Source organism: Helianthus annuus, chromosome 11 (genome assembly GCF_002127325.2).
Source record: "Helianthus annuus cultivar XRQ/B chromosome 11, HanXRQr2.0-SUNRISE, whole genome shotgun sequence".
Taxonomy (NCBI): domain Eukaryota; kingdom Viridiplantae; phylum Streptophyta; class Magnoliopsida; order Asterales; family Asteraceae; genus Helianthus; species Helianthus annuus.
In genome coordinates this window covers 95,054,525-95,126,613 of record NC_035443.2, presented here as the reverse complement: position 1 = coordinate 95,126,613, position 72,089 = coordinate 95,054,525, and the positions used below count along the sequence as shown (strand labels likewise).

At 40.4% G+C, this 72,089-nt stretch overlaps 4 protein-coding genes across 4 annotated transcripts in view; 2 read left to right on the top strand and 2 right to left on the bottom strand.

Annotated features, from left to right (window-relative positions):
- LOC110942581 overlaps positions 1–806 on the bottom strand; it is a 7,802-nt gene extending 6,996 nt beyond the window's left edge. Inside the window, exons 1-2 of the mRNA XM_035979925.1 lie at positions 107–806; positions 1–25 (exon numbers count right to left, since the gene is read on the bottom strand). The exon at positions 1–25 is cut by the window's left edge and continues 131 nt beyond it. Of these exons, the coding sequence (XP_035835818.1) occupies positions 1–25; positions 107–806 (725 nt within the window). The remainder of the gene's footprint in view (positions 26–106) is intronic.
- Positions 807–31,030: 30,224 nt separating this feature from the next.
- Positions 31,031–32,239, top strand: LOC110942582. Its single transcript, XM_022184355.1, has one exon. The coding sequence runs from the start codon at positions 31,031–31,033 to the stop codon at positions 32,237–32,239; it is 1,209 nt and encodes a 402-aa protein (XP_022040047.1).
- A 656-nt stretch (positions 32,240–32,895) lies between these two features.
- Positions 32,896–34,774, top strand: LOC110942583. Its single transcript, XM_022184357.1, has 4 exons — positions 32,896–33,313; positions 33,406–33,751; positions 33,862–34,051; positions 34,433–34,774. The coding sequence occupies exons 1-4, from the start codon at positions 32,896–32,898 to the stop codon at positions 34,772–34,774; spliced, it is 1,296 nt and encodes a 431-aa protein (XP_022040049.1).
- Positions 34,775–58,956: 24,182 nt separating this feature from the next.
- On the bottom strand, positions 58,957–59,997 carry LOC110942584. Its single transcript, XM_022184358.1, has one exon. It carries the CDS (start codon positions 59,995–59,997, stop codon positions 58,957–58,959), a length of 1,041 nt encoding a protein of 346 aa, XP_022040050.1.
- Between the last annotated feature and the right edge of the window lie 12,092 nt (positions 59,998–72,089).

The following is a 72,089-nucleotide window of genomic DNA, read 5'->3' as shown; positions in this document are numbered from 1 at the left end:
AAGGCAGCCTGATAGAGTTGCGTCTCTACACAACAAAAACAAAGTATAAGAAACCAGTTAAGTGAATGTACTCGGAAACAAAACAAAAAGGGGGAAAGTATCTAACCTTGATCCCCGATCTTCAAGACCGGGAGTTCCCTGCTACTAGGTGACCACTGGTCACTCATCTTGGCAGCAACCAGAACATTCTCCCCAAATACCCGGTTAGGGGTTGCGGTAAGCTGCTGATACCACTGAGCAGACTTCGGTATAGGAAGGTCCTCCTTTGGTATAACCTCGGTCCATTCCCTAAACGGCATAGCTATTGGCAAGACTTCCTCCCGGATGAAGAAGAACTTGGGTTTCCAGTCGTGGAAACTCTTGGGAGGATTCAACAAAATCTTCTTAGCCGTACCACGGCTAGCAAAAGAAAAGAACCCCATTGTTCTTTGCAGTTGATAGAAGACACGAAACTTATTCACCGTCGGCTCAATGCCGTGAGATTGACACAAGAACTCAAAGTGCCTCACCCTCACCATCCCAGGTGGGCTTAACTGTGAGATATGAAACTTGTAGTAGGACAATATGCTACCAAAGAAGTTAGTCGCCGGCAGCCGGAAGTTTCCTTGAAGGAAGAAGTCTTCGAACAAAGTAATGTAACCGGGTGGGGCATCAGCCGCGGTCTGACCCTGAGCAGGGTACCGGGCATCCCACTCCGGTGGAAACCTAAAACTTCGAACGATCTGTTCGAATAAACCTAAGTCCCATCTCAGGACCGGGACTGGCCCCTCCTCACTAACAGGAGCTTCTTGATGTTCTTCACTCATATTTCAAGAAAAAGCTGGAAAAAACTTGAAGAAAGTTTGAAGATTTGAAGAAAGTTTGAAGAAGATGAAGAACAATATGAAGACTCAAAGAGAAAAAGGGAGAAGAAACGAAGAGAAAGTGAATCTCTCACCTTTCTCTTCGGATATATATACCCATCGCATTTAATGCGATGGGTAACCGTGCCGCACTCGCCGCTGGGGCAACCAACGAGAGGTTGCCACGTCAAGCGGAAAAGCAGGGACGACGGTTACCACGCGCGCGTGGCACCCACTCTCCTGACATGAAGTGCAACCGCCGCAGGCGGCATGATGACATCCGTGCCAGGGGTCAACTCAAGCGTCGCTCTCAGCGACTTATCTCACCAACCTGTCAGAGGTTCAAATTTCGAAGTTTCCCGCCATAAAACGTGCAAGTAACTTCATGCAGAAGTCACAAGAGTCGCGCCAGATATACGTAAACTACTAACACCTCGCGCGATTAAAAGGACAACTTCCCCTTCTCTTATTCTTATCAAGTCCAGAGCTCCAACCACTTGCGTTGCGCATGGTGCAGCACTGGACTGGGGGGACTTGAAGGGGTATGGTCCCAAAAAGTCGCGCAAACCTCATAACAGGTTGCACGTGAGACCATACTCCTTAGCATAACAACTTGATAATAACAGCCTCGCGCAGCTTACGTCACATTATGACTTAGCCCCGCGCGAGGAAGAGCACATAATAAACTCAGATAGCAACACTTAGTATAAAGACAATGGTATAAGTGAGCACACTAACCCCGCGCGGGTTAGTTGCCACCAAACAAAATCCTCTCCATAGGAAGACGCGCTGTTACCTACAGAGGTACACAGGGTACAAGTGGCAGTAAAAAGAGCCAATGAGCGTCCAGCAGGCTCTGTTCAATCGTGCGCCACGATCTTCTGACGATAAGTACACAAGGACGCCTACATGGCACCAATCAAGAGACGGGGACAACTGTCCCACGATCTCCACTTGTCTGCTGATGACAGAAGGGACAACAAGGCCGACAACAATGACACGTGGCTCCAATCAAGGTGCGCCAGCACCGACGAGCATCTAGAAGCCACTAAGCAGTCGAGGCCAGCGAGGCAAAGAGCATATTCGTTGTTGTCCGTTTCTGGCCCAAGGCCCATCAGCCCACAACCTCTTACACCTCTCCGGCTATAAATAGAGACCTTCATTCCTCAGGTTATTCATTCTATTCTCTTGGCTCTCACTCTTTACTACTTAATTACTCTCAAAGCAATCGCTTATTCTCACGCCGGAGCCCGGTTAAGAGGGAAACCCCCACATTCCCCTCTTAACGAGTAACGGTGTTCTGTTTTGCAGGTTGAGTAACCAGTCGGAGCTCAAATACCTAAAAGAAGATTAACCTCTATGAAAGGAACATAAACCCACCTAATTAATACCTTAATTAGATCACTGTTTCTTCACATAGGATGTGTGTTTGTGTATTAATTATAAGTGTGTAAGTGTTATATCAAATACAAAGCAAATCATTTATATAAATAATGTACTTGCATATTATTACAAGTTTAGTTAAACTTAGTATATAATCTTATTTGTTAAATAATCTTAAATCAAGGATGTGTTTGAAGCTAGTTAACTAAATGAGCTCGAATACATAGTTAAAACCAAGTTCATTTATCAATTAGTTTTTTTTTTTTTAACGCCACGGTTCTTTTAGTCCATGTCGTCCGTGGGATTTAAACTCAAGACCTCTCGGCTCTCCCTCTCAAACCTAAGTGTTTGTCTTTGTCAATGACCCACCACCCCATTATCACTTAATTCAATTCGGTATTGGTAGCAAGCCGTTCAGTATCGCTTACACAATATGAACTTAGTGACAACTGACATGGTTTTTGTTTATATATACATGTTAAATATAATCAAAACTAGATTACTCTTATGTATAGCTTCATAAAGCCCTTTGATGGAGGTTATGCAACAAGTGACAAAAAAATGTAAGAGAGGGCTTTATGGGGGGGGGGGAGGATATCACAAGAGGGTGTAGTGGTAAGTGGTTATATAACCCCTTTAATTATACATACATATGTATGTAATTATATGTGTGTGAGTGGGGGAGGAAGGGCCATAACGTGATAATTTTCGCGAGAATTCGAAATTGGTCACTCATAACGCCGCCCGTAATGGTGTTACGGGGCGTCATGAGACGCCATTACCCACTTCGGCGCCATATCCCCAATACGGAGGGACTTATGTATGTTAGGGCAGTGGGGGTGGTCCGTGATGGGCCATCCTTCACACGTTATTTTTTTTTGGAATACCGCCGCCACCCCAAACATCACGCGTTATATAATTAACGCGTTGAAACAATCATGCGTTGAACTTTCAAAATTTCGAACGTTGGGCAACGGTTTGTATTCTCGACCGTTTTTCAACGGTAAACTTAAATAAAAAAAAAGTTAACCTTTAAACCTTTTGTATATACTTCTTCATTTTTAACATTTCACCCACACCAAAACACAAACACATTTCACACAATCTACATCTTTCTCAAATGGAGTTTCCTACGGATTCGACGTTTCCGATGTCTAGCGATAGCGATATCGAGTCGTCTTCCGACAATGAGACGCTAAAATATTTTGTGTCGGTGTATAACGAACTTGATACTAGTTCGTCCCGCCCAAAGAAGAAGATGGTAGACCGTGACCGTATACGTGCCAGTGAAGTGTTAATGAACGATTATTTTGTGGAGAATCCGCTCTACAATGCCGAAACGTTTAGAGATCGGTTTCGTTTATCAAAAGAATTATTTTTAAAGATTGTTGGAGACAGTGGCGGAACCAGAAACTTTTAATCGGGAGGTCAGAATATACAATATAAACATCCGCTACTACTGTAATAAATAGTTATTTTGTTGATGTTAAAAATTAAAATTGTAAAAGAATGAAAAAATATTATAAATCTTAACGTTCAAAGTAAATCAAATCAACAAATAGGCTAAAATTAACAAAAAAAAAAATTACAAGTTCTAGTAAAATAAAAAGAGTTACGTTAAATTGTTAATTATATTACATTATTGAAAATTTAATACTTAACTTCATATAAAACAAACAAGTTACATCAAGTATGCAGTAAAACAGTGACATTGACTCTTCTTACATTTGTGCAATTACAAATGTACCTTTATCTTCTCTATATCTTCACATCAGTTTCGTTAGCTTAACCATTACGCTGATTGAAAAAGAAACCGGTGAGAACTTTTTACACTTTCCTTCTTTTTCAAAGTAACTACACTTCAATAATAATCTCATAAGTCTGTAACCATCACACGGAGGTCAGCATACAAAAAACCCACCGGTTGAAGTATTAAACCTTGCATGGCCGGCCGGCGGCCGGAGGGTCAATGGACCCTCCTGACCCCCCTGTAGTTCCGCCCCTGGTTGGAGACATCGAAGCAAGCGAGGAATGGTTTCAAGAATGTTACGATGCGAGGGACAAACCAAGTTTCACGGCGATACAAAAATGCACGTCCGCCATTTACCAACTAGCGACAGGTAACCCTCCCGATCAATATGATGAATATAATGGTGTTCATTTTCATCAACAGCCGACAACACTCCTGTCACCACTATGGATATCTATTTTTTGTTTCTTCACAGGGTTTCAGTCTCATTATTTTAAGGGTTCAACTATAAATATGGGTATTGTTATGATTTTGCAATTATATGAATGAGGCAAGAACGATGATCGTGCTGGTCACGATCTCTATTTATGATGATATTGATATTTAAGGTTGCTTAACAAGCAAGTTGAGCCATCCACCTTCATGTTTAGCTCGGGCTAGAAGTTAAACAAGTTAAAATGATTTGTCTTGTTTATTCTTAAAGAGCTGAATCTCAAGCAAAATCTCAAACGTTTAACTTAATATTAATTTTAATATTTAAGTAAAAAGTTACCGAGGTCTCTCATATTAGAGTAAAATGCACGGATAGTCTCTGTTGTTTGGTGAAATTTCACCTTTAGTCCCCAACTTTTCCGAGTTACACTCTTAGTCCCTGTGGTTTGACAGATTGTTACTCGGATAGTCCCTAAAACGGATGAAGGTTACTCGGATAGTCCTTGTGGTTTGACAAGTTGTTACTCGGATAGTCCCTGTGGTTTGACAAGTTGTTACTCGGATAGTCCTCGTCATTTCACACCCACTTAACCAGAAAAACTAACATTCATCCGCTTTGGACTATCCGAGTAACTTGTCAAACCACATGAACTAAGAGTGTAATTTTAAAAAGTTTGGGACTAAAGGTGAAATTTCACCAAACCACAGAGACTATTCGTGCATTTTACTCATCATATTATTTGGGCTTATTTATAACTAAAATTAGGTTTTAACTTATAAATATTAAAACTTGGTCTTTAACTCTGTCGAGCTAAATGAGTGAGTCAACGTGCGACCTTGTTTTATAAACGAATTAATTTTGAGCAAGCTTCGCGACACAACTTTTTAAACAACATAATATTTATATTTGTTAGCTTATGTGGACTTGATGTTAGACAGTAAAAATAAAATTATAAATAACTAATAAATGCTCTATGTCTGCATATAAATACTAAGGAGTGTGTTACATCAAAAATATAATACACAAAACTATTTGTACCCGAACAATATTAAGGCGTGACAGACATCCTGTCTATGAGATTAATTTTTCAAGTGCCATTGATAATGTATAAATTTAGAATTCGGGTAAAAAAATGTGTGATTTAGTCAGTAATACAGATAGTAATAAACATACTTTTAAATGGTTTACCTAACTAATATGAAGATTTGGTCACTAAGGAAAACATTCTGATAGTTTAGTGGTATGGTTCATAATATAAAATTTAAGACTTCAAGCAAGATGCAAATTGTGATGTAGTTATCATAATAAATCAAGAAATTGTTATTAAAAAAGTGACAATACTTGAATAAGTTACAAGTTTGAGAATGTATTTAAGTCAATATTATTTGTAATATAAGGAGTTGTTTTTTTAACCGTAAATTTGTATCACTAACGGACCACGCAATAATGCTATTCAGAAGAAAACTCGATTAATATGGGAAAAACCCCCCTTTAGAAATCGAACCCATGACCTAATGGTCATAAACTTTATCACACCCATAAGATATCACTATGCTACAATGTCATGTGCTTCTAATATAAGGAGTTGATGATCGATTTTAACATTCACATCTTACTGAAATCATTATAAATTTTTGAGTCAAAACATTATTTAAAATTTTTACATTTATTGTCCTTAATCAACATAAATTTCAAAGCTACTTAATGTTTTAGTGTTTTACATAATTGAGTTATAGACAAAAAAATATTCTTTTTATTTCTTTTTTTGAACAGCAAAAAACTTCATTCATCACCAGAAATTTTCAACATACAGATTACATAATCAAATGGTTAGTAAGCTACTAAGCCAACCACCTCATTTTGATCACCGTAAACCTTTAAAAACATTACATAAAACTAGTTATTTGACACCTCGAAATGTCTCCAGTTGTTCCATTCCATGTTCCACCCTTTTGCTCTGGATTTAATCCATAAATATGATGTTGCCTGCATTTCCCCGAAGATCGCTTCTATATCAGCCCTTTTCCCATCAAAAACACTTTCATTCCTTGCCCTTTTCCCATCAAAAACACTTTCATTCCTTGCTTTCCATATCCCCCAGCATGTTGCTATTATCACCACTTGTATAAACTTCTTTTTCGTTTCATCTATTGTCACATGTTTGTGATAGTCGAGGAGATCTTTCATGGTGAAGGCAAAGATTTGTTGTACTTTACACCAAACGCTAACTTGTCCAGGTAAGGCTTGCACACTCGATTCATCAAATCCATAAAAACTGCGGGTGCGTTCGTCAGCCCAAACGGCATGACCAAAAACTCATAGTGCCCATATCGAGTCCTAAAGGCCGTCTTAGAGACATCCTCTTCTCGAACTCTCAGCTGGTGATATCCCGATCTCAGATCGATCTTTGAGTAGTAGCTCGACCCCTGCAATTGGTCGAATAAGTCGTCAATGCGCGGTAGAGGATAACGATTCTTCACAGTCACCTTGTTGAGTTCACGATAGTCGATACACATTCTGAAGGTACCGTCCTTCTTCTTCACAAATAGTACTGGGGCTCCCCAAGGCGATGAGCTAGGACGAATGAAACCCTTATCTAAGAGTTCTTGTAGTTGCGTGGAGAGTTCTTCCAACTCTGATGGAGCTAAACGATAAGGTGCACGGGCTACAGGCGCAGCTCCAGGAGCTAGTTCAATATGAAACTCGACTTGGCGATGGGGCGGAAGACCAGGTAATTCCTCGGGGAATACCTCAGGATAGTCACGTACAACTGGATAATCTTCTAGCTTCTTCTCTTTCTCTGTGGTATCAGTAACTAGAGCCAAAATCGCAGTGTGGCCCTTTCGTAAGCACTTCTGGGCCTTAAGAAGAGAGATGATGTTCTCAACAGCACTTCTCTTGTCGCCACGAATCATGAGTGGTTCACTACCCGAACCAGGAATACGAACGATCTTCTCGTTGCAAAGAATCTCTGCTCGGTGTTGGGATAACCAATCCATCCCAATGACAACGTCGAAACTACCCAAGACAATAGGAATAAGATCAATAGAGAAGGTCTGGTTAGCGAGGATAAGTTGGCAACCCTTGACTACGTGTGAGGCTTCCAAGCTCTTACCATTAGCTAGCTCTACAGTGTGCTTGTCACTCAGGGGTGTTGGAATACGCTTAAGCATCTTACTAACTTCTAGTGACACATAGCTAGTATCGGCACCCGAATCAAATAAGACTGTAACATAAAAGTCGTCGAGAAGGAACTTACCCGTCACCACATTGGGATCATTCCTTGCTTCACCTTGACCAATCACGAACACTCGTCCCCTAGCACCATTGTTGTTGTTGTGGTTCCCATTGTTACCATTCCCCTGATTGTTGTTGTTGTTGTGGTTCAGTTGGGGACAATCTTTCTTGAAGTGGCCTTCAGCTCCACACTGAAAGCACCCTTTGTTGTTACCCTGCTGCTGTCGCTGGTTCTGCTGAGGTTGCTGACGATTCTGATTGGCGGGGTATGCGCTCCTGCAATCCTTTGCAACATGACCAGGCTTGTTGCACCGATGACAGTTGCCCCTGGTGCATGGCCTACTGTGGTGTAGGTTGCAACGATTGCATTTGGGGTGATTCCCCTTGTACCCACCATGACCTTGACCACCAGACGACTGCTGACTGGGGCTCTTGTGATCGTCCGTCTTTCTCTGCTGAGACTGAGATTGCACAGAAGTTGAACCCTTGCTTGAAGTTCCATCCCATTTCCGTTTGTTCTCACTAGAAGTACCAGAAGTAGTTGCAGCACCTATGCGCTTTGGTAACTTGTTTTGCTCCACCGCTTGGTCAGTGAGACGGTGAGCCAACTGAACAACCTGCTGGATAGTAGTCAAGTTTGCTGAAGTCACATGACTTTGGATCTCTGGCACCAAGCCCTTGAGGTAGAGTTCAATTCGCTTATACGGAGGGTCCACCATAGTAGGACACAACAAGGCAAGTTCATGCGATCTCTTAGTGTATGCCTCAATCTCTGACCCCGTCATCTTGAGGTTGTAGAACTCATCTTCCAGCTTATGGATGTCATCGCGACTGCAGTATTCCTCCCTGATCATTTCCTTGAAATTTTCCCATGGGGTGGCGTTGGCAGCAACCAACCCCAGCATTTGCACTTGAGCATTCCACCACGTGAGGGCCAAACCCTCGAGAGTACCAGTAGCATACTTCACCCTGCGCGCTTCAGGGCATTCACACATTTCGAACACCGATTCCAGTTTCTCAAACCAGTGTAGGAGACCTACTGCTCCTTCAGTGCCGCTAAAAGTTGTGGGTCGACAGTCCATAAAGGTCTTAAAAGTGCACACCGGTGCCTGAGCATATTGACCTAAGGTAGGTGAAAGAAAGACAGAGTTTAACACAAAGGTTGGTTCACGAGAGTAGGATCCAAATGATCCTAGAACAATTTCGGACTGCAGGATATACCTCCTGCGTTTGCAGCTGCAAGCGCTGCGGCAACTCGTTCGTTGATCAAAGCCGTCAACTGGGCTTGTGTCATGTTAACGCGTCCAGACATGATTCTTCATAATAAGAGTAATACGTGTGAGAGAGGTTCGTGAAAGTACGATAGTAGGACAGAGTAAGCACACACGTGTTCAAACAACAGTAGTTATACTAATCAAGCATACCATGAGCAATGTACTACGTAACTAACAAGTAGACAATATACACATACCATATCACCTAGAATGTCGAGCCTTGCATGTGGAGTGAAGTGTCGTTGTGGACCATTGAGCACTAAACCGGTTATAGTCTGGTTTTAACAAAAACGTTTCTCCTTTATTAAAACCAAGTTCACTATAACCAATGGCTCTGATACCAATCTGTCACACCCCCAAAATCCCACCCGCGGAGTACTACCGCTTGGAGGCGTGACTGACCAGGATCCAGCCACCAATCATACTGAACAAGCATATAAGCAGTTATAAAAGTTTAACCAATATGATTGGTGTTTCAAAACAAACAAGTTAAGTTGCAAGCGGAAGCATAAGTTAGAGTTATAACATAAGTTCAATTGTTTTTAAATAGAACACGACACGCAGCAATCCGTGTCCCACAACGACTCTCATCCATGCAAGCTCCAGCTGAGTACCTACGGTCCTGCAAAGCATGTAGTAACGAGTCAACAACTAGTTGAGTGAGTTCACAGTTGGGTGTTCGTTTTAGTTGTTTCGAAAACAGTTTACTTTAACTGGCATCCTGCCGTGGGGGTTACCCCATAGTTTAAAAACGTGACATGTTCATTCCCAGTTACTCTGGCATCCAGCCGTGGGGGCTACCCCATGATAGTTATCAGGCATTTCGGCCGTGGGGGCTACCCCATGTTAGTTATCAGGCATTTCGGCCGTGGGGGCTACCCCATGCGTACACTAGACTCGTTACCATATCGACTGCTGACTGTAGTCATGTTTATGTGCCCTGAAAACATCAATGTCTATCATCATTGACATGCCCCAGATCCATTAGTTCACGCCCGTCCTCTGCGGCACGGTGTGAGGTTTGTCAGACCTAAATAGCGCTATCTAACTAATGACCCGCTCGCCATTGGCCCGGCGATTAGTCGATACAAAAAGGAGGGACTTCGTGATAGAGTTTTAGTCTAGTACGTGTTATCCGTCCATCCGGACGAGGAATCACATTCCTGAACCACTGACGTCCTACCCAAGGAGGACAAGGAATCCACGTTCCTTAACCCCGTTCCCAACCCAGGGAATCCCATGCTTTGTAGAGGGTGTGAACTCACCTTGGTTTGCTCGGTAGTTAGTCACAGAAAGATCAATCAAGTCGCAAGTAGTCAATTACGTCCTAACATGGATACCACTTATAATCAGATTCAAACCAAGCAGTGCACGTACAAGTAGTAGTTACGGCATACAGTTTCTATCATGGCAGTTTAACAACAGTGCACAGTATTTCAATTAACAGTAGCACATTTGGCCCACAAGTTCAGTCCAACTACTTAAGCCCAAAACACGTATAAAACAGTTAACACCGAAGTCCACAAGGCCGGCCCATTAACTAAGGCCCGTAACTAAGCAAGTCCAATAAGTGTGGTCTCGAGTCGCAACCGGACTCGCAAGCATGGTCTCGAGTCATGTTGTTTGTGCTGATCTTAGGTGGTTGCGAGTCGCAACCTATGTCGCAACCGTGGTTTCGGCTGATCATGCTAAGGTCTCGAGTCGCAACGGGACTCGTAACCTGTGTCGCAACCTGTGGTCTCGGCTTGTCCTGTTATGGTTGCGAGTCGCAACCGCGTGGTCTCGAGTCATCACGCTGTGGTTGCGAGTCGCAACTGTGTGATTGCGAGTCGTATGCTGTCGTTTTCATGTTCACGTGTTGATTCAGATATAGTCAGCCTAATGGTACTATGTAATCAGGCCCAAATCAGGAAACAACCAATAGGATTTCACTAACAAGTTTTCCTAATCAGACTATTAGTAAAAATGGATCAAAATCATAAGGGTTTTCACATCTTCAACCATCATTCAAATTGTTCTTCATATATTCAAACACATTCATCAAGTTCTTCAATCATTCATCATGTTTATTCATAACATAAACAATTCTCATTCAACCATATTATGCATTTTCGGACAAGAGTTATAATCCCAAACTAGATATCAATACTCATCTTGCTAGCCAAAACATTCTTAAATAAGATTTGTCATTAACATACACTAGTCCGATTTCATGAACATTTACTTCTAATGGTTTAAGCTTCAATGGCCACAAATATCATAACTCTACATGCTATATATCCGAAATCAAGACATGTTAACCGATTATCACATTGTACACATTAGAATCATCATATACATCAAGAACATCATGTAAACACTAACAATAAACATCATCTCATTCATTTTATCATTTAACATAACTAACATCAATCCATAAACACCATAAATACTAACCGGTTGGTGAAGTGTGTGTGCCGATCCGAAGTCCAAATCCGAGAGTTCTTGTGCCAACCGATTGGATCCGAAAACTTGGAGGTGTGCTTGTGTTCTTAAGGTTTTAGTGAGAGGGAAAGTAGGAGAGTGTGTGTGTATGTGTTGTTCAACAAATGGTAAAATAACTAAGGGTGGTATATATATATGCTAGTTCCAAGTGGTGCACCCTTAATGGGTTTCGGGTGAGGGTTTACGGCCCAAATGGCCCAACCGGTCAAAGGCCCAAACCGGCCTAATGGTCACTGTTCACTCGAGACCACATGGTCTCGAGTCGGGTCCTTGTTGTTTCGGTTCACATACGTACAAGCATACACATAATATAACATATAATTCACATAAGATGTTCTCATATATCATTGCACCAAACATGTCAACTAATCACATAATGTTCAAGCATGTTACATCAAGACACAACGAAAGGTTCTAAAACAGTTGGGGATACTTTTGTTTCATCCGATCTTCGCGCTCCCAGGTGAACTCTGGGCCGCGACGTGAGTTCCAACGAACTCGAACGAGAGGTATTCTAGTGTTCTTGAGGACCTTAACATCCCGGTCCGTGATTTCGACTGGTTCCTCGACGAATTTCAACTGTTCGTCGATCGTGAGTTCCTTCAGAGGAACCACGTGGGTCTCATCTGACAGACACTTCTTCAGATTCGACACATGGAAAACGTTGTGAACTGCACCGAGTTCTGCTGGTAAGTTCAGTCTGTAGGCCACCTTGCCTATTTTCTCAATGATTTCGAAAGGTCCAACGTATCGTGGGTTGAGTTTGCCTCGTTTACCAAAACGAACCACACCCTTCCAGGGTGAAACTTTGAGTAATACCCGCTCCCCAACCTGGAGCTCAAGTGGCTTCCTGCCCTTATCGGCGTAGGCCTTCTGACGGTCACGAGCGGCCGCCATGCGTTGTCGTATTTGAGCAATCCGCTCAGTAGTGTCTACCACATGTTCTGGACCAGTGATTTGACTATCCCCCACCTCTGCCCAACAGAGGGGTGACCGGCATTTACGTCCGTACAATGCCTCGAACGGAGCAGCTTTAATGCTGGTGTGGTAGCTGTTATTATACGAGAATTCCACGAGTGGCAGATGTCTTTCCCAGCTATTGCCAAAGTCGATTACACATGCACGAAGCATGTCTTCTAAGGTCTGAATAGTTCGCTCGGACTGCCCGTCCGTCTGTGGGTGGTACGCCGTGCTCATATCTAGACGTGAGCCAAAAGACTTGTGCATTGCTTGCCACAGTTCCGAAGTAAAACGTGCATCTCGATCAGAGATGATAGAGGTGGGCACCCCGTGCCTCGAAACAACTTCCTTGAGGTATATTTCCGCTAAAGTGGAGAACTTATCCGTCTCCTTAATTGCCAGAAAGTGTGCGGATTTTGTGAGTCGATCCACGATCACCCAGATAGTATCGTTTCCGCGCTGTGATCTGGGTAGGCCAGTAACGAAATCCATGGAAATTTGCTCCCATTTCCATTGTGGTATCTCTGGTTGCTGAAGTAGGCCTGAGGGTTTCTGATATTCCGTCTTGACTCGCGCACAAGTCAAACACTTGCTGACGTAGGTTGCTATGTGGGCCTTCATGCTAGGCCACCAATACGTAGTTTTAATATCGTGGTACATCTTATCCGAACCAGGGTGTACCGAGTAGCGGGATTTGTGCGCTTCATCCATCACAAGTTCTCGTAAGTCGCCATAGAGTGGGACCCAAATGCGTCCTGTTACGTAGTAAGCACCGTCTTCTTTCTGTTCTAAGCGTTGCCTTGACCCGCGTAGAGCTTCGGCTCTAACGTTCTCTGGTTTCAGTGCTTCTATCTGAGCAGCTCGTATTTGCGAAGGTAGACTAGAATGAATCGTGAGTTGTAAAGCTCTTACGCGCTTAGGCGCAGTGTCCTTTCGACTGAGGGCGTTAGCCACAACATTGGCCTTGCCCGGGTGATACCTGATAGAGCACTCGTAGTCATTTAGCAGCTCGACCCATCGTCGTTGCCGCATATTCAGTTCCTTCTGCTTGAATATGTGTTCTAGGCTCCTGTGGTCGGTGTAGATGGCGCACTTGGTTCCGTATAGGTAATGCCGCCATAACTTAAGTGCGAAAACAACAGCTCCCAGCTCTAAATCATGCGTAGTGTAGTTCTTCTCGTGAACTTTGAGTTGTCATGAAGCGTAGGCTATGACTTTATCTCGTTGCATCAATACACAACCAAGACCTTGAATTGATGCATCACAGTAAACCACAAAATCTTCTGTGCCCTCTGGCAGTGAAAGGATAGGTGCACTACAAAGTCTATCCTTTAGATGCTGAAAAGCTAACTCTTGTGCATTTCCCCAATGATAGACAACGCCTTTCTGCGTTAGCAGGGTGAGAGGCTGCGCGATCTTAGAAAAATCCTTGATGAATCTCCTGTAGTAACCTGCCAATCCCAAGAATTGGCGAATTTCCTTTGGTGTGCGAGGCGCAGGCCAGTTCTTAATAGCGTCTACCATGGATGGATCAACGTGAATCCCATCCTTGTTCACCACGTGTCCTAGGAAATGGACTTCACGAAGCCAGAAGTCGCATTTCGAGAACTTCGCGTAAAGCTGTTCTGTTCGAAGGAGTTCCAAAATAAGTCGTAGATGTTGTTCGTGCTCCTCTTTGCTCTTAGAATAGATCAGGATGTCGTCGATGAAGACTATAACAAACTTGTCCAGGTAAGGCTTGCACACTCGATTCATCAAATCCATAAAAACTGCGGGTGCGTTCGTCAGCCCAAACGGCATGACCAAAAACTCATAGTGCCCATATCGAGTCCTAAAGGCCGTCTTAGAGACATCCTCTTCTCGAACTCTCAGCTGGTGATATCCCGATCTCAGATCGATCTTTGAGTAGTAGCTCGACCCCTGCAATTGGTCGAATAAGTCGTCAATGCGCGGTAGAGGATAACGATTCTTCACAGTCACCTTGTTGAGTTCACGATAGTCGATACACATTCTGAAGGTACCGTCCTTCTTCTTCACAAATAGTACTGGGGCTCCCCAAGGCGATGAGCTAGGACGAATGAAACCCTTATCTAAGAGTTCTTGTAGTTGCGTGGAGAGTTCTTCCAACTCTGATGGAGCTAAACGATAAGGTGCACGGGCTACAGGCGCAGCTCCAGGAGCTAGTTCAATATGAAACTCGACTTGGCGATGGGGCGGAAGACCAGGTAATTCCTCGGGGAATACCTCAGGATAGTCACGTACAACTGGATAATCTTCTAGCTTCTTCTCTTTCTCTGTGGTATCAGTAACTAGAGCCAAAATCGCAGTGTGGCCCTTTCGTAAGCACTTCTGGGCCTTAAGAAGAGAGATGATGTTCTCAACAGCACTTCTCTTGTCGCCACGAATCATGAGTGGTTCACTACCCGAACCAGGAATACGAACGATCTTCTCGTTGCAAAGAATCTCTGCTCGGTGTTGGGATAACCAATCCATCCCAATGACAACGTCGAAACTACCCAAGACAATAGGAATAAGATCAATAGAGAAGGTCTGGTTAGCGAGGATAAGTTGGCAACCCTTGACTACGTGTGAGGCTTCCAAGCTCTTACCATTAGCTAGCTCTACAGTGTGCTTGTCACTCAGGGGTGTTGGAATACGCTTAAGCATCTTACTAACTTCTAGTGACACATAGCTAGTATCGGCACCCGAATCAAATAAGACTGTAACATAAAAGTCGTCGAGAAGGAACTACCCGTCACCACGTTGGGATCATTCCTTGCTTCACCTTGACCAATCACGAACACTCGTCCCCTAGCACCATTGTTGTTGTTGTGGTTCCCATTGTTACCATTCCCCTGATTGTTGTTGTTGTTCTGGTTCAGTTGGGGACAATCTTTCTTGAAGTGGCCTTCAGCTCCACACTGAAAGCACCCTTTGTTGTTACCCTGCTGCTGTCGCTGGTTCTGCTGAGGTTGCTGACGATTCTGATTGGCGGGGTATGCGCTCCTGCAATCCTTTGCAACATGACCAGGCTTGTTGCACCGATGACAGTTGCCCCTGGTGCATGGCCTACTGTGGTGTAGGTTGCAACGATTGCATTTGGGGTGATTCCCCTTGTACCCACCATGACCTTGACCACCAGACGACTGCTGACTGGGGCTCTTGTGATCGTCCGTCTTTCTCTGCTGAGACTGAGATTGCACAGAAGTTGAACCCTTGCTTGAAGTTCCATCCCATTTCCGTTTGTTCTCACTAGAAGTACCAGAAGTAGTTGCAGCACCTATGCGCTTTGGTAACTTGTTTTGCTCCACCGCTTGGTCAGTGAGACGGTGAGCCAACTGAACAACCTGCTGGATAGTAGTCAAGTTTGCTGAAGTCACATGACTTTGGATCTCTGGCACCAAGCCCTTGAGGTAGAGTTCAATTCGCTTATACGGAGGGTCCACCATAGTAGGACACAACAAGGCAAGTTCATGCGATCTCTTAGTGTATGCCTCAATCTCTGACCCCGTCATCTTGAGGTTGTAGAACTCATCTTCCAGCTTATGGATGTCATCGCGACTGCAGTATTCCTCCCTGATCATTTCCTTGAAATTTTCCCATGGGGTGGCGTTGGCAGCAACCAACCCCAGCATTTGCACTTGAGCATTCCACCACGTGAGGGCCAAACCCTCGAGAGTACCAGTAGCATACTTCACCCTGCGCGCTTCAGGGCATTCACACATTTCGAACACCGATTCCAGTTTCTCAAACCAGTGTAGGAGACCTACTACTCCTTCAGTGCCGCTAAAAGTTGTGGGTCGACAGTCCATAAAGGTCTTAAAAGTGCACACCGGTGCCTGAGCATATTGACCTAAGGTAGGTGAAAGAAAGACAGAGTTTAACACAAAGGTTGGTTCACGAGAGTAGGATCCAAATGATCCTAGAACAATTTCGGACTGCAGGATATACCTCCTGCGTTTGCAGCTGCAAGCGCTGCGGCAACTCGTTCGTTGATCAAAGCCGTCAACTGGGCTTGTGTCATGTTAACGCGTCCAGACATGATTCTTCATAATAAGAGTAATACGTGTGAGAGAGGTTCGTGAAAGTACGATAGTAGGACAGAGTAAGCACACACGTGTTCAAACAACAGTAGTTATACTAATCAAGCATACCATGAGCAATGTACTACGTAACTAACAAGTAGACAATATACACATACCATATCACCTAGAATGTCGAGCCTTGCATGTGGAGTGAAGTGTCGTTGTGGACCATTGAGCACTAAACCGGTTATAGTCTGGTTTTAACAAAAACATTTCTCCTTTATTAAAACCAAGTTCACTATAACCAATGGCTCTGATACCAATCTGTCACACCCCCAAAATCCCACCCGCGGAGTACTACCGCTTGGAGGCGTGACTGACCAGGATCCAGCCACCAATCATACTGAACAAGCATATAAGCAGTTATAAAAGTTTAACCAATATGATTGGTGTTTCAAAACAAACAAGTTAAGTTGCAAGCGGAAGCATAAGTTAGAGTTATAACATAAGTTCAATTGTTTTTAAATAGAACACGACACGCAGCAATCCGTGTCCCACAACGACTCTCCTCCATGCAAGCTCCAGCTGAGTACCTACGGTCCTGCAAAGCATGTAGTAACGAGTCAACAACTAGTTGAGTGAGTTCACAGTTGGGTGTTCGTTTTAGTTGTTTCGAAAACAGTTTACTTTAACTGGCATCCTGCCGTGGGGGTTACCCCATAGTTTAAAAACGTGACATGTTCATTCCCAGTTACTCTGGCATCCAGCCGTGGGGGCTACCCCATGATAGTTATCAGGCATTTCGGCCGTGGGGGCTACCCCATGTTAGTTATCAGGCATTTCGGCCGTGGGGGCTACCCCATGCGTATACTAGACTCGTTACCATATCGACTGCTGACTGTAGTCATGTTTATGTGCCCTGAAAACATCAATGTCTATCATCATTGACGTGCCCCAGATCCATTAGTTCACGCCCGTCCTCTGCGGCACGGTGTGAGGTTTGTCAGACCTAAATAGCGCTATCTAACTAATGACCCGCTCGCCATTGGCCCGGCGATTAGTCGATACAAAAAGGAGGGACTTCGTGATAGAGTTTTAGTCTAGTACGTGTTATCCGTCCATCCGGACGAGGAATCGCATTCCTGAACCACTGACGTCCTACCCAAGGAGGACGAGGAATCCACGTTCCTTAACCCCGTTCCCAACCCAGGGAATCCCATGCTTTGTAGAGGGTGTGAACTCACCTTGGTTTGCTCGGTAGTTAGTCACAGAAAGATCAATCAAGTCGCAAGTAGTCAATTACGTCCTAACATGGATACCACTTATAATCAGATTCAAACCAAGCAGTGCACGTACAAGTAGTAGTTACGGCATACAGTTTCTATCATGGCAGTTTAACAACAGTGCACAGTATTTCAATTAATAGTAGCACATTTGGCCCACAAGTTCAGTCCAACTACTTAAGCCCAAAACACGTATAAAACAGTTAACACCGAAGTCCACAAGGCCGGCCCGTTAACTAAGGCCCGTAACTAAGCAAGTCCAATAAGTGTGGTCTCGAGTCGCAACCGGACTCGCAAGCATGGTCTCGAGTCATGTTGTTTGTGCTGATCTTAGGTGGTTGCGAGTCGCAACCTATGTCGCAACCGTGGTTTCGGCTGATCATGCTAAGGTCTCGAGTCGCAACGGGACTCGTAACCTGTGTCGCAACCTGTGGTCTCGGCTTGTCCTGTTATGGTTGCGAGTCGCAACCGCGTGGTCTCGAGTCATCACGCTGTGGTTGCGAGTCGCAACTGTGTGATTGCGAGTCGTATGCTGTCGTTTTCATGTTCACGTGTTGATTCAGATATAGTCAGCCTAATGGTACTATGTAATCAGGCCCAAATCAGGAAACAACCAATAGGATTTCACTAACAAGTTTTCCTAATCAGGCTATTAGTAAAAATGGATCAAAATCATAAGGGTTTTCACATCTTCAACCATCATTCAAATTGTTCTTCATATATTCAAACACATTCATCAAGTTCTTCAATCATTCATCATGTTTATTCATAACATAAACAATTCTCATTCAACCATATTATGCATTTTCGGACAAGAGTTATAATCCCAAACTAGATATCAATACTCATCTTGCTAGCCAAAACATTCTTAAATAAGATTTGTCATTAACATACACTAGTCCGATTTCATGAACATTTACTTCTAATGGTTTAAGCTTCAATGGCCACAAATATCATAACTCTACATGCTATATATCCGAAATCAAGACATGTTAACCGATTATCACATTGTACACATTAGAATCATCATATACATCAAGAACATCATGTAAACACTAACAATAAACATCATCTCATTCATTTTATCATTTAACATAACTAACATCAATCCATAAACACCATAAATACTAACCGGTTGGTGAAGTGTGTGTGCCGATCCGAAGTCCAAATCCGAGAGTTCTTGTGCCAACCGATTGGATCCGAAAACTTGGAGGTGTGCTTGTGTTCTTAAGGTTTTAGTGAGAGGGAAAGTAGGAGAGTGTGTGTGTATGTGTTGTTCAACAAATGGTAAAATAACTAAGGGTGGTATATATATATATGCTAGTTCCAAGTGGTGCACCCTTAATGGGTTTCGGGTGAGGGTTTACGGCCCAAATGGCCCAACCGGTCAAAGGCCCAAACCGGCCTAATGGTCACTGTTCACTCGAGACCACATGGTCTCGAGTCGGGTCCTTGTTGTTTCGGTTCACATACGTACAAGCATACACATAATATAACATATAATTCGCATAAGATGTTCTCATATATCATTGCACCAAACATGTCAACTAATCACATAATGTTCAAGCATGTTACATCAAGACACAACAAAAGGTTCTAAATTTCGAGTTGTCACAGTTCCATTCCATGTTCCACCCTTTTGCTCTGGATTTAATCCATAAATATGATGTTGCCTGCATTTCCCCGAAGACCGCTTCTATATCAGCCCTTTTCCCATCAAAAACACTTTCATTCCTTGCCCTTTTCCCATCAAAAACACTTTCATTCCTTGCTTTCCATATCCCCCAACATGTTGCTATTATCACCACTTGTATAAACTTCTTTTTCGTTTCATCTATTGTCACATGTTTGTGATAGTCGAGGAGATCTTTCATGGTGAAGGCAAAGATTTGTTGTACTTTACACCAAACGCTAACTTTATGCCATAGCACCGAAGCAATATAGCATCCAGTGAACAAATGGTCAGCAACTTCTTCCTTGTCCCCACAAAGTTTGCAGACGGTTGATCCCGGGATCAAACCTCTTCTTTTCAATCCTACCATGGTCGCCAACCGGTCTTGAACTCCGCGCCACCCAAAGACATTTACTTTTTTAGGAACCCATTTGATCCAATCGAAAGGTCGATATGGGACTGCAAATTTGCAAAGTTCTAGTCTTGTTGACGCTACCGAGAATATCCCATCTTTCACCAATATCCATTCCCAGCTATCCTTCCCACTGCCGAGGCTTATTGCTTGTGTCAATGTCTCCAATTCTTGAAGCTGGTTACGTAACTCCTCCGTTACCAAAGTTTGCCTCCACTCCCACCTCTCTATCCTTTCCTCTATCGAAGCTTTTTTATTTCTTTCCAATGCGAACAAATCCGGGAAGCCATCCTTTAATGGTCTGTTTCCGATCCACCAGTCTAACCAAAAGCGTATTTCTTTACCATTCCCTACTAATCCTTTCATCGGTTGAGCTGGGTTTCTGTTGTACTTTTCAAGTTCCTTTCCAATTTTCACTATGTTGTTCCACGTGCCCGTGATACCCTCTTTGACCGGCATATAGGAAGTCGAGTGTATATGCAAGTGTATTGATGTGATTGTTCGCCCCCATAATGTTTCTTTTTCATGTTTATATCTCCACCACCATTTTAATAAAAGACTTATGTTCATGTCTTTGAGTTTTCCCAACCCAAGACCCCCTTTTTCAAGAGGACCTATGATCTTTTCCTAACATACCCAAGCCATTTTTGCTTTTTCATCATTACCTCCCCAAAAAAACCTTCTTCTAAGAGTTTCTAATTTATCCAATACCCCTTGCGGCGCCTTGAATAAAGAGAAGAAATATAGAGGAGGCTATCCAAAACTGATTTTAGCAAAGTTACCCTACCACCGACAGAAATTTAGCAAAGTTACCCTAAAAATATTCTTTTTATATAAGTGATACTCATGACAAAGAAAAACCGATTTTAGACCCCTCTAGATGTTAAAAATGTTTGGGTCTCAGAAATATAACTAATAATTAAAATATAATAATGCTCATAGAAAGTTAAAACAAAATCGACTGCATCACGTGTACTGTATATTATATAAATCGACTACAAGACTATTTTTATTTATAGCTTTTCTTTTCTAAATGTATAATTACGCACACTATATGCACACCCATATGCATATGGGTAAATTTGTATACTTTTAATCAAATAAACGAAAAAAAAAAAGTAAAGAGAAATAAATAAATCTGTCTGTTTTGATTTAACTTAACAATTATGAATGAAAATACATGTTCTACCAAAAAAAAAAAAAAATTAACGCGCTGTATACGTATTCTTTCTTTTTCCGCTAGCTAGTTATCATTCTCTAAAGCTACACGTTAATCAGCCTCAGTACCAACCATTAGGCTGGACGGACCATTAGGCTGGACGGTATGGTTGATGGAGGATGACCCGCCACGTAAGCGCCACGTAAATCGGGTGTGAGGATGGGGCAAAGAGGATGGAGGTAAGAAAGGAGGATGGGCCTAAAATATATATGTATATGTATGTATATGTTGTATGTATATATGTGTGTGAGATGGGGAGGCCCGTCCAAGTCGTCTCACCTTCGACGATCTGGACGAAGCAGGCACGACGACGATAGGCAGGAAATGAAGAGAGGGCACGGCGACGATGTTGGACGGTCCAGACCTTCCAGCCTTAGACTAGAACTAAAACTCTCGACAACATGGGATTAAACACATTTGGTATACACATGCTTATATACAATATTAATTTAAAAGCAGTGAATTTGTTTATTTTGAAAATCGAAAATAGAAAAGTAAGAATTTTTTTTGAACGGCAAGAAAAGTAAGATGCATTGAAGAGTCAAATATAATAATGAAGGAGACGTGACCTAAACGAAGTGGGGATACAAGTCAACATCCATTTTACATTAAAGACTGTCATCGGAAACGAAAATGGTATCATTAAAAATGCAATATCCCTCTACACAATTAGGCTGGAGGGTACGGAGGGCGCCATCCCTCCACCTTATCTATATGTAGCACCCACAGGGCTCTATCACCATACCCAGGATTTTAAGAGGGGGCGCCATCCCTTCTTCGCTACCATGGTAACGCCGAAAATGAAAGGTTCAGGTGGGCCCAGTAGATTTAATCCAATGATTTTTTTTAATTTTGTTTAATAGGGGCTCCATCTACACCATGTAAATTAAAGGAGGGCGTGATAAAACCCCCTGGCTGACGTGGATTCTACGTGTTGCTTACGTGGCCTGATAAAGCCCCTAGGAGGCTCCAACTACACCATCCAGCCTTATGTGAACATTTACTACATAATTATTAAAAATGCAATATCCCTCAAGTCAGTTTAATCGCCTACTTGACGTCATTTTTTATAGAACTAAAAGGTTAAAGTTTGTGTATACTATTATTATGTGAACACTACTACATAACCAATTTGAAGTGTAGATGGTAATAACTGCTAATCAAGTGTTTCCCTTAGACTAGTGGGTATGAGGAGCCTCATCTCTAAGGGGATGGGCCGTCATGTCGTCGTCACGTAGGAGTGGCTTGGAGGGGATGGACCTAGGGGTGGGGGATGAACCCCTTTATGTATATATATGTATGTATGTATAGGTATATGTGAGAGAAGGAAGGAGAAGGAGGCCCGTCGACTTCGTCTGTGGGAGCCGGATACGCCGGGACGGGAAGAGGGGGGCGGTGTGGGGGACCGGCGCCGCGCCTCGCCGGGCTTAAGCCGGCCCCCATACCACTTAGTCTTAGTGTTTAACAATTAACATTATATAATACAATTAGTTTTTATATTTGATGTATGTAGATGTTGCTTAAATATGGTTGTTTAGAGCACCTCCTTCTATTAATGTTTTAAAAAAAATCCTATATATAATATAATCATATTTATATAGCATAAAACCAGTGACAACTTCCATTGACAAAAGCAAAGCCTTTAAAACACCTAGGTTGGAAAGGGGAAGATCTTGGGTTCAAGTATCACAGACGACAGGAGATTAAAGAAATTAACCATTCAAAAAAAACTGACAACGTTGAATATGCATTAAACTCTTTATTATAGTACCAAATGTTAAATAGGAAGTATTAAATCCATTAAATGAAAAGAAAAAACACTGCATTTTCTCAAAAGAAAAAAAAAAACTTCAAGAAAAAATAAATTTAAATATGATGATATATGATATAAAAAACTAGTATTTATTATACTGTATCACAATAATGCCCATCCAGTTTCTATTTACCAGAGATAGCATTAATGGACGACTGTCACTAATTATCCTGCTTACACAAATTGTCATATATCAGACTCACTCATACATATCTGGCTTAGGGTGAACGGGGCGTAAGAGTGGAGTGAAATCGGTGACCCCATTCACCTAAGGGGAACACCGCCGCCATCCCTTAGGTGAGTGGGTGAGGGGAGTGAAATGGGTGGAGGTTCACCGAAGAGAGGAGAGGAGAGAGGGAGAAGGAAGGTGGGGCCAATCTAATTTCCAACCAATCAAATAGGGGTGCTAAACAGGTCGTGTTCGCGGGTTGGCGGGTTCAACCCGACCCGAACCCGAAAATTTTACACAAACCCGAACAGGACCCGAACCCGAAAATCATATCATACATAAGAACCCGAACACGATCCGAAGTTTCGTGGGTTGACCCGAACACGACCCGTTCAACCCGAATTTTTTTATTTTTTTCTGAAATTAATATATTAAAATTAAAATTTACTTAAAAAAACACTAATGTATATAATAATATCATATTTAAATTATAAAATCTTTGTTAATTTCTCTTTTTAAATTGTAATCATTGCATAAATACACACCCCATTTAATTTATGACATAAAATATATTGTAAAAGAATATAATATAGTATAAATGTGTTAAACGGGTCAACCCGCCAACCCAACCAGGTTGACCTGAACCCGACCCGTTAACCTAAACGGGTTCACGGGTTCAACCTGAAACTGACCCGAATCCGTTTAAACTAAACCTAAACCCGCGAATTTCGTGTTAGGTTCGTGTCGGGTTTTCGGGTCGTGTTAAAAATTCACGCCCCTACAATCAAACCTTTTCTTTTCTTTTTTTTTTTTTTGAATAAAAAAATAAGGGGAGTTAAGAGGGGAGTGCCGCCATCAATTTAGGGTGTTAGGGGAGTTTAAGAGGGGAGTTGACGTGGCACACGAGTATTGGTTGGGCGTAAGAGAGGGAACTCACCTATTAGGTGAGCACCCCCTTCACCCTTATTTATATTAAATATCTGAAAGATGAATGCCATCTTAAAATTGTTGGAAAAAAAAAATAAAAATGTGTTTCATAACATTTTGTATTCAGCCAAGTAACAACAAACGTTAAAAAATGGAGCAAATTTTCATTTCCTAGTATGTTCTTGCTCATTTCTTTGTGTAAAAGAAACTAAATATATACTTAAATAACAAATAATATAGTTTAAAAATTCAATGATCCTAATAAAAGTGATTAAATGTAAATAATATACATTTAACATTTTCTTTAACTGTAAAGAAATCTATATAAACTATAAAACTACTTTTTATACAATTCTTTTTCTTAAATAAGACCATCTGAAGATTTTATATGCAGAAAAATAATTTTTATATAAATTTTCATACAATCATACCTTATGGTTTGCATTTGGAAAACTATGTGTACCTGTGTGTATATGATCTATATGTATATGTGTAAAGATGGGGATGGGAATAGAGAAGAGAGAGAAAGAAATCATACCATCTAAGATCTTTTTGTAAGCTAGGGTGGATGTAGTAAGAAGAAGCGGTGAGGCTCAGGATAGATAGCGCCATATAAACATGATTTATATGTAGTTTATTCGGGCGCTATCCCTCCTGAGCTTTACAGATTCTTTCATACTGATTTCTTTATTTCCAAGAAACACATAGTAAGATCATGGGCATTCTTTTACATTTGCCATACTACATACATATCCTATGCATACATAGATGTATAAAAATTCAGATAACCATAAGGCTCAAAGTGATAGTAGTGTTCACATAATGATGGGTGGTGAAATCAAAGGGGGGATGGTCAGTATATATAGTGGGGGAAGAGGGAGGGGGAGGGGGGATCGAGGTGAGGGTGTTGAAGGCTAGATTAAATATGATTGAAGTATTTTCTTATAAGTTCAAATATGATGTATAATTTAGAAAAAAAATCCAACTAATAATTACATATCTAAACTAGATTTAGTTTTTTTTAATATTTAAATAAGAAAATCAAATTTTATACATCATATTAAAATAATAAAAGTCTTTTCATCCGTAAAAAAAGTAAATTAGAGTGTTGCAATAGTTGATTAAAGAATAAGTTAAATTTTAGTTTCAGGTACTTGTTGAATTTTTTTTTGTAATTTGTTATTGTATGTTATTGTTTTTATGTTTTGATAGCAAAACTTAAAAATGTAATCTTAACTATGGATTATGTGATGGAAAAGTTATACTTACGGCTGTCATTACTCAATCATACATTATACGTAACACTTTTTTTCGTTTTTTTTCATTGAGTAACATTAGAAATTCTATTGAAAGATTACGGCTATTGACTTGGTAATATAAATCTGGATTGATTGCTTGTCATGGTAGACAACAAGATCCATCCAATATTCTTACTTTTATAATTTTAATAGTAATACTTACGATTAGAAAATTTAATTTGAAGCATTATATTCTTTGAACTTCTTGTGTTTTGGTTATCGTATGTGTCTATTAAGAACAATGAAACAAATATGTCAAAATGACGTTTCAGTGTGTATATATATTGATGACGTGGGTATTTGGAGATCCCAGTCAGTAAAATCAAGGTTAATAACAATCACAAGAAAACAATAAAGAATGCTTAACATAAACTGAAAGTAAGAAGCTGAAAGTCGGAAGCTGGAAGCTCCCGACGAGAAGCTGATACACCAATGACTGGTGACAGGGAGCTAATGTTACTGTACAACCTTGGAACTTGAACCCAACAAGTCAAACTGATTAGACTTCTCCCTAAAGCACATAAAGGTGTACTCGAGACACACAAACCTGAAACTTACCTAAAGAGGCAAGGCTAACCCTGCAAACAACGTCAATGGAGAATAAGCTTACCAAAACTAGAAGGTACGAGTTGGCACAAAGCTCCCTTAGGTAGAGCAATCTGCCTATAAAAGGAGAGTCTTATTCATTCCAAAGTAAGTTCATTTCTCTCATTCTCACTCTAAACTCTTATATTTTTATTCGCTTAGACTCTTAAGAACTATTCACTGATTCTCATGCCGGAGTCCAAACGCGGGAGGCCACCTCTCGCGTTAAGACTAACGGTCTTCTTTGATTGCAGATTCCGACCAAGAAGCTACCTTTTGGAGTTGTACATGTACCTTCCCCCTGCCATACTCTTGTTGCTTTAACAAGTGGCGCCCACCGTGGGGCTGCGCTACCTAGAACAATATTTTCCGGTAGTCCAGCCCTGTTCCTAAGTTACCTTCTTTTATGACCGGAAAGGATCATTATCCAGAGGAAGTTTAGAGCAGCTCCCTGCCTCCGTCTACTCCCATAGTTGGCAGCTGCTCCACCAACACAGACAGACTTCATGTCACACCGGTAACATAAGATGCATAATAGTTCCAGACACCTCCCTCTACACGGGCTAATCCATCTTCACCGAGTGAAGTACTTTTCCTGGTTGAAACCATGAAAATAACTCCGTATGGAGTGTGGAGTAACTTTATACAGTTGAGGGAGCTCTTGAACGGGTATATTCGAGATGAACGGACCAAATCGGTTAGAGTACGTTCGGCTTATCTCATACCTAATGGATCACTCTGGACCTGGAGCTATCACACTAGCTCCCCGCTTTTCCTTCCAAGAAGCTCAGAGTATATTGTCGAGCAGCTTCTCCAACAAGCTCACGCTGTTCCCCCACATCCACTGAAAACCTTTGAAGCAGCAATTAGATCGTTGCCTTTAGCTAGCAGAGCTGTAGCTGCAAGCTTGTCACCATCTTCAAACTTTCAGCAAAGCTTCCCCATGTACTGTGCCCAGTATCCCCAAATAGCTGCCTTCCTGGCTCAGCTAAGCCAGCAGCTTATAGGGAACCAAATCTGGCAAGCCACTCACGATGGACCACAAGCTCAGGTCCAGCCATGTACTCAAGCAGGCACCAGCACGAGCGGAGCAGGGGTAAACCTTGATACACCCTCCATGCCTTACAAGCCAAGCTCACAATCATGCTTCTCCGAAGAAATAGCTAACTATGTCTTACATACCAAGATAATGATGTCGTTTAACGTCAAAACATATGATGGTTTGGAGAACCCTGAAGACCACCTCCAGGTCTTCACGGGGGCAACTATAGTTGAACGGTGGAATAATGCCGAGTGTTGCCACATGTTTATGCATACTCTCATTGGACCAGCTAGGTTATGGTTCTGTGGGCTCCCCACCAAAAGCATAACATCTTTTAATGACCTACACAAAAGCTTCCTAGCCAACTTCGCCCCTCAGAAGAGATGCTCCAGGGATGCAACCGTCATGCATCAAATTCAACAGAAAAATCATGAGGACCTTCGAGCCTTCATAGAAAGGTTCAAAAGGGAAGGATTGATGTACAGTGGGGAAACTGGAAAGATGAGTGTGTTAGCCTTCATGAACGCCAAAAAACCCAAGAAGCTTCTAAGGAGGTTTCATGAAAACAACCCCAGACAATGGAAGAGGCTTTTCGAAAGGGCAGAATCCTTCCTAAAAGGTGAAAAAGCTTTAAAAGAACCAGCTTCCAAGAAGAGGGAACAAGGAAGTTGGAAGGAATCATCTCCCTCCTCAAAAAGGTCAAGGTTTCAACCCTTTGTAGAACGACGGCCATTCAGGCCCTATGAGGGAAAAAGATTCGAGGATAGAAGAAGATCTCCACGTCCAAGCAAGAATCATGACAAAGACATGTTAGGACCGTTTCGGGTCTCCGAATGCTTCGGCCGGTCAGATATTCACCATATCATGTGCGGAATCCATGTATGATGATGACAAACACAAGAACTCTCTAATTAAACTAGTTTCTATTGATAATATTCACGTACAAAACCATGAAACCAAATGGACAGAGTTTCCCCTCTCAAGTCCATAGAAGTTACAAATGACAAGACCCAATACCCCTATTTATAGGCAAAGCCTATCGTGCGAAACCTAGGGTCGACAGGTCTCTCTCGTGCTAGAGGCACTAATGACGATAGAGTCCTTTCGCACAAAAGGTGTCCTTTTGCACGAAAGGTCTCCTTTCGTGCGAGAGGTCCTAAACCTAACAAATCTGACTCTTCGACACGTATTCCTATACAATCAACTATGACCTGTTACATTAACAGAGGTAATAGATATAATGCACTCACAAACTCCCCTTTGGATATTGCCGCAGTCAACCAGCTTTGTCAATCCTTGTCATAGCCAATCTTTAGTTTCTTCAGAATCTTTGATAAATTTAACATTCACAGACTCCTTCTTCTTTCTTTCGTAAATCAACAGACTCTCTTTAAGCAAACTCCCCCTTGCTTTAGTAGTCTTTATTTGACAACTTCAGTTCAACAAACTTTCCTTTATCTTGAGCTTTATACACATTTAACAATGTTTACCAAGTTCCCCTATCAATCAACTTCCTGTAAAATTTCACTAATATTCAAATACACATTTCAGATTTCACTTGTGAGAGATCAAACATCTAACATCATTTTAGAATTTTAAACATGATTAACATCTATAACCCTCACAGATAATCAAGTTCAAATTAATGACCTTGAATATCCAATTTAACTACCAAGTTCAACCTAATGACCATAGTTTATAACCAACTGAAATTTTCATTTTTCAACTTCAAGTTTGAAATTAATGAACTTGTGATTTTATCAAAATAAGTTCAGCATATTCAGATTTTGTAATTCAGCTTGCCAACATCGATTGTCAAAACTAAAGTAGAAATAAAATCTTTTTGTATTTTACAAACTATATGATAAGACACACTAAAATCTTTTTGGATTTTATTTGAACTGAAATTCAACAACTATGTACAAACATATTTACAGACATATTTTTGTGAGTTTGAATTCGAGGATCATATCAGTTTCTAACAAATCAAAAATATCGTTGATCTATTTAAACTTTAAGTTTTAAACAGTTCACTTAGATTGTCAGTATACTAATCCATTTAAATTTCTACACAAACTTTGATTGTTTCAAGATATGAGTTTAGTGTTTTAGGAACTAATTTAACAGTAAAACATTAGAAACAAACTAATACCGTGAAAATCTGTTGTTTGTAGAATCAATGCGGGTAAACCCTAATTCTCTCTCTAGCATGGTGATTTCTGTTCTTCTTGCAATCTTAGAAATTTCTTCGTGATCTTTTGTATAACAGTCTGTTATTAGAGGTTTGATTCATCAATACATCTAATACGAACTAGTTAGCAGTTGTGATCGAGTTGAATCTAGGGTTTCTGGTTTTTTGTTCGTTGCCAATCTTTACTCTTGTGTGTCGATTCTATTGGAATAGTGATTAGGGTTTATCGGTCCTACTGGTTGGGCAGTAACCTTGATTCACCTGAGTCCCTATTTCGATTAGACCAGATTCATTCGGTAAAGTGCTAATTTAGGGTTTGCATGCGTTTTTAGTTTTGTCTAGGTGCTGTGGTTTTCTTGTGTTTTCGTCTACATGGAGAGTGGTAGTGATGGCAGTTTTGATTATCATGATCAAGGAACGATGAAGTCTGATGGAGGGGTTACAGGAACGATGAAGGAAGATGGATGTACTACATCCAAGCGTAGAATTGGATTGATGGTCACGGACACTGAAAGTAATACTATGTTTCCTCGTAGGGGATTATATTCTACTTTGGGTTCTTCTATATTGGATGGATTGTCTAGGATTTCGAAACCTGTGGGAAACCCGCCTCTGAAGTTTCCTACCTTTGCTGATTTCAAGACTCGTCCCCATGCAAACCCTAATAAAGGTAATGACGCACAACATGATGATAGTTTGAATGGGCAGAATGTTGATAAGCTTCAGACGGATTCTGGAGGAAAGGAGACCATGCCGATCACGTTTGCTAATGTGGTTCAGGCACAAAATGTGGCTGTGAAGATAAACTTTAGACAAATGGAGTCGGCTGATACCATGGAGGGAGTGGATGTTGTTATTCCTGTCTCATCTGTTAAAGAAGTGCATGATAGATTTGCTAATACATTATATGGATACTTCTTGGGGAAGAGGTTAGCATATCCAGTGGTTAATTATTTTGTGAAGCATAACTGGGCTAAATACGGGTTGGCTAGAATGATGATGAACGCTAAGGGTTACTTCTTCTTCAAATTTAAAACGAAGCAGGGGATGGAACAGTTGTTAGAGGATGGACCATGGATGATCAGGAATGTTCCTATTATTCTAAAACAATGGTCTTCGTCGGCTAAGGTTTTGAAAGAGGAAATTTCTTAAATCCCTGTGTGGGTTAAGATGCATGATGTGCCGTTACCGGCGTTTACTGAAGATGGGTTGAGTTTACTTGCATCAAAAATAGGTGTGCCAAAGATGGTAGATTCATACACGGCATCGATGTGCTTAGAATCTTGGGGAAGAAGCAGTTTCGCGCGGGCCCTTATTGAAGTTCATGCTGATACAGATTTAAAGCGCAGTGTCATGGTTGCAATCCCGTCTATTGAAGGTAATGGATACTCTAAAGCTGAGGTGAAAATTGAGTATGACTGGGAGCCGCTAAGATGTGCTACATGTTGTGTCTTTGGACATGATGATAATGCTTGTCCGAAGAAACCGAAATCATTGGCTAATGATGATGTTAATAAGAAAGATGATAACTTTCAGGAAGTAAAAGGAAAGAACAAGAGGGGGGGGGGCAGCAGGGGTTTCCAGTTAAATATCAGAAACAAAAGATGATTTATAGACCAGTAGTTAAGAACAAGTCTGATGGGGAAGTAGCCTCGTCGTCTCGTCTCCTAATGTCAAATCCTTTTGATGCTCTTTGGGAGGAGGATGCTCCTCGGGAGTATGTGCAAACTCAGAGGGGAGAACCAGCTGATGATACCAGAAAATATTCGAAACCAAATTCTAAAGGAGGGTCCGATCAGAATGAGGAGATCATTGATGATGGGGTGGAAGTGGATGACTTGCTAGCGGAAATTCCGAATTTCTTAGATAAAAAAATGGAACAATCTGGGTCTGAGGGTGCAAGCACACCCGGAATTACAGGTTTTAATGGGTAGTATTGCTGCTTGGAATATTCGGGGCTTGAACCGGCCCCTAAAACAAAAAGTGGTTCGGCAGGTAGTGAAGGATAATCATATTCAGGTTTGTGCTATTATGGAGACTCATGTGGATGCGTCTAATGTTCCGGATGTCTGTAAAAAGGTGTGTCGTTCATGGAGTTGGGCTTCAAACGTTGTTTGTCGTACCAAGGGAACGCGTATATTGGTGGGATGGGATGCTGATGTGGTGGATGTTATGGTATTATCTCAATCTGATCAGGTTATGCATACCCAGATTGTTTTTAAACTTGATCAAAAAATGTTATTTTGCTCTTTTGTTTATGCCGATAACCATTACAAGAATAGACGACTATCGTGGAACAACTTGTGTACTCATCACTCTTTTATGAAGGATAATCCTTGGGCTATTATGGGCGATTTTAACTCATCGTTATTTCTTGAAGATTCTCTCACAAGCACATCTTCAAGCAGTATAGGGATGAGGGAGTTCAAGGAGTGTGTAAACAATATAGAGGTGTTTGACATAAATACTTCGGGTTTGCATTATAGGTGGACGAATAAACAGAAACAGGGTGCCGTCTTCAAGAAAATTGATAGAATCCTTGGGAATAATTCATTTATTGACGGATTCCCTACGGTTGCGGCTTCGTTTCATCCGTACCATATCTCGGACCATTCTCCTTGTATACTTGCTTTGCCAAGTGTCACAAGGGAGAAGCCAAAACCGTTTAAGTTTGTTAATCTATTGGCGGATAAAAAAGGATTTACGGAGGAGGTTAAACGGGTGTGGGAAACTGATGTTCAAGGGTTTGCTATGTACCAAGTTGTTCAGAAACTTAAGGCTCTTAAGACTCCGCTACGGAAACTGTTTAAGCAGCAAGGTAATTTGCATGAGAAGGTCAAAGTCGCTCGGAACAATCTGGATGATTGCCAGCATGCTATTGATAATAATCCTCTAAGCTTGGATTTGAAAAATCAGCATGCTAATTTTGTTAAAATGTATATGGAGGCGGTGCGGGATGAAGCCTTATTCTTACAACAGAAATCTAAAGTTGATTGGTTATCGCTGGGTGACTCAAATATGAAGTTTTTCCACAATGTGGTTAAAGTGAAAAATCATAGGAGCAGAATCTTTTCAATTTGGGATGCCAATGGAAATCTTTATGAGGGAGGAATGGTTCCGCAGGTGATGGTTGATCATTATACGCAATTTTTTGGGACCGCGGGTATTATAAATCTTGATCCGTTGCCGGATCTGTTTGTTAATGTGTTGTCGAGTCAGAAAGCGGATGCTATGGTTTGAGATGTTACGGATGAGGAGATCAAAGGTGCTATGTTTTCAATTGCTGGGAACAAAGCTCCGGGCCCGGATGGATACACTTCGGTGTTCTTCAAAAGGACATGGAATATTGTAGGGAATGATATGTGTCGAGCGGTTAAAGATTTTTTCCATAATGGTCACTTACTTGCACAACTGAATCATACAGTTATTTCATTGATCCCGAAAGTGAGTACTCCTTTGTCTATTACGGATTATCGCCCTATTTCTTGCTGCAATACTTTGTACAAATGTATTAGCAAAATTATTTCAAACCGCATTAAGGAGGGTTTAGGTGATACTGTGAGTATCAATCAGTCTGCTTTTATTCCGGGGAGGAGAATTTTTGATAATATTCTTTTGACTCAAGAGTTGATGCATAACTATCATCGAAATGTTGGTCCGCCTAGGTGTGCCTTTATAGTTGACATTCAGAAGGCTATGATACGGTTGATTGGAACTTTTTACAGAAGACGTTGATGGGGTTCGGATTTCATGGGAAGATGGTTAAGTGGGTTATGGCTTGTGTAGCTTGTACTTCCTTTTCTTTGGCTATCGACGGTAACCTCTATGGTTTCTTTAACAGGAAACGTGGGCTGAGATAGGGTGATCCTATGTCACATTATTTGTTTACTTTAGTTATGGAGGTTCTCACTCTGATATTGCAAAAACAGGTGTTGATTTCTAATGATTTCAGCTTCCATAGCAAGTGTGAAAAGCAACGAATCATTAACCTATGTTTTGCAGATGATCTATTTCTCTTTGCTAGAGGAGATAATAGATCAGCTAAAACTATAATGGAAGCCTTGAATATGTTTAAGAATATGTTGGGGCTAGTCTCGAGCATGGTGAAAAGTACAGTCTTCTTTAGTAATGTTACGGAAGAGGTGAAACAATGTATTCTTGACATAATGCCATTTGAGGAGGGGAGTCTTCCAGTTCGCTATCTTGGAGTGCCTCTTCTATCTACTCGGCTTCAGTATAAAGATTGCAAGCAGCTTGTTAAAAGAATGAAGTCGAGGATTACTGACTGGAAAACTAAGTGTTTGTCTTTTGCAGGTAGACTTCAGTTGATTCACTCAGTTCTATCTCGCTACACATTTACTGGGCTTCGGTATTTATTTTATCGAAACGTCTTGTTCGCGAATTAGAAGACAGGATGAAACATTTTTTGTGGGCCCAAGGAGATAGCATCAAAGGGAAAGCTAAGGTATGGAAATCAGTTTGTCGTCCGAAATGTGAAGGAGGCCTGGGAATTCGAAGAGTGGGGGATATGAATAATGCGTTGATGACTGTTCATGTATGGAGTGTGCTTACTCATAGAGAATCGTTATGGGTAAAGTGGATTCACTCTTACCGCCTTCGGAATAGATCCTTTTGGGAAATACCATTACGAGGTAATATGACATGGAGTTGGAGGAAAATGCTCAATCTGCGACCGATTATTCGGAACCACATTTGGACCGAGGTGGGCGATGGGGCTGATACGTCGGCCTGGTTTGATAAATGGGATGATGTATGTCCTATCCAGTCTATTGTGATGCCAAGACTTATAGCCAATGCGGGTTTCAATATGAAATCAAAGTTAGCGGATGTGTATATTCAAGGGGAATGGAGGTGTCGAGTGCTTGGGTTAATCGGTTTCCAGTGTTAGCTAATATTCGTCATATAGTTTTGGATGCAGCGCAACGTGATAAGCTTATATGGAAATCTAGCTCGGGAAGCCAAGTTGAATTTAGCACATCAGTGGTTTGGGATGATGTTCGTACCGGCCAGAATATGGTGCAATGGGCTAATGTAATCTGGTTTCCTCAAGCTATTCCTAGACATGCTTTCATAAATTCGTCATATAGTTTTGGATGCAGCGCAACGTGATAAGCTTATATGGAAATCTAGCTCGGGAAGCCAAGTTGAATTTAGCACATCAGTGGTTTGGGATGATGTTCGTACCGGCCAGAATATGGTGCAATGGGCTAATGTAATCTGGTTTCCTCAATCTATTCCTAGACATGCTTTCATAATGTGGCTCATAGTGAACAAGAAGCTCAAGACGCAAGATGTTATAAGTACGTGGAATCTTCGGGGAATGATAACTTTAATCTTCTATGTTGCTCGTTATGCACATCGAGTTCGGATTCTCATGATCACCTCTTTTTTGAGTGCTCGTTTGCTATGCAGATTTGGAATGGAGTTAAAGACTTAGCTGGTATGGAATCCATGTGTAACAAGTGGGATAGTATCTACGAGCATTTGGTGCGGGTAGGTAGCTCCAAGAATGCGAGGCATGTTATTGGAAAACTTGTTGTGGGTGCGACGGCATACTACGTATGGCAAGAAAGAAACACGCGATTGTTTTCAATAAAAAAAAGGAGTGCAACTCGCCTTGTAGAGATATTCCTCGCTACAGTCAGGATGAAACTTCACACTATGCGGTTTAAGAGAACGAGTCAAGTGGAGAGGATGTTACAAGACTGGAGCTTTCCGCGAGGGCTTGTTATTGAAGACGATGATTGTGGTTAATATCCATGTTATGTATTGTCGGGTCGAGTGTCTTTGTTAAGTGGTAGTTGTTTGTGTTTGCGCTTTTGCTGGTAAACTTTAGTATGGCATGTCATGCTAGAAAACTGGGGAATACTCTATTCCTCACTTGTTTTATTTGGTTGATGATATAAAATTTACCTGGGTAACCCTTTACAAAAAAAAAAAAAACTAATTTAACAGTGTGTCCCACTTCAGAATATACTCTCGTATCAAGATTCCATGGATTCAGACTTACAGGTGAATATACCTAATTAATATTTGTCTCTGGGTTAGTGCGAGGCCTTGAGAGCGTAGGTTAGAACCACCGTTCCGACAAAGAGATGAAGGATCGACTTAGAGGTGTGTTCCACTTAGGAATCTTCTGACTGCAATTGATATATCTTTTGACATTTTCAATTTTTCTGCAGTTTTTGGGTTTAAGCGAAAAAGTATTCTACAAGATCTATGCCATTGCTAACGCAAAATCAGAAGATCTTGTATAATACCCCAGATATCAATAAGTATAAAGACCTAATATCTCAGAATCAGACAATCTCTCAAACGAAATTTCGGAGTACTAAGTCTATATATCCGAGAGATGTTACCCACATATTAAGAAAATTTTTGATTTAGGTTTATATTTTGAAAACCATTACTGAGTGTGTAAAAACCTACTAGCATGCACCATTAGGGCATTTTAGTCACAATGTGACATAATTTGAGAACTTGCATAAAAATCTAAGTTATGAACAAGTTCATTCTGTTAAAATACTTTAATTATGTTATAATAGCAGTAGGTAATAAGTTTTGTATGATACTTATGGTTTAAAACCAAACTATGCGCCAAAAGGGCATTTTAGTCATATTATAACAAAATTTACGAACTTGTAATAAAAACTCAGGTTATGAACAGGTTTAATATACCAAAATATGTTAATTATAATAACATATCAGTAGGTAATTCATTTTGCAAGTTCATCATTGTTCAAAACCAAGTTTTACATAAAAAGGGCATTTTGGTTATAAATAGGCATATTATAAGAACTTGTGTAAAAACACAGAATCTGATTATAATCAAGTAGCATAACCACAAAGGGTTATTCTACACTAAATTATGATCATAATACAACTAAAACTCAGTAGCTAACTTTGCTAAATCAGATCAGAATCGAAAGTCAAAGTAGAAGTCAAACCGCTCGACTTTCGATTGCGAACCGACACTAAAACTGGGAATGACGGGCTGAACATGTTTATACATGTTCTAATATTAATTACCAACTGATTTAGTGTCAAAAACATGGGTATAACATTTATAAGTTCATTTTATAAAGTTTCTGAAAATCTCCCCTTTGACTTTTTAATTAACATAATTTTGAACCGTCATTTGACCAACTTAACGTGATTTCCAGGAGGTGCCCTTTTGAGGGATTAACACCTACCTAGTTATGATCACATAGCCATGTTCGATTCGAACAATGGCTGGATCATAATGGTCTAAACCGAAAGTCAAAGCAAAAGTCAAGTTGCTTGACTTTCGGCTTATAAAAGCCTATTAAACGAAAAAGAACTAGAAAGGAACACTTACAAGTGAACCTTAGAAACTTTAATACTCAGTAGGATGCTCCAATAAGATCAGGAACTTCTAGAGAAGGAGAAGAGATGATTTTAAGAATTGATGCAAGTGAAAGTGTTCAACATATGCTCCTATTTATAGTTGAGGAGCTTGAACAAGATCATTACAGGTGTTGGAGGTGATCTAGAATCACTCCAAGTGTTGTTGGACGTGTAAGGAGCAACTTGGAGGTGGCATGTTTCGAGTTATGTGGCATACATGGAGAAAGACTTGGGCTCCAAACAAAAAATTCTGCCAGTTACATAGCTTACGGACCGTTTGAGCTCAGTGCTTACGGTAAGCTTGACTAAAGCCCACAGATTTGAGTTTCCTTGCGGTCCGTATACGATGTTCGGCAACAATATTTCTAGGTGCTTATGGACCGTAAGGGGTATATCCTTGCGGTCTGTAAGAGACCTTAAAAAAAACAAAGTTTTGAGATTTTTCCATATTTGGTCCTCCCATATCTAAACTTTCATAAGTTGTTAACAAACCTCGTCGAATATTAGGCACATTTGAGAGTATGGACACATGTCATTAATTAATTCGATACGATTTTACGAGGTGTTACACCCACCCCCCAAAAACCTAACCCTCATCCCCCACCCAAGTTAAATGATAAAAACTAAACCATAAAGCTAAATCCTCCAAAAATCTTATAAATCTAAAAAACACACAAATTTTTTTTAAATATTTATTTTTATAAAAGAATCGCTAAATTTTGTTATAAAAAATCATTTTTGTTTGTGACAAAAGTAGCGCTTTTTTATAAAAAAAATAAAAAAAAATTGTGTGTTTTTTTAGATTTTTTAGGTATTTTTTGTTGTGTTCACATTGGTTCTCGCGATTCTCGCAATAAAGAGTGACGAAAGTAGCGTTTTTTATAAAAAAAGAGTGGTTCATTGTTATAAAAAATAATTTTTGTTTGTGACGAAGGTTTAAATGAGAACGTTAGCTAAATATTGTGAGAACCGTGAGAACAAATGAAAAAAACGCGAGAACTTGGTCAAAAGCAATTCAAATTCAAAATTTTTTTCCAGACTTATAATTATTATTCAAATACAATGTTAGAAATTTAATTTACACGTTTAAATTTACGTGAATTCATAAATGAAGAATATTTACACATGTGTAAGTTTGTCATTTACACATGTGTAAATCTGTTATATTTACACATGTGTAAAAAATCTAAAAACGGTAATTTTGAAAGGAGAAATGAATAATTTGATGTTGCAAATTCTTTTTTTTTTGATGTTGTATCTTAATTACAATGAGGGTTGTATTAAAAAAATTGGTTTTGATTGGTTTCTTCATTCGTTCTCACGGTTCTCACAATATTTAGGGGAGGGTTATCTTGAGAACGCTAAATATTGTGAGAACCGTGAGAAAAAATGAAAAACCAATCAAAACCAATTTTTTTAATACAACCCTCATTGTAATTAAGATACAACATCAAAAAAAGAATTTGCAACATCAAATTATTCATTTCTCCTTTCAAAATTACTCTTTTTAGATTTTTTACACATGTGTAAATATAGCAGATTCACACATGTGTAAATGACAAAGTTACATATGTGTAAATTTTCTTTATTTACGAATTCACGTAAATTTAAACGTGTAAATTAAATTTCTAACATTGTATTCGAATAATAATGATAAGTGTAGAAAAAAAATTGAATTTGAATTGTTTTTGACCAAGTTCTTGTGGATTTTTCATTTGTTCTCACGGTTCTCACAATATTTAGCGTTCCCATTTAAACCCTCCCCTATATATATAGGGGATGGTTCAAATGAAAACCACTTTTATTGTGAAAATTCGAAAACTAACTAAAAATGCTAAAAAACACAAAAAAAAAATTTTTTTCAATTTTTTTTATAAAAATCGCAGGTTTTTTATATAAAAAAAACTTTTTTTCAAAAAAAAAAAAAAAATTTGTAGTACACATGTGCAGTACAAATTTTTTTTATATAAAAAAATGGCGAAAATTATTATGCAAAAAAAAAAAAAATTTGGTATGTTTTTTTGGCCTTTTTAATTAGTTTTCGAGTTTTCACAATAACTAGTGATTTTCATTTGAACCTTCCCATATATATATATATATATATATATATATATATATATATATATATATATATGTGTGTGATTTTTTCTTTCTTGAGTTTTTACTATTATATTATCATAGTTATTTATAACGAGATTACAAATTAAATAAAAATTTGCCGCTTCATTTTTTACTAACACATAACAAATGTTATCTGATTTATTTTTTAGTAATACACAACAAATGTTATCTGAATTATTTGTTACTAATACACAACAAATGTTATCTGATTTAACAATTTTTAAATTTTAAAATCTATCTATACATATAATAAAGTAAATCATATGGGGTACACATGGCGCTCTATGAGGTGATCTCAATAGTTTTTTCCCGCCTAAATAAATAGATATAGATAATATTTGTTAATAAGATTTAAATAAAAAATATATTATTTTAATCCATAAATTTTATCTTTTTATCTTTTACCCTAAACACATTGATATAAATAATATTTGTTAATAAGATTCAAATAAAGAATATATCCTAAACAAATAGATATAGATAATATTTGTTAGTAAGATTCAAATAAAGAATATATTATTTTAATCTATGAATTTTGTATTTTACTATTTTTATTCTATTTATATATATATATATATATATCATGTCTTTACTTTATAATAGGTATTAATAAAATTGAATTATAATAAAATAAGCATAGGTAACTCATGGCATCTACTAATTTTTAGATTTTTAATGTAAAAATATACATGAAAATACACAGGGTTTTTACTTTATCCATTTTATTATTTTGTATATAAAATTAAATTTATTCAACACGTGCAATACACAGGGTTTTTTTAAAGATAATTTTTTATTATTTAGTATATGAAATTACATTTATTCAAAGTGTGCAAGACACAGGTTTTTAAAGATGTAACTTTTTTATATATAAAATTTTATTCATTCAACCCGTACAACACACGTGATTTTTAAAGGTATAACTTTTTTTATTATTTAATATATAAAATTACATTTATTCAACCTGTGTAATACACGAGACTTTTTAAAGATATACAAACTTACACTTATTATTTGACATACAAAATTACATGTATTCAGTCCCTGCTTCAACATGTACAATACACGAGTGATTTTTTTAGTGATATAACTTTTTTATTATTTGGTATACAAAATTACATTTATTCAACCTGCATAATACATAGGGTTTTTAAAGATATAACTTTTTTTATTATTTGGTAAATAAAGTTATATTTATTCAAACCGTACAATACATGAGGTTATATAATAAAAGAAATAAAATGGGGACATTTTCCATTGGGTTGAGATGAATGTATTGATACCAAGACTTTTCTTTTGAATAAGTAACGCACACAAAATAGTAAAACTGAGTAAAAAAAGAATTAAAATAGTTGTATGTTTCTTTAGGGAATATTGGATTTCAATAATAACAACTATTCTTCGTTGGCCACCAACAGTCTCAACTTAAAAAATAACCACTGGCCGTCCCAACTATTAACATATTGGCGATCAGACCTTAGATTGGACCTTTAGGAACCTTTTTCCGGCGATCAGAGACTAACTACATTAGGTTTTCGTTAGTCAGAGTCCATTGGATGTTAATAGTTGTGACAACCAGTAGTTATTTTTGAAATTGAAACTGTTAGCGGGCCAGCGGCGAATAATTGAGATTATTAAAATCCAATATTCCTTTCTTTAGTTCAACTTTCCCAAGTTTTGTTGGTGTGAATCTAGATGACTTTGTTTTTTATTTTATAATTTTAGGAGGTTTATCCCTATGAAATTCAATGTTATTAAAGGTTTGTCCCATGAAATTCAATGTTATTAATGACAACCGATGAATTTATCATATATGTTCAATCAAAACTATCAAGAGTAGATTAAAATTAATAAGTATTTACAAATAATAAATTATATCGTTTTCATTAATCAACCCGTGTAACACACGGGGCCATAACCTAGTTATATATATACACACATATGTTGTTTGCTTTCCTGTATTTGAACTATTATAATAGTTGTTTTACAGCAAAATTACAAATAAAAGTGAACGTCTTCTCATATTACTAAAATACAATAAATATTTTATTATTAACAATAGTTAAATATTAGACATATATGAGGCCAAAACGTTATAGGGTATATCTTTATAATTTTTGAAGTAAACCTCCAAAATCATACTCAAATACCAACTACTTGTCTCCACATAAAATTAAATATATACAAAAAATACAAAATTAGGATTTTGTAAATACAAAAGAGGACATATTAATCTATGCTATCGTTTGACCAAAAGACAAAGGAGACCTTAAATTTCTGATTGTGTTCGGATGATTACAAAGAAGAGAAGCCAGTTTTGGAGGAGGAGTTTTTCGTACTAGAATTACATGATATTCTTAAAATTGGAATTTAATATATTCCAAATATTATAATTTTCTAATAGGAAATTCGGATTTTTGATATTTTCTATAATTTCTTATTTTTCTATTCTTTGTACTTTGATGTGTTTACACATAAATCCAAGTTTAATCATACTACTATTTTTAGACTCTTCGTTTTGTCTTTCTTTTTTTTTTTTTTTTGAACAGAAAATTTCATTAAAAAAACACGGGCGAGCCCTCAAAGCAAGGACCGCCACAAAAACCACTTACAACATATACAACGGATTACGACACCATTCTTTCCACTCAATACTACTAAACTTCGACCTATTTTTTAACCATAAAAAAGACCAAGACTTAACCAACGCAACCGCTTCAATCATCTTCGGGTTACAATTTTGAAACACTTTCCCATTCCTTAACTTCCATAACACCCAACAGGAAACATACACTATACCTCTAATGATCTTTTTTGCCCATTTACCCCCTTGCACATAGTCTTGGATTTCCAGAATATCCTTAAAGTCAAAAACCAAAACCGGCCCAACTCCACACCATTGCCCCACTGCCGTCCAAATACCGCTCGCAAACAAACATCCCGTGAACAAGTGCATCACCGTTTCCGTACCTGTATCAAACAACGGACACGAATCATTTTGAATATTAATCCTCCTTCGAATCAACGCCTCTTTAGTCGGGAGACTATCTTTTTCCGCTCTCCATATAAAAAGATTCACTTTAATCGGAATCCACGACTCCCATCTCATCGCCTGAACGCTCCTGACTTCGGCATCCTCTCGGATCCAATCCTTAACCGCAGCCACAGTCATAACCTCATTATTATCCACCCCCCAAGACCATTTGTCCATATCACCTGATAACTTACAGTTGTGAAGCAAAAAATCGACATCCTGCATCTCCGAAAGCTCCTCCACCGACGATAACCGCTGTTTCCAATCCGGAACAAATCGCCAATTACCATCCAAGCATAACAGTCTGTCCGCCACTGTGCAATTCTTGTTCCGGTCCAACCTGAAGAGACTCGGCCATCTGTCCTTTAAAATCGTTCGGCCTACCCAGCGATCGTACCAAAACTTCACCGTTTCTCCGTTCCCTACATTAGCCGATAAAAACTCAAAACAGGTCTTCCCGCTAACCAAACGACCCTCTAGCTCCTTAACCAACGAGAACCAACACCCTTTGAATCTACGATTATATGGAATAAACCTCCATCTACCACGTCCCCCATGAATCACTTCCACAACTTTACGCCAGATACTACTAGGTTGCGTTTTAAACCGCCATACCCATTTGGCCAAAAGCGCATAGTTAACGTCTCTTAATTTCGTAATACCCAATCCCCCATTTTTCTTAGCCTTAGTCACCGAATTCCAAGCCACCCAACTCATTTTCTTACCTTCGCCAGATCCAGCCCACAAAAACTTTCTCATCAACCTTTCAATGAGATCCATCACCTTAATAGGAGCTTTAAAAAGGGATAGATAGTATACCGGTAAGCTAGCGAGGACTGACTTAATTAAAGTTAATCTCCCTCCCATCGATAAGGTCTTAGCCTTCCAAGAAGCCAATCGTCTTTTAACCGTGTCAATCACTGACTCCCAATAGCAACTTTTATTCATATTCACCCCGACTTTGACCCCCAAATAATCACATGGGAACTCACCAGTCTTGCACCCCAGAATACTAGCCATCTCCACCACGTCTTCTTTGTCCACCCCAATACCAAACAAAAAAGATTTACTAATGTTAATTTTTAGACCTGAGCATATATGGAATACCCTTAGTAATCTCGCCGTTTTCTCGATGTTCTCCCCAGACCATTCCCCCAATAACACCGCATAGTCCGCATAAAGCAAATGAGAAATAGTGAGTTTCTCATGAAAGGTTCTAAGATCTTTGATCTCCCCAGAATCACAAGCCTTCCTGATTAAACACGAAAACGCCTCCATCACAATAAGGAAAAGAAACGGAGATAACGGGTCTCCCTGTCTAACCCCCTTTTGACACTGAAAATCGAACGTGGGGGACCCATTAACCAAAACCGCTGATCTAGCTGAACTCAGAATCCCTCTTATCCATAAACACCACCTGCTAGGGTACCCCATTTGCTCCATCACAGATAACAGAAAACCCAAATTGACGTTATCGTAAGCTTTTTCAAAATCTATTTTCAATAAAAATCCTTTTCTCTTTGTCTTCTTTAACCAACCAAACAACTCGTTGATGATAAGCGGACCATCCAAAATAAATCTATCTTTGAGAAAAGCTGTCTGAGTTTCCGATATAACCTTTCCCAACGTCTCCTTCACCCTAGCTGCAAGCACTTTTGAAATAACTTTACTAATAACCCCCACCAAAGTGATAGGTCTATAATCCTTTAGCTCTACCGGAGACCTGATCTTCGGAATCAGAGTTATAAACGAAGTAGAACAACCTCTACTAATGACTCCCGTATCATAAAAACAAGTGAACATCCTGAAGAAATCTTCTTCGAAGGCATCCCAAAAATGTTTTAAAAATCTAAAATTAAAGCCATCTGGACCCGGGTGTCACACCCCCAAAATCCACCCGCGGAATACCACCGCTTGGGAGCGTGACTGACCAGGATCAAGCCATCAATCATATCAAACATAGCATTTAATATAAAAGTAATTAACGTAAGTCTCCATGACATGATTGATGTTTCAAAACCAAATACTGTTTTAAGGAGCGGAAGCAATGTAAAGTAAACCCAAATAAAGTTATAAGTTCAATAATGTTCATGATCCATCTGCCACAACGACCTGCTCCTTCCTTGTGCAAGCTCCAATATGTACCTAAGGTCCTGCAAGGCATGCAGCAAATAATCAACAAACTAGTTGAGCGAGTTCACAGAAAGTAAGTTCATAACATGCATAAGTATAGCTAGTGGGGGCTTCCCATACTAGTGTGTACTAAAGGTGGGGGTTTCCCATGTTCATCCTGGCTAATGAGGGCTTCTCATTAACGGTACTTACTAGACTAACTTCCGACCATGTGTTCTTCTTTACCGAGAACAGGAAAAACGTACAGGGTCACGTAGGCTTTACGTGACGTGCCCTTCCCCGAGGACAGTGGTACGCGTGGGGGCTACGTAGGCTTTACGCAGCGTGGCCTTCCAACCTGGAAGCCAGTGAATGGTATTGGGTTACGTAGGCTTTACGTAACGTGTCCTTCCCGACCCGGGAGACATATGGCAAATATACTGAGTTACGTAGGCTTTACGTAACGTGTCCTGACTAACCTGAGGACGATGGTCTATAGTCTGGTATATGCGTAAGTACGAGTAATCATTCCACATTCATCATATCCAACCCAATTCCCAACCCGGGAATCCCATGCCTTGGCTGTGTGAACTCACCTTGGTTTGCTCGGCAGATACACAAGGAATATAAGTAGCAAGTAAATGGTCACTCACGTCCTATCATGGTTATTATACGAGTCAGGTTCGTATATAGCACGTATATAGAAATCACGCATAGTCATGGCAAACATGTACGCACGTAAGCAGATAAGACATAGCATGTGAGGATCCAATTATCTAAGTCCAATCATACCCGGCCCAATGACATAAGCAGCCCAATAACAAAACAATCCAGATTCTCAATCGGCCCAAATAGCAAACACATACAAGTCCATTAATAAACAGTCCACAGTTCAAATCGTTGGGCTCAATAGATTGGGCCCGTAACAGTGAAGGCCCAACAGTGTGCGTGCAAAGGGTGGTCACGAGTCGCAACGGAGATCTCGAGTCGCAACCGGAGATTACGAGTCGCAACAGCTGGTTGCGAGTCGCAATGGAGATCTCGGTTCATCATGGTCTGGTTACGACTGATCATGTGCTGGTTACGAGTCGCAACGGGACTCGCAACCGTAGTCTCGACTTGTGCTGGCTTGGTTACGAGTGGGATTCTGACTCGCAACTATGGTCCCGACTCGCAACCAGGTGTCGAAACCGCGTATGTAACTGATTTCCATAATTCCTGCATTGACTTATCCGTGATTCTAGCAAACATCTAAGGCAGTTTCGAAATCAGATCAATCACAGAAATTCATCAACAGTTGATTTAGATTTCATGCATATTCATAACCATTCAAGAACATCGAATCAACGTGAACTGCATTCATATGAACAACAATCTATTTCTATGAACATGTAACCGTGACTAATTACCTAGCCCAAAACTTAGCATATCCACAAGTTAACATCCGAATCCTATAGCATAACAACAGATTTCATCGAGTTTCCTCCGATCCGTATGAACATGTTAACAATCCGAAACACATATTAACATTTGATTTATAACAAAGCACACATGTAAACCGGTTCTATCACAATCAACCATACTAGCATCATCCGAATTACATCATGTAATGTTCAAGAATCATATAAAATCATCATGTAAACGCATAGATCACAATATCATCACATACAATCAAATAACAATGTACACTAACCGGTTGGAATCAAAGAGAGGGTGAGCCGAGAAGTGTTGTTCGCCGTCGGGTTCCAAGTAAACGAGAGAGAGAGAGCAAAACTTCTAGGGTTTGTGTGTGTGTGTGATTTGCAAAAGTGGTAAAACAAAACCCCTAACTTGGTTTTGTGTGTTGCGAGTGGGGAGTGGGCCGAGCCCACTTGGTTGTCTAATGGTCCGCGTGCACAAGGAGTGGCCCAAAGGGCTTTGTGTGGCCGGTTTGTGTAGTTTGGGCTCGTGCAACACATAACATTCATACATACACAACACACGTAAACAATTATTCATTTAAAATTACCAAATTCAGTTCTCATGAGCACGTAACGTTACATCAAAGCATGTCTAAAGTTCGAGTTGTCACATTATCCCCAACTAATTGGAAATTTCGTCCCGAAATTTGGTATGCACTCACTGAGGAAGCTAGGTAAACTGTACTGTTCACTGGTTTTCCTGGGGTGTCACATCCTCCCCCCGTTGATCTGGAATTTCGTCCCGAAATTCCGAAGTAGTAGCTTCAGCCTCAGTAGTGGTTGCCTGGTTCCCGAATAACTGGGGGTACTTTTCTGTCATCCTGTCTTCGCGTTCCCAGGTGTACTCTGGGCCACGTTTGGAGTTCCAACGAACTCGGACAAGAGGGATTCTCTTGTGTTTGAGGACCTTCACATCCCGGTCCGTGATTTCTACTGGTTCCTCGACGAACTGCAACCGTTCGTCGATAGTGAGTTCCTTGTAAGGAATGATGAGGTTTTCATCAGATAGGCACTTCTTTAAGTTCGATACGTGAAAGACATTGTGAACTGCCCCGAGTTCAGCTGGTAAATTCAACTTGTAGGCTACCTTGCCAATCTTTTCGGTAATTTCAAATGGTCCGACGTATCGCGGATTCAGTTTGCCCCGTTTGCCAAAACGAACCACACCCATCCAGGGTGAAACTTTCAATAAGACCCGGTCCCCGACCTCAAATTCCAATGGCTTTCTACGCTTATCCGCGTAGGCTTTCTGACGGTCGCGTGCTGCCGCCATGCGTTGTCGTATCTGTGCAATCTTTTCTGTGGCGTCCACTACAATCTCTGGACCCGTGATCTGACTATCCCCCACCTCTGCCCAACAGAGAGGTGACCGGCATTTACGCCCGTACAATGCCTCGAATGGAGCGGCTTGAATGCTGGTATGGTAACTGTTATTGTAAGAAAACTCCACCAAAGGGAGGTGCTTTTCCCAGCCGTTGCCGAAATCGATAACGCATGCCCGAAGCATGTCTTCGAGAGTTTGGATCGTACGCTCAGACTGTCCATCCGTCTGAGGGTGGTATGCTGTGCTCATGTCTAATCGTGAGCCGAAAGATTTATGCATTGCTTGCCAAAGTTCTGACGTGAATCGTGCATCGCGATCCGAAATGATGGACGTGGGCACCCCGTGCCTCGAGACAACTTCTTTAAGATAGACGTCTGCAAGTGTGGAGAACTTATCCGTTTCCTTAATCGGCAGGAAGTGTGCAGACTTGGTGAGTCGATCAACTATGACCCATATTGTATCGTTCCCACGCTGGGATCTAGGTAAACCCGTAACGAAATCCATGGAAATTTCTTCCCATTTCCATTGCGGTATCTTAGGCTGTTGAAGTAGGCCAGCTGGTTTCTGATATTCGACCTTGACTCTCGCACAAGTCAAGCACTTTCCAACGTACGTAGCGATGTGGGCCTTCATACTAGGCCACCAATAAGTAGTGCTGATATCGTGGTACATTTTATCCGACCCTGGATGTACCGAATAGCGAGACTTGTGAGCTTCATCCATTACAAGTTCGCGTAGACCGCCATAGAGAGGGACCCAAATCCGGCCCGTTACATAGTAAGCGCCATCTGCCTTCTGTTCCATTTGCTGCCGTGAGCCGCGTAAGGCTTCAGCCTTGACGTTTTCGGGCTTCAGTGCTTCTATCTGAGCAGCTCGTACCTGAGCAGGAAGGCTAGACTGAATCGTAAGCTGTAGTGCTCGCACGCGCTTCGGTAAAGTGTCCTTTCGACTAAGGGCATCAGCCACCACATTGGCTTTGCCTGGATGATACTTGATAGCGCATTCATAATCGTTTAGTAATTCGACCCATCGCCGTTGACGCATGTTCAAATCCTTCTGCTTAAGGATATGCTCGAGACTCCTGTGATCGGTGTAAATCGTGCACCTGGTACCGTACAGGTAGTGTCGCCATATCTTAAGCGCGAAAACAACAGCTCCCAGCTCTAAATCGTGCGTCGTGTAGTTGCGTTCATGAATCTTGAGTTGACGAGAGGCGTAAGCGATAACCTTGTCGCGCTGCATTAACACACATCCAAGTCCCCGAATGGATGCATCACAATAAACCACGAAGTCATCTGTGCCCTCTGGCAATGAGAGGATAGGTGCACTGCAAAGTCTATCCTTTAGGTGCTGAAAAGCAGTCTCCTGGGGCTCTCCCCAGCGATAGGTAACACCCTTCTGTGTCAGTAGCGTAAGCGGCTGAGCAATCTTCGAGAAGTCTCTAATAAACCGTCTGTAGTAACCTGCCAGACCCAAGAATTGGCGTATTTCCGTTGGCGTACGCGGTGCAGGCCAGTTCCTGATCGAATCTACCTTGGATGGATCGACATGGATCCCATCCTTGTTTACCACGTGGCCTAAGAAGTGGACTTCACGAAGCCAGAAGTCGCATTTAGAAAGCTTGGCGTACAATTGTTCCTTTCGAAGGAGTTCCAAAATAAGACGAAGATGCTGCTCGTGTTCCTCCTGACTCTTGGAGTAAATCAGGATGTCGTCGATGAACACAATGACGAACTTGTCGAGATAGGGTTTGCACACCCTGTTCATAAGATCCATAAATACCGCAGGCGCGTTCGTTAACCCAAATGGCATGACGAGAAACTCGTAGTGACCGTAACGAGTTCTGAAAGCTGTCTTGGAGACGTCCTCATCCCGGACTCTCAGCTGATGATAACCAGACCTCAAGTCTATCTTCGAGTAGTAGCACGACCCTTGCAACTGGTCGAATAAGTCGTCTATGCGTGGAAGAGGATAACGGTTCTTCACCGTCACCTTGTTCAGTTCCCTGTAGTCTATACACATCCTGAACGTACCATCCTTCTTTTTCACGAAAAGTACTGGAGCTCCCCAAGGCGAAGAGCTTGGTCGAATGAAACCCTTTTCCAAGAGCTCTTGTAATTGCTTTGACAATTCCTCCAATTCCGATGGAGCTAGACGATATGGTGCGCGAGCTATGGGTGCTGCTCCTGGAGCGAGCTCGATCTGAAATTCAACCTGACGATGAGGCGGTAAGCCAGGTAAGTCTTCAGGAAACACCTGAGGGTAATCACGTACAACTGGAATGTCTTCCAATTTCTTTTCCTTTGCTGATGCGTCTGTAACGAGTGCCAGAATGGCAGTGTGACCCTTACGTAAGCACTTCTGAGCCTTCAAGAAAGAGATGATGCCAACCACAGCACCACTCTTGTCGCCTTGAACTTCTAGAGGTTCCTGACCCGAACGAGGAATGCGAATAACCTTTTCGCTGCATAAGATTTCTGCCTGGTGTTGGGAAAGCCAATCCATCCCAATCACGACGTCGAAGCTACCCAAAACTATGGGAATAAGATCGATAGAGAAAGCTTGACCAGCTAGGATAAGATTACAACCCTGAACTACGTGCGTGGCTTCTAAACTTTTACCGTTAGCTAACTCTACTACATGTTTGGTGGGTAAAAGTGTTGGTGCACGTTTTAGCAGTCGACACATTTTCACAGACATATAGCTTGTATCCGCACCCGAATCAAATAAAACAGTAACGTAAATATTGTCAAGGAGAAACTTACCCATGACAACGTTGGGATCGTTCACTGCGTCGCCTCGACCTAGCACAAAAGCACGACCACGAGCTTCATTGCCGTTGTTGTTGTTGTTTCCACCGTTGTTGTTCCCGTTGCCCTGGTTGTTATTGTTGTTGCGGTTCTGGTTCAACTGAGGGCAATCGCGTTTGAAGTGACCTTCAGCCCCACACTGGAAACATCCCCGGTTTCCACGCTGTGGCTGCTGTTGCTGCTGGTTCTGTGGAGCTGGTTGCTGAGGCTGCTGATTCTGATTCGCAGGACGAGGGCTCCTGCAGTCTTTGGCCTCGTGCCCCATCTTAAGGCACCTTTGACAGCGACCCTTGTTACATGGGCCGTGGTGATGCCTGTTGCAGTTGTGGCACCTAGGTTGACTACCCTGATATCTTCTCTGTCTGTGACCACTAGAGGATTGCTGACTGGGACTCTGATAGTGATCGATCTTCTGCTGCTGAGCTTGTGGCTGAACAGATGCTGAACCTTTGCTGGAATCCCCATCCCATTTTCTTTTACTGTCACCAGATGTAGCAGGAGTAACTGAGGTGGTGACATTAGCAGTAGCATTAACACGCTTGGGCAATCTATTCTGTTCCACTGCCTGATCAGTGATACGGTGAGCGAGACGCTGTATTTCCTGAATGTTTTCGAGATTAGCCGACGTCACGTGGCTCTGAATTTCTGGCGCCAATCCCTTGAGATACAACTCAATGCGCTTATATGGAGGGTCTACCATAGTAGGACACAGAACGGCCAGCTCATTCGACCGTTTGGTATACGCTTCGATTTCCGATCCAACCATTTTCAAATTATACAGCTCGTCTTCCAGCTTGTGAATATCCTCACGTGTACAGTACTCACGCTTGATGAGTTCCTTGAAGTCGTTCCATGGGGTGGCGTTAGCAGCTGCCAACCCTAAGATCTGAACTTGGGCGTTCCACCAAGTTAACGCTATTCCTTCCAAAGTGCCAGTAGCAAACTTGACCTTGCGAGCCTCAGGGCACTCGCACATTTCGAATACCGATTCTAACTTCTCGAACCAGTGGAGGAGTCCAACCGCTCCTTCTGTGCCGCTGAAAGAGTTTGGACGACAGTCCATGAAGTTCTTGAAAGTGCAGACTGGCTGCTGCGCGTGTTGACCTATTGTGTACGAATAGGACGAAGTTAAATACGGGAGTTAATGTAGGATCTAAAGATCCTAGTGTGGGCCTATACTGCAGGATATACTACCTGCTTGAGCTGCTGCAACTGCCGCAGCAACTTGAGCTTGAACAAGAGCCTCTAGCTGGGCTTGTGTCATGTTGATTCGTCCAGACATGATCTTCATAGTAACAAGTAGCATACATAAGAATGGTTCGCGAGTAGGGCGATGACAGAAAAGCGTAGGCATATAGGTGTTCTCATGTAATCAAAGCATGTGTATCTAAGCGTAATGCGAGCAAGGTTCTAAGCAGTTCTAGCAAACAGGCAATAATCATAAACCTTATTACCTAAGATGTCGAGTCTTGCACGTGGAGCGAAGCGTCGTTGTGGATCGTTGAGAGCACTGTTCTGGTTATAGTCCGGTTTTAATAAAAACGTTTTTCCCATATTAAAACCAAGTTCTCTATAACCAATGGCTCTGATACCAATCTGTCACACCCCCAAAATCCACCCGCGGAATACCACCGCTTGGGAGCGTGACTGACCAGGATCAAGCCATCAATCATATCAAACATAGCATTTAATATAAAAGTAATTAACGTAAGTCTCCATGACATGATTGATGTTTCAAAACCAAATACTGTTTTAAGGAGCGGAAGCAATGTAAAGTAAACCCAAATAAAGTTATAAGTTCAATAATGTTCATGATCCATCTGCCACAACGACCTGCTCCTTCCTTGTGCAAGCTCCAATATGTACCTAAGGTCCTGCAAGGCATGCAGCAAATAATCAACAAACTAGTTGAGCGAGTTCACAGAAAGTAAGTTCATAACATGCATAAGTATAGCTAGTGGGGGCTTCCCATACTAGTGTGTACTAAAGGTGGGGGTTTCCCATGTTCATCCTGGCTAATGAGGGCTTCTCATTAACGGTACTTACTAGACTAACTTCCGACCATGTGTTCTTCTTTACCGAGAACAGGAAAAACGTACAGGGTCACGTAGGCTTTACGTGACGTGCCCTTCCCCGAGGACAGTGGTACGCGTGGGGGCTACGTAGGCTTTACGCAGCGTGGCCTTCCAACCTGGAAGCCAGTGAATGGTATTGGGTTACGTAGGCTTTACGTAACGTGTCCTTCCCGACCCGGGAGACATATGGCAAATATACTGAGTTACGTAGGCTTTACGTAACGTGTCCTGACTAACCTGAGGACGATGGTCTATAGTCTGGTATATGCGTAAGTACGAGTAATCATTCCACATTCATCATATCCAACCCAATTCCCAACCCGGGAATCCCATGCCTTGGCTGTGTGAACTCACCTTGGTTTGCTCGGCAGATACACAAGGAATATAAGTAGCAAGTAAATGGTCACTCACGTCCTATCATGGTTATTATACGAGTCAGGTTCGTATATAGCACGTATATAGAAATCACGCATAGTCATGGCAAACATGTACGCACGTAAGCAGATAAGACATAGCATGTGAGGATCCAATTATCTAAGTCCAATCATACCCGGCCCAATGACATAAGCAGCCCAATAACAAAACAATCCAGATTCTCAATCGGCCCAAATAGCAAACACATACAAGTCCATTAATAAACAGTCCACAGTTCAAATCGTTGGGCTCAATAGATTGGGCCCGTAACAGTGAAGGCCCAACAGTGTGCGTGCAAAGGGTGGTCACGAGTCGCAACGGAGATCTCGAGTCGCAACCGGAGATTACGAGTCGCAACAGCTGGTTGCGAGTCGCAATGGAGATCTCGGTTCATCATGGTCTGGTTACGACTGATCATGTGCTGGTTACGAGTCGCAACGGGACTCGCAACCGTAGTCTCGACTTGTGCTGGCTTGGTTACGAGTGGGATTCTGACTCGCAACTATGGTCCCGACTCGCAACCAGGTGTCGAAACCGCGTATGTAACTGATTTCCATAATTCCTGCATTGACTTATCCGTGATTCTAGCAAACATCTAAGGCAGTTTCGAAATCAGATCAATCACAGAAATTCATCAACAGTTGATTTAGATTTCATGCATATTCATAACCATTCAAGAACATCGAATCAACGTGAACTGCATTCATATGAACAACAATCTATTTCTATGAACATGTAACCGTGACTAATTACCTAGCCCAAAACTTAGCATATCCACAAGTTAACATCCGAATCCTATAGCATAACAACAGATTTCATCGAGTTTCCTCCGATCCGTATGAACATGTTAACAATCCGAAACACATATTAACATTTGATTTATAACAAAGCACACATGTAAACCGGTTCTATCACAATCAACCATACTAGCATCATCCGAATTACATCATGTAATGTTCAAGAATCATATAAAATCATCATGTAAACGCATAGATCACAATATCATCACATACAATCAAATAACAATGTACACTAACCGGTTGGAATCAAAGAGAGGGTGAGCCGAGAAGTGTTGTTCGCCGTCGGGTTCCAAGTAAACGAGAGAGAGAGAGCAAAACTTCTAGGGTTTGTGTGTGTGTGTGATTTGCAAAAGTGGTAAAACAAAACCCCTAACTTGGTTTTGTGTGTTGCGAGTGGGGAGTGGGCCGAGCCCACTTGGTTGTCTAATGGTCCGCGTGCACAAGGAGTGGCCCAAAGGGCTTTGTGTGGCCGGTTTGTGTAGTTTGGGCTCGTGCAACACATAACATTCATACATACACAACACACGTAAACAATTATTCATTTAAAATTACCAAATTCAGTTCTCATGAGCACGTAACGTTACATCAAAGCATGTCTAAAGTTCGAGTTGTCACACCGGGGCTTTATCAGAACCACAGTCAAACACCGCCTCCCTTATCTCCTCTTTAGAAAACGGCTGCACTAGCTTAATAGCATCCTCACCCGAAAGAACTTTACACCCTTCACAAACTAACTCCGGTCTTCTGTCAAATTTTTCAGAGAAATGATTTCTGAAGAACTTTAAAATTTCTCTCTTAACCAGATTCGGTTTCGCGATCCATTAGCCATTAACATTAAGACCTGGAATGTCGTTAACCGCCTTCCTCCCATTCACCATCCTATGAAAAAAAGCTGAGTTCTCGTCCCCATTCATCGCCCAACCCACTCGAGATTTCTGATGCATATCTCTGCACTTCCATTGCTCAATCTGCATAACAGTTTTCTTACATTCCTCCCAAACCCACACCTCGTCTTCCTCCAACTCCCTATCCTCCGAAATCCGCTCTAATCTCTGAATATCTTTAATACAATTATCTAACATATCCCCTTCCTTTCTCGCAACCTCAGCCCACCACTCTCTGATAGCCTCCCGAACACATCTTAATTTCCCCGAGATGACCGTATCCGGCCTACCATCCACCGAGCTACCCAAAATCGCTTTTCTAACAACATTTTGACAACCCTCTCTCCCGAGCCAAGAATTGAACCTTCGAAAAGGTTTATAACCATAATTCACATCCACCAAAGATAACAACAAAGGCGAATGGTCCGCCAGATCACGCGACAAGGCTCTAAGGCACGCCCTCGGCCATTTATTAAAGAACCGTTGACAAACAAGCACCCTATCAATCTTACTTAACTTAAAAACCCCTTCAACCACAGCCGCATACGTAAACTTAAAACCCCTCATACAATACTCATACAGCTCCGCATCATCAATAAACGCCTTAAAGTCCGCCGCCGCCATATGATTGAACCTGGAATTTCTTCTATCTTCTGGCCTACGGACCACATTGAAATCCCCCAAAACAACCTACATCCCTTGGAAATTATTAATCACCGACCTTAATCTATCCCAGAGATTCCGTTTCGCCATCACACTTTGCGGAGCATAAACATTCAAAATATTAATAGTCGAACCGTCTTCAACCAAAACACCAGACGTAAGTAAATAATTAGAGTTACACTCAGAGGAGATCTTCTTAAAAACTTTAGTGTTCCACATGCTAATAATACCGCCTGACCTACCCGTCGCTTCCACTATATCGAAATCAAACACCCCCCTCCCCCAACAAGAAGAACAATCAAACTCAGCCGAATTCGAGATCTTAGACTCTTGGATAGCTAAAAAATCCACCCCATTTTTAACCCTCAAATCTTTAACCCACCTCTGTTTCCCATGATCCCCCAAACCCCTCACATTAATTGTCAAAAAATTCATTGATTACCTTTCTGTACCCCTTCTTCCTCAACAATGCTGGTAACCAAAGAGCGAAACTCATCCAACTGAACCCCCATAGCCGACCCCAATTTAATGGTTTTCTCCACCTCCTCCGCAACATCCTTGACTTCCCCCTTCTGCTTCTCTTGAAGCTGTATCTGATCGAGATCATTAACCGCCACCTCATTGATTACGAAGTCACCTAAACCTTCACCCTCATTTTCATCTACTGAATCTTCTTTATCCCTGCTACCTTGCGAGTGTCCTTCAGTCGACCCCACATACCCCTCTTGACAATATTCATTATTTGTCTCTGGTGTCATTTTATCATTAAAATGAGCACCCAGCAAAACATCAATTCCAAAAGGATCCAATCCATTTGTGTCGACATCTAATCTGGCCCTCTTTCTAGCATTGGGCCTAGTGTCCATCGAAACCCATTTGGACTGAACCTGGGCCATCCTCATTCTAGTCCCTTTCTTACATTTATTTTTGTCTTGTATACCCTTGGGTCTACCCTCTCTTCCCTCATTAAAACCTTCCAAAAAATTCACCCCAAAAGGTGCCCCACTTTCCAACCTGCCATCCGTACAATCCTGTCTAAAATTAGGACCTTCGCCACCTTTCCAAGTATTAGAATGATCATGCAACCCCTCTTCCATATTTGGCGCCGAACCCTTCGGACTTTCCAAAATTCCATCAGAGAAGGGTAAGTTAGTAAATACCCCCGCCTGCACAGGATTCCGGTTAACCGGAGATGTCCTATGCTCAGTTTGAATATGATTCCGGGAGGACGTGACTTCTTTATCCGACTCCTTTTCTTTTTCCATACCTCCATTTTTAGAAAAAAAATCGGGCACCCATTCCCCTATCTCCTCCGCTACCCATACCCTATACTTTCGGCCCTTCCACTGCAATACAACCTCTTCCTGAATCCGTTTCCCTTCCGAGACCAACACCCCAACATAATCGTATGATAGGTCTGTATCCGAGTCATCATACATGCCTCCCTTCACCACTTTGCCAAACCTCTCCCCAACACTATTTATCACTCCATTTTCGAGCAGGTGCAGAGGAATACCTTGAATTCTCAACCAAGCTATTCTTTCGAACGCGAGAGATTGACCTGCCCACTTTTCTACCGATTGAAACACTTCTCCCTTCTCTTTCGACATGTCTACAAACCTTTCGACTTCTTCGACATTGTTAAAAGAGACCAAAAGATACATACCTCCTACATATTGAATCACCCCTGCTCCATCCATCATCCCTCTTACTATGTCTTCGGCTTCCTTGAGAGCCTTGAAATCCTTCATCCTTACAATCGCCGCTTTTCTTTTCCCAATATCAGAAGAAATAAAGTCATCCTGAATAACTATGACCTTCTCCTCTTTTGCCACTGTAGTTCTACCCAGCATAACATCTTTGAAAGATCTCGCTCCTACCAATCCACCACCAGTAGCCTCCTTCGTTCTAGATGAACCTCCGAACATCCCCGATGAAATCTTTGTTTGCATGCTCTCCGGCTGTTTGCTGTTAATTTCCCCGTCCTCTAACGTGAACCTGGCCACATTAAAGCACAACTTAAACTCCCCCATTCTAATCCCCGACAACTTTCTCTCCATCCCGCCTTTATCCTTAACGTCCAATAATGAAACAAAACCAAACCGATTCCCCAACTTATCCCTCTTCCTTGCTATGTAGATGTCAAAGATCTCTGCGTGAACACGAACCACCTGTGCTAAATCCATCGCGCTGCATCGATCTGGTAGGTTTGACACGAAGAACTTCGTCAGGCGCCTTTGGATTGCCTCCGGAATAGGTTTCCGGCGATCTCCCATGATCCTCACCATTTACAACTTAAGCATGTTCAAAATTCTTCGTTTTGTCTTTCATCTCAACTCCTGTACTACTTTCTAATTCTTTTTTTTTTTTTGAACTATATAGATAAATCAGCAAGGAGCTGGGGACATACAAGGCAAACCAAACAGAAACAAAAACAGAAAAACAAGGAACCAGTTACAATAAACTAAGAACTTCGAAGGCCTTCAAATCTTCCCACGTTGGCGCTGGTTTTCGTGACCGGTTAGAAACCCAAATGAAGGATTCCTCTTTGATCGAATCGATGATTTTCCGGGTAGTAAAGCCTTCCCCTTCGAAAACCTTTCGGTTGCGAGCATACCACAATCTCCAAACTGTATCCACCGCTACCATGTGCGCTAGTTTTTTCTAGATTTGACTACCCGGGCTGTTATTAAAGGTCTCGAACACATCCTTTAGGTTGTCAAGGTTTGAAGGCCATTTAAGTTTTAGCCAAGAAAATATATTCCACAAAACGCTCCGTGCCGTAATGCACTTTGCGAAAAGGTGGTCAGCCGACTCCTCTTCGAATCCACAGGTAGCACACAAGGTATCCGGCAAGATTAATCCTCTATCCGCCAATCCCTTCTTGGTAGCGACTTTCCCCATGAGTACCCTCCAAAGCAAGTAATTAGCTTTAAGAGGAGCCCATGAGTTCCATTTATGCACCAGCCCAGCACTTTGGTCTTGCCCTTGTATTGCTAATTCCGATCGCAAAGCCTTAACCGAGAAAGGTATGTCGTCTTCGTTTTCCCATTTCCATTGGTCTTTGCCCCCCTTTAATCCCACCGCCGAGAGAAGTCTCGTAAGCTCTCCGAGGTGATCCCATTTGCTGACCGACGCCGGATTTTTATTCCAGTCCCAAGCCCAAACCGGACCAGCCGCACCCCCTTGCCAGCAAGCCGCCACTGTAACATCCTTATTTTTAGCGAGGCGGTACAAATCGGGAAATCAGTGCCTGAGCGGTTCATTTGACATCCAAGCATCCTTCCAGAAACTAGTGGTGGCACCATCACCCACCGAGACTTTAAGTTTCTCTCAGATGCACAGACCTTCCTTCTCGAGAACCGCATCCATTGAGCTGATATCTTTCCAAACCCCCGGTATCGACTTCTTGATTAGCACGAGCTTGTCACTTTGGGCCGATTTGTGGAAGGAGGAAATGATAGAAGCCCAAAATTGAGTGGGTTCATCTTTGTATCTCCACCACCACTTGGACAGCATGGCGATGTTAAACTGTCTAATGCCCCCAATTCCTATCCCTCCAAACTTCTTAGGTTTGCACATCTTTTCCCAGCGAACCCAATTTATTTTGTGTCTCAAATTCGTTTTACCCCATATGAAAGCCCTTCTCATTCCTTCCAGTTTGTTAATGACCGCTTTAGGAGCGAGAAAAATGGAGAGGTGGTAAGAGGGGAGGCTGCCCAGAACTACTTTAGCGAGAGTAACCCGGCCCGCAAAGGAAAGGGTTCTAGCTTTCCAACCAGAGAGCCTTTTCTGGAACTTATCTATCACCGGTTGCCAGTGTACCGCCCTTTTCATGTTGGCACCAACAGGGAATCCCAAATACAGGAAAGGGAAGGAACCAACCTCATAGTTAAGGATCACCGCCATACCCCTAGTTTCATCTTCCCCTACTCCGACTCCGAACAACTTGCATTTACTATGATTCACTTTGAGACCAGAGACCAGGAAAAGGCACCTCAGGAAGTGTTTGAGTGACACTATGTTATGCTCCGACCATTCTCCTATGAACAAGACGTCGTCCGCGTAGCATAGGTGTGAAATAATCGGTTCATCATTTGGAGTTTGGAATCCATGAAACAAACCAAGACTGACGGCCCTCCTCATAAACATGTCCACCAACCAAACTGTCTCACGACGTTCAGGCTTGCTTGAAAGTCCCAGCTGAAAGGACGGTTAATAATTAGTAGTTGGCCCGTCAGAAAATCCAAGAATTCCATTGCTCGAATGGTATGATCCCTCCGTCACCCCAGAATGAAAGGGGTGATCTCGTAGTTCTTGGTTTGGATCACCTCCTTTTCAGGGAGAGCTAATGCTTGTTGGGTATTTTGGTTTGACACTGCTTCACACCCAAAAAGAAGGGAGCTACGTCTGAGTTAAACTTGGAGATGGTATTGCCAGAATAAACAAAAAAGGGCCTGCCGGAGCCCCCTTTTGTAGGAAAACTCGCCCGACGGAGAGCCGTTTACGAGCACCGATCCTTTTCCTGACCGGAGGCAGCCTTTAATCCAATTGATCCATTTATCTGGGAAGGCCATATACTCAATAACTTTGAATAAGAACTTCCAATTCAAAGAATCATAAGCCTTTTTAAAGTCCACTTTGAAGACCAATAATTTCTGCTTGTTCTTCTTAGCCTAGGACACAGTTTCATTCACTATTAAAGGGCCGTCAAGGATATTTCGCCCCCGACAAAAGCCGATTGGGTAGGGGCTATAAGCTTATCCAAAACGACTATAAGCCGATTAGTGAGGAATTTATAAAGGATTTTGTACATCGAACCGAGAAGCGAGATAGGCCCGAAATCCGTGGCAACCGGAGGGTCGTTCTTTTTAGGGACCAATGCTATAAACGAAGCATTGCAGCCAACAATAATCTCCCCCGACGAGTGGAAATCCTCCATGACTGCCGACAACATCGGGCCCCGGTGCCTTATTCCCGCCACACCCCTCAATAGCCAGTCTAATCTCATCCGTTGTGAAAGGGGACACTAACATCTCCGCTTCCTCCGTAGTAATAGTTGGAAGATCCCAATTGACGAAGCTCGGTCTACGGCGCATGGGTTCGGAAAATTGTTTTCTAAAAAATTTTCTTAGCTCTTCCTTTATGGTCTTTGGTTCAGCGATCCAAACCTCGTTTATAGTCAGCCCATGAATTCTGTTCGAAGCCTTATTCTTGTTAACAACGATGTGGAAAAAAGAGGAGTTTTCGTCGCCATTTATTAACCATTTAATTCTGGCCTTTTGCAACAAGTCTTTGGCTTTTGCAATTTCCAAATCTTTAAGTTTCAGGCGAATGCTAACCCGAGCCTTTTTCTCCTCCGCATTCAGACCACTGGATTCCGCTTTTTTCTCTAATAGTTGAGCGTTATTGGAAAAAGTAACTAGCTCGAGGTTCTCTTGAAAACATTTAAACTCTCTCCATTTCTTTAAATCTCCTTTTATCCCTTTCAGCAGCTTAGCAAAAGCTAAATCCCCTTTACTGTTCAACACCCAGGCCCCTGTATTTCTGTTTACAATTTCAGTCACCTCCTTGGAGCCCACCCAAGAATTAAACATCTTGAACGGGGTCGGCCCAAAGTCCAGTGCTGCACAGTTAAGGACCACTGGGCAGTGGTCAGACCATCCCTTGTTAAGGACTTTAAGGTTAGCTAGCGGCCATTTATCCAAAAAACGCTCACAAACAAAAATCCGATCGAGTTTGCTGAACTTGACATCCAAATTATCGGGTATGTACGTATACTTTCCCCCGACCATCTGGTATTCCAAAAATCCCACCCTGCTGATGAAACAGTTAAAGGCAGAAGAAGAGTTAGGATCATACCTCGAATTGAGCTGTTCGTCGGCATGTCTGACTTCGTTGAAGTCCCCCATGGCCACCCATAAGCCTGGGAGTTGGATTCTGATCTACTCTAAGGAATCCCACAGGATTCCACGGCCAACTACGTCGTTTGGGGCGTGCACATTTAAAATGTTAATCCTCTCCTCTACCCCTTTGACAAAGCCCGAAACCACCAAGAACTTCTCCTGTTTAACCACTGATTCCACCGACAGCAGGCTAGAGACCTAGAATGAGACAATACCCCCCGATCGACCCACCGCATCCACCGAAGCAAAGCCCAATGGAGATCTATTCCAAAATCGGAGGAGAAAAGGTTCTGAAAGATCCGACTTATGAGACTCCTGGATCCCCAAAAACAAGATTTTTTTCGCTCTAACGATACTTCGAATCCACTCCGGTTTATGAATACCGGAAACTCCATTCATGTTGATTGTCAAGAAATTCATGGTTGATGGCTTTTCTCCACTTCCCCTCGAACAATCTTCCTCACTTGGTTTTCGAACCCGTTTAATTCAACTCCCAAGCAATCACCGTACGTGATTGTGTCCTCCATCTCCTTATCGGGTTCACCGCTGCTCCAGTCTTCCTCCTCTTCTTCTGCAGGATCCATATCCCCCATGACCGGATTAGCTAGCTCAACCGTCTTCGTCCTGTTGTTTCTAGAAGTTTTTTTTGATAATGTCGTCTAAACCGAAGGGATCCGAGTTCTCTGGTTCATTAAGGTCAGGAGTTTGGTATATTGGGCCTATTGTTTTTTTCCGTCTGTCCTTGGGCCTCATAGTCACATAGTGAAGCCCATTTCCTGAAAATAGGTCCACTTGAGGTGTATCAACAGGCCTTGACTGTTGATTCAGATTCCCCATACTTCTAACTTGAGTGGGGGTCCCATCTCGCAAGTCAGCGCCTTTTCTAGAAACAAGGAGAGTGACCTGCACATGAGACTGATCTTCCCCATGTGGCCCCATGGTAGGCTCATCATGATACTGGAAGTTCCCATGCATTAACCCCATGCATGGCTCCTCGTTGCCCACCCCTTTGTCTTCCACCTCATTACCCCCTTCGTTTTCCTCATCACTACCTCCGGTTGCCACCACCTGAGACTTCAAGGTCGGCGAAACCGGAGAATCCCATGACTGCACAAGGCAGTTTGGTTCCCATTTTTCATCATATTCTTCAACCCAAACATTCACATCCTGGCCTTTCCATTTCAGCGTAACATTTGCCGAGATCCCACCATGGCCATCTTATCCTCGGAAATATTTAAACTGGACAGCGAAGCCTCCGACTTCAGCATCAAAGTACCGAACTTCTCACCGATTTTATTGAACACGTGCCTGTCCCAAAGGCATGGTGGGATTCCTAAAACTATTATCCAAGCAAGCCTTTCGAACACCGGAGGTTCTCCGTCCCAAACATACATCCTCGCGAACCAGCAGGCCTAGAATTCCGCTTGCTCATGAAGGAAATACTCTGCCTCATCTTTTAACTAGAAAGTTAGGAGGATCTTTATTCCTCCGATATATCTTGCCACCGCCCTTTTACATCTATCATCTTCCAGAATCTCCTTAATATCCTCCAAAATATCAAGGTCTTTTTCCTCTCCTATGAGAGAGCAACCTTGCCACGTCCTTTTGGCTTCGGTGACCATCGGAGGTAGCTCGATGGTGATACTATTATTCTGACCCCGATTATCCTTAAGCAGAGCCTCAGCATAGGACCCCTTGACTGGTCTGCTCGTGTTAGCTATTGGCTTTCCAAACTTTGCCCTAGAATGGTTCCCATTGTAATTGAGTCTAGAGAACACCGAGACCCTTTCAGCAGGAGGCTGGGTGTATTGAGACCTTCCATTCCTGTTAAACCTAGCCAGGTTTACACCGATCACCGCATCATCCATCTTAACCCCTTGTAACCTCCGTTCCCATTCCTCCACATCTTGAATGCCCGAGAGTTTGATGAAGCCGAAGACATTACCGAATCCATCTCTTCTTCTGCGAACAAAAGCCTATTCGAGGTTTTGAAAATGATCAAAAGCTCTCCATAATCTGTCCCTTGTGCAACCTGCTGGGAGGTTGAAAACGAAAAACAAAGTAGTGTTCCGTAGCCTTGCCTCCCTAGCCTGGAACCTTCTTTCGTTTTGGATCTCCTTTTTACTCATTACCCGATTCCAAGTATTCCAATCAAGAACACGACCCATGATAACAGAACAACAGATTCACGGAATCTTTAAAAGGTTAATAGTATTCGAACCAATCTAGCTGTGCTATATCGATAGCCACGACCGATATCAGACCTACTAAGCAATCAAGAGACAGGAATCAACCGAGAAAACCAAAGGGAAAAGAAAGAAGCTTTACAAGTCCAGAAGGCGAATGGATTAAACGAAACAAAGCTGGATATATATGAAAGGTAACCTCAAAGATCACTGCAACAGTGTATCCGAGAACCTCGCACTCTAAACGGAGTTGTTCGTCATCGTCGAGCACAACCGGCACTCAGAGAGAGAGAGAATCAATCTAATTGTATATTGGATTTTTACCCCCTCTATTTCTTGCAATGGGTGTTTGTACTTTTACTACTTTCTAATTTGAACCCAATTAATTTTAGTAAAAATTATTATAATAAATCTGATATGTATAATATATCTTGTATAGAATTGAATGCTCACACTAAAGCAAAATCCAGAAAAAACGATAAAAAATAAGCGCGAACCATCTTAGAAAAGAAGATAACTTTGTTAGGGGGTAAATGGTGACGATGGGTCTATAACAACTGCAAAGGTAAGGTTGCGATGACATGTGGCACCACAACAACACTACAATGACTAGATCTATAACTACGATGGGAAACATACAACTATGGTGGCATGATGATGGTAAATAAACAAATAGAACATAATCTGTATGCACACACAATGCGTCTATAGAAAAGGACAGGAGGTATAACACAATAAAGAAACGTGTCATATATTAGTCAATTTAGTGTCATTTTGGTATAACTGAATTTATTTAAGACTAATGGGAGATTATAATATATATTAATATAAATTACATTATTTGTAATTGCAGGTATTAAGAAACCAGAGGGTTCAAGGGGTCAGCGGCCCTTTGGATTGGCTAACATTAACAATAGGGGTAAGGTGGTGTGTTGTGATATCAAGAGTCTTAGGCAATAAATCACATGGTTGAATTATGACGACATATTATTATTATTTTGAACTGTGAACACACACCTAAAATGTATTCTTAAAATTTACCTATTTTCCACTTGCATGACTCTAACTCGCACCATTTTGATAGCGATAAACGTCTCATGCCACTAAGCAATTGGGTTAATCTTGTAAGCACCATTTTAATGTTTATAATCAAAATAGAGGGTAATTAACTGTAGAAAGAATTTCAATATTGAAAGTGTTAACACTTTTGAATTTTGGTATTAGATAGATGCCATGGATCTCTAGTGTTCAGGCATATTATAGCTACTCTCTTTGGTCCATCTTGGACAAGGAGAAACCTGATAATACACACTTCTTGGAACATGTTAGAGTTGTTCTCAAACATGACACAAATTTACATATTCTCGAGGAACCCATCCTTGAGGCTCCTGCATCCAGTGCTTCCAAAACTATAAAACCATTACAAACACTTAGGGAAAGCATGTAGATGACTCATGGACATATCATATTACACACCCGCTCGTGGCGGAAGCGCGTGTCTGATTATGGACAGTTTTCATAGCATTCGATAGTGTAAATAATTGTAGATTGATGATTAAACTTGCATACAATATGATTGTCGAATATAAGTTTCAAAATGATTCACCAACACTATGCTCCTATGGTGATTTACTATTTATAGTAAGTGGATTAGGGAGCATTCTCCCTAAACCCTAGGCCCAAAACCACTTAAGCCCACTCTAATACCTACAAACCTACTAATCCATAAATCTATAGTGCCTAACAATTGGTGCACAAGAATTACATCCTATGAAGTTTCATATTACATTTAAACACTTAATATCTTTAGTATACTCATGAGGAGTTCTTGTTATATTCAATTCAATCGTATTCAAATATGAGTCTATATATAACAGTCATAACGTTCTCGAGAACTTACTTTACATGACTTACATAATTTAATCCTTCGAGACTTTCATGTAAATTTTCAGTGTCAAGTGATACATAACATTCATAAGACGCATATCAATTCTCTTTTTATATTACCAGACTAATAAGATAATGGAAAGTCAATGCATCTAACACTGGAAAATGTGTCTCCTCATCATCAATCATGGGTCTTTTCAAATATTTTGTGCCACTAATTTTGTCTTATATAGCTTAATTTGATTTCAATTCATGATTCATATAAAAGACCCATTTATATCCAATATGTTTTACAACTTCAGTTGTACAGACTGTTGGTCCGAAAACTTTCCATTTTTAATAGAGAATTCAACTCTACCTCGTTTACGTCTTTCCATTTTGGCCAAACATTTCTCATAGGCAGAGCTTAAATTTTGATCCTTATCATTTCAAGCGCTATATTATATACAAAAGTATGATGATGTCGATTTTGTTTCGATTCCATATATTTCATAGACATGATATAATATAATGAGATCTCTTTATTTTCAGGTACCTGACCTGAGGTTCTTCTAGAACCATCATGTCTAATGTCTCTTCAGAAGACCCTATTAATATAACCCCGACTTGACCATCTTAATTACTTGCTCCAGCTTTCGAGAAATTTATTATTGGAATCAATTAGTCTACCACACATTAGACGTGCAATAGACCCATTACAAATATGTGGTTTTCCTTCTGGGACACTCATCTTAATTGGAGCATTAGCAGTTGGCATATTTGATATAAAACACCTTTTTAAGGGCAGTGAATGTGTATGGTAATAGATTCGCTAATATTTTTAAATGAGTTACTATCTGAACTTCTAGTTCATACTTTTAGTTTTTGAGGATCAATGATAATTCATACCAACTCATTTCTTTTCCAACTGATTTTTATCTCCCCCTGATGTAGGGAATGTTAATTCATTGATATGGATATAAAATAATTGACCCGTAATTAAATATCTCGTCAATGGCTCTATCCATTATCATATATTCCCAACCACTTGTTAAGGTCTCATCTTTATGTATCGTGGTGGATCAATTCCAATATATGTCGCACAACCAAAATGTTTGATGTGGCATCTTTGGTTCCTGACCAAAAACCAATGATACGGGGAGAAAGTTCGATGACTTGTTGGCTTGATATGAATTAATGTTGCATGTAAATAACATGTCCATAACATATGAACTTCTACTCTCATGATCATAGGTTTTGCAACCAATCATAGGCGTTAAACGATATTCTCAACAAAACATGTATTCCAATGATGATCAATAACTTGGTAATCCAATTCACTATTACAACTGAAATAAATTTGCCAATCTAGAATAGTATGCTTGTGATCACATTAGCTAAGCCATAATCACACAACTTTAGGTTGTGGATTTGATAACCATTTAGACTATACGTCGATTTAAAACACTAAATGGTATCATGTTGGGATATGCATATCCTTTAATCACTTCCAGAATATTTAGGGATTCTTACCCTACTTTGGTTGGTGAATCATTAATTTCCCTTGAGAGCAAAGATTACAAGTTTAATTGTCAGCAAGAATCTTTTGATTCTTCGTTATGTTTCACAACATCATCGACTCGGTGTGGTCTAGGTCATGCCAACTAATTAAATAATTATGATCCATAAACTTCTGCTTTATGATCGTATATGTATTACTTACACAAATGTAATACAAAACTTTAGATACATGGGAGTGTCTTGTAACTTTATAGTTAAACTATCATGTTATATTGTCACTCCTTAGTTTGCCACTTTAGTGGTCCATCTCATTATTAACATGACCATTTACAATTCTAAATGGTCGATCTCATTATTACAACTTTCTCAATTATGTCCATAATCACTACCTTTACAATGATTAATATGTAATCACATTTACTTTAAGAAATGAGATAGAATCTAAAAACTTTCATGAATTTTCATTCTTTAATCAGTCCCATGAGTATGAAATCATTTCAAACTATCATACTATCTTAATAATATTCCTACTTTAGTAGCATATATTAGGTATGGCAAATGGAAATCTTTTATCTAGTTTTTCATTATAAACAACCCTCTTTCCATATAATATAAGCTGGGATATATATATTTACATGACCGAGACATATGTGATTTCCTGGTCTAAAATCATATAACATTCTCCAAACTGATAATGAGATTTAAGAAGTATGACAATTTGAGTGCCATATCTAACCATATGTATCCTCTTTCTTGAGAGTGACAATCAACCACAACTTTGGTTTTAATTATTCTATTGAATACCATCTATATAAATATAAATCATACTAAATACAATTAATATATGAAAAGATAACGTTATAACATGTCACCATATAAATCGAGTTATAGTAAAACTTTAGGAAGTGAGATTTTTTTCAACACTTATAAACAAATATATATATAGTTTATGAATTAACATACCATAGTGTACGTAACCAATCACAAGTATATCTTATATACAAATATTTGTTACTTTATGTTTAAACATAAACAAATATCTTTATCAACTTCCCAAAATATGATTATTTATTACTTTCAAATAAGTCTTTCTTTATAATAATAAATATTTCGATCAAATTCCACACATATAAAAGAATATCGAGTGGTGTCTAGGAAATTTAGAAAAATATCTTTTGTCACACAAATATTTTATATAAAGATATAAACATATATAATATCTTATACTTATACAAAGAGTCATGATGTATGATATGCGTGTTTAATATCAACTAAAAGATACACAATAGCAATTATGATAATATACAACAAAATTATATAAATTCCAATGTTATAACATATCTTCATATAAAACAACTTACAATAAAACTTTAAGAAACAATTTTTCTTAGGTTTTCATTTTCCATTAACAAAAATATTCATCAATATCAGGAAATAAAGGTTGATCAAGAAAGATGAAAACAGAAAAATGAATACACAATCATATAGCCCTAAAATATATATGTAATTCATCCTTTACAAGTAAAAGAAATATTTATTGGCTTCCTCAAAAGGATTTTATTATTAAAAGTAAGAGACCACTCTCAGAAACTAGATTATAAATACTAACCAATCAGTTCACCTTTTTAAGAAGCAAAACAAGTATTCTCAAAATACTTCCAATGGACACCATATTTATTATTATAACATCCTTACCAAAGCTTAATAAAGTTTTCAATAATGTAATCTTTTAATAGAACCATTAATTAATCAATGATTATATGGTATCATGGTGATGAAAACTAAAAGCTATAAAAAGTATTGTTCATAATCCATGACTAACATAACTTTTTATTTGGCAACGTTTTAAAGAAGTTTAGTCAACCATTAATGTGTGAAACAAGAACCGTAGCTTCACATTATATTTGAACAAGATCTTCAAAATATGATAATACTAATAAATCTAATTAACCCTACATATTTAATTTCTTAACTCCTAAAAGTTATAACATATAAAATTAATATGACTAATAAAAGTGTGACAACCCTCAAAATTTCAGGTATCCGTACAATTAATTAATATTTAATTTGTGCTTAATGACTGTGCTTGATTACAACTAACGGATTTAAACTGCTTTATGATTTTTGCGTCATACATACATATGCATCACATTTATACTGTCACTGCACAACTACACACAAACCTTAGTGACAAACTTGATGCACAAAGCACAGTTAACACAGTGAGCGGATAACTCAGAAACATGCTGACAATGCCAGCACATAGACAGACAAATGTTTTGAGGCCAGTATGAGCCAGAGACGGGGTACTACACTAGTATGGAGCGTAGGGAAGTGAGGACCATAAAACTATGTCACTAGGTGATAGTTTAGGTGCCGGAAAGTGCCTAAAACCAACTTTAACTGCAAAATTCTGCACATTTAAATAGAATCCAGCATTTAAATATGCTAGTCACTTGCAAAAATATGACAAAATGGTCCTGTATGCTTTCCTAAGTGTCGGGAATAAAAAGGGTCACTAAAAGTTACATAAAGGACACTTTACGACACAACTTAGCACTTTAACGGAACGGTATCTAACCGAACAACCGGACTTTACCCGCAACACAAACATTATTAAAAACATTTTTACACTTTTTCTGAGCTAGCTATGGTCCCCGAGCACTATAACACCTTAAATAATACCCGGTACACACTAAACACTAGTTATAACACTAAACTCCCACCAATTAACTTAATTACCAAATAACTTTCACTTAACCCCCCCCATTGCATGAAATTGGTCCTTATGTTGCCCCCCCCTACTACACGATTTCTTAATCTCAACCAAGAATGGTATAAGTCTTCATTCCCATGCAATCTCCAGTGAGATTATGATAGTACTTACACCCCTAATAACTCACTTAATTACCATACAACTTACACTAAGCCCCCCCCCCCTCAATTCCTTACTGTCCGGCTCCCATAGCCCCCAACAAGATAACTACAAACCTTCCTTGGAACTAGTAAGATTGTGATGTGAAGTGTGCATGTACTTATGTGGACACATTGTCCATTGGGTAATGAGACTTAAGGATTATTTAATCACTTAACCATCACTTTCAACTTAACAAAAACAATTCTTTTCCCCCTCTTAAAAGGCTACGGCTGAACCTCCTTGCCACCACCTTCAAATTTTCGATTCTCGTTCAAATATTCTAAGCTCACTACGAGGTGCACCAAGGTGAATCACGAAGTGTGGAGCTCACGGATCGCCAAGGACCTCTCTCGTTTGTCTTTAACCACTCATTTTTCGTCTAGTTTCTTCCCTAGCTTCAAAGCTAGTAGTAAGTCCCTTTGATCCTCATTTACTTCTCATTTATGGTGGTTAATAGTTATGTTGTGATGTAACCACAAGAACACTAAAAAGATCATGAACACAACTTAAACATAAAGCTAATATGAAGATGAAATAAGATGAACTCTTGACAAAATAAAGTTGTTTTGATGTTGTTATTGTTCATTTGATGATTGCTAGTAATAGGGTGTTTAACATCATGGATGAACTTGTTAAAGTAAGATTAAAAACTTAAGTTAACAAGTTCGGGGGTGATTAGTGGACTACATAAAAAGATCACCTCCATGTTTCAACATAAACTTGGTAACAAAGTGATTTCTTGAAAAATAAGTGAACTAAGTGGGTAGATGGTCGTATGGACCCGAGATTTACAAATGATTTTTCTAGACAAACCAAGTTAAAAGATGGGTTTTTGAAAAGTCATGATTTTTACACCATTTTTGGAAGAAATAAGTATATGTATACTTGTAAGACATGAAAAAGTTGTAAATGGATATTTTTGTAAAATAAGTTCACAAGTCGTGAACCTCTAAAAATCCCGAGAGCGAAATCCTTACGAAAATAAACACACTTTGGAGGGTGACTAAACCCACTAAACACACCACTAAATTACTACGCGTTTTTATGAAACACCAAGTTTATGTTGTCATGAAAAATGCATTGTTTTTGGCACTTGACTAGTGTAATATTGTTTAGTAATTTGTTGGTAGATTTGAAAGATTTCCGTAAAGAAAATGATATGCTAGTAAGCATTGACACCTCCGTTTACAAAGGAAACTCTGGCGAAATTTTCTAAAAATCCAACACTTAGAAAATATTTTTCTAGACAAACATTACAAGTATAATTTATAACTTGTGTTTCAAATATAAACTTCGCCATATTTTTGTTACAAAAATATAAAGTAACGGAGGTTGATTTTATAAATAAAATTAGATAAATATATATTTAGAATATATATTATACTAAAAATCTTGTCTGATTATTTGTTTATTTTGTGAACTAGTTATATTATTTTTAGGGTAAAATAATATAACTTATGAATACCATGGAAATTAATGGAGTAAAATATATTATTTCTGGGAAAGTACATATATTTTGGGAATATGTTATTTTTGGACGAATAAGTAAATATATTTTCCTGAGTGGGACTTAAAATATATTTTTCGGAATCACAATAATACATGTATAAATACCCCCATCCTTGGGAAAGAAATACGAGGTTAAAATACTTGTGAAGTATAAATACGAAATATTTTTTAATGATTATTCCATAATAAAATATAATTTAAAGTTAAGAAAATTATTTTAACTAATAATTATACTTGGAATAATACTCGGAAACTTAAGAGTCGTAACTCAAAAGATATTAAACCCTAAGCCAAGGCACTGCCCATTCGTCTAATAGGCATTAGTACGTGTAGGTCGTCGCGTAGCAGACAAAGTTTGGGTTGACGATTCGATTCAGAGGACGCAGTACAGCGAGTTCATGTCCCCCTTTTCTCTTACTGTTTTCAGTTTTATACTTCGGGGGTGGAATACATGTTACAATTATTACAGGCATTTTCATACACGGTATGGTTAGCTTAAGGAGGGTTACTACTTAGATCATGTGAGTGGTGGGTACAACTCTTAAGGCCATTAATCCTTGTCGTAGGACCGAGGGACATGAGTGATAGATCTATTTGGGTGTAGCGAGCCTACACCCATGAGGCCGGGGTAGCCCTTAGAGGTGACTATGTCTTCCAGCCGGAAGCCCGGTACAACTTTGCTAGGTTTGAGTGCTTCCTGCACCATTTCACACATACCAGTGGCTTTGCAACCCATTGGTGATCTCTTTTTCCTTATTGCTAGATACCAGGGACTTTTATACATACTTTAAAGGTTTATACATACTCACATACCCATGAACTCGCTCAACTTTTTGTTGATTTTTCAAACTACATGTATTTCAGGAAATTAGTGGATCTGGCGGAGTATGCGTTGTGTCAAGCTGCGTAGTGAATAACGATGTCATCCAGGTTTAGGAGGTGTAACCCTTACCTGGACGGGTTACAGGTCTTTAAACCACGTTTTATTTAAGTCTTTTGTTGTGTCATGTGAAGACGCTTTAATCTTGTCATGGTTGTAACTTGTTTTATGTGTCGACATTTTTAAACAATGACGTTGTGGTATCTTTAAACTTAATGAATGGATGAACATCATGTGTTTTATTTTCATATAGCATTGTTATGATTGTTGCTATGGTAGTAAGAAGTCACACCGAATTAATCCACGCTTCCGCAAAAGCCAGGGTGTGACAGCTTGGTATCAGAGCCTCGATCATAGCGAACTAGGATTCCTTCTCGAGTCTAGACCATGATCACTAGGGCTCTCACGAAAACATTTTTACATTGCATACACTAAACATCCAGATCCAGGGTACAAAACATTTTTACAAATAAAAGGTACAAATGCACTTTTCAAAATTCATGGTTCAGTCTTAGAGACTGAGGGAGGTTCAGTCTTAAAGACTGAGGGAGTTCAACCTTAGAGGCTGAGGGAGGTTCAGTCTTAGAGACTGAAGGGTTCAATCTTAGAGATTGGGGAGGTTTAGTCTTAGAGACTTGGAGTTGGTCTTAGAGACCAGGGAGTTAGTCTGAGAGGCTAGGGAGTTCAGTCTGAGAGGCTGGAAGGGATAGTCTAGGGAGACTAGGAGGATTACTTGTTTGTTTTACTGTGACTTACATGTTTATTTTATTTCATGTTGATATATGTGCATATGTGTGGTTGTGTTACAGACACCATGCCATTATCTTCAGATACTGGAGTATTGGACACTTTGGATCCTATATTGATCGTGTCAGACGATGAGATTCTGTCAGAGAGTGAGGTTTACACATCAGACACTACTAGCACGGATGAGGATGATTTCCAGCCGTTTGCTTTTCCCGAATTTGGAGATGATATTCCTATTGCTGATGGCCCTTTCGATGCGGACCTACCTCTTCTTCAGGTCCCTGCTCCTCTACCGCTTGCCGCAGTTCCTCTCGAGGATCGTCCTCATGATGAGTTCGCCGATGATAACGTCGACTTGTTCCTAGAGGGTCCCCCGGAGGGTGACCAAGATGGAGTGGCCCTCATGGATGCCGATGTCCCTTTTGATGATGATCCTGTTGTCGACCTTGTTGTTCCCTTGGCTGAGATTCCT

Bases quoted from the DNA above. Each gene is read 5' to 3' on its own strand.
- LOC110942582 (XM_022184355.1), top strand. From the start codon at position 31,031: ATGGAGACTCATGTGGATGCGTCTAATGTTCCGGATGTCTGTAAAAAG.
- LOC110942583 (XM_022184357.1), top strand. From the start codon at position 32,896: ATGGAGGTTCTCACTCTGATATTGCAAAAACAGGTGTTGATTTCTAAT. The intron at 33,752-33,861 runs GTTTGATAAATG...TGTATATTCAAG, and splicing joins GGGGCTGATACGTCGGCCTG to GGGAATGGAGGTGTCGAGTG. The intron at 34,052-34,432 runs GTAATCTGGTTT...TTTGCTATGCAG, and splicing joins ATATGGTGCAATGGGCTAAT to ATTTGGAATGGAGTTAAAGA.
- LOC110942584 (XM_022184358.1), bottom strand. From the start codon at position 59,997: ATGGGGGACTTCAACGAAGTCAGACATGCCGACGAACAGCTCAATTCG.